The sequence below is a fragment of the Neoarius graeffei genome, chromosome 4, assembly GCF_027579695.1.
Source record: "Neoarius graeffei isolate fNeoGra1 chromosome 4, fNeoGra1.pri, whole genome shotgun sequence".
NCBI classification, from domain to species: Eukaryota; Metazoa; Chordata; class Actinopteri; order Siluriformes; family Ariidae; genus Neoarius; species Neoarius graeffei.
In genome coordinates this window covers 9,798,692-9,870,780 of record NC_083572.1, presented here as the reverse complement: position 1 = coordinate 9,870,780, position 72,089 = coordinate 9,798,692, and the positions used below count along the sequence as shown (strand labels likewise).

General features: G+C 42.5%; 1 protein-coding gene across 2 annotated transcripts; it reads right to left on the bottom strand.

The window, feature by feature from the left end:
- Nucleotides 1–15,769: 15,769 nt before the first annotated feature.
- Nucleotides 15,770–42,129, bottom strand: zeb2b (zinc finger E-box binding homeobox 2b). 2 transcript variants are annotated; one of them, XM_060918808.1, is made up of 8 exons: nt 41,939–42,129; nt 35,014–35,082; nt 27,756–27,944; nt 24,665–24,879; nt 22,109–22,217; nt 19,734–21,724; nt 18,052–18,154; nt 15,770–16,474 (listed from the first exon to the last, which is right to left on the bottom strand). In XM_060918808.1, exons 1-8 carry the CDS (start codon nt 42,036–42,038, stop codon nt 15,915–15,917), a joined length of 3,336 nt encoding a protein of 1,111 aa, XP_060774791.1. In that variant the 5' UTR covers nt 42,039–42,129; the 3' UTR covers nt 15,770–15,914. The 2 variants fall into 2 exon arrangements, with proteins under 2 accessions (XP_060774791.1, XP_060774790.1); XM_060918807.1 differs by having other exon boundaries at nt 17,974–18,154; nt 41,945–42,129.
- Nucleotides 42,130–72,089: the final 29,960 nt, after the last annotated feature.

The following is a 72,089-nucleotide window of genomic DNA, read 5'->3' as shown; positions in this document are numbered from 1 at the left end:
CGTAGTCAGCTGGGATAGGCTCCAGCTTGCCTGCGACCCTGTAGAACAGGATAAAGCGGCTAGAGATAATGAGATGAGACTTCCCGGCCACCGTAGAAACTTGAAGGGCATTTGTTTGAGTGCAGACCTCCGCCAAGCCACATATGATCAACATCCATCCATCATCTATAGCCGCTTATCCTGTGCAGGCAAGTTGGAGCTTATCCCAGCTGACTATGGGTGAGAGGCGGGGTACACTCTGGACAAGTCGCCAGGTCATCGCAGGGCTGACACATTGAAACAAACAACCATTCACACCTACGGTCAATTTAGAGCCACCAATTAGCCTAACCACATGTCTTTGGACTGTCAGGGAAACCAGAGCACCCGGAGGAAACCCACACAAACACGGGGAGAACATGCAAACTCCATACCAAAAGGCTCTCATCAGCCTCTGGGCTCGAACCCAGAATTGTCACCTTCTTGCTATGAGATGACAGTTCTAACCACTACACCACCTTGCCACCCCCAGATTATCAACATCAAAATACTAAAGCTGTCCACCAAATTTCATCCAAATCCTTTCAGAATTACATTGGGAAAAGGCAAAAAAAAAATCCTGGATCCATATACATATCCGGATTTGCATCATCTCATCTCATCTCATTATCTGTAGCCGCTTTATCCTGTTCTACAGGGTCGCAGGCAAGCTGGAGCCTATCCCAGCTGACTACGGGCGAAAGGCGGGGTACACCCTGGACAAGTCACCAGGTCATCACAGGGCTGACACATAGACACAGACACCCATTCACACTCACATTCACACCTACGGTCAATTTAGAGTCACCAGTTAACCTAACCTGCATGTCTTTGGACTGTGGGGGAAACCGGAGCACCCGGAGGAAACCCACGCGGACACGGGGAGAACATGCAAACTCCGCACAGAAAGGCATTCGCCGGCCACGGGGCTCAAACCCGGAGCTTCTTGCTGTGAGGTGACAGTGCTAATCACTACACCACCGTGCCGCCGGGATTTGCATCAAAATCTAATCAATTGTTCCTTGACCAATTCCGAAAGATTCGATCAAAATCCGTTCACTACTTTGTGAGTTACGTTGAGAACAGGCAAACAAACGGAGGTGAAAACAACCTCTGCTAACTTTGTTGGAGGAGGTTATTAATATGGTTTAAAGCTGGCTTTAGTGAGCAAGGTTCGAGCAAGGACATTTTTCGGCATTTGTTAAACTGACTCCTTACTAGGGTGCATCAGTTGCCCCCTAAAAATGAAAAGTTCCTCCGATCATGATGCATTTTTGTTTTTATGTTCCTTTTGGTAAGAAAACACACTGGGTGAAATATTTTGACAAAATTCAAAAGTTTAATGGTGGCACCAGGAGCTCAAAGTTATGGAAAAAGCTGCTATTTTATGACTTTTATGACAAAATTTCGATCACTTTTCATGAAACATTATGGCACCTTATAGAGTATACCAAATATCTTAGATCCACATTTTTAGTACATATTCTAAATATATTATCAAGCACAGTTTGAGTTTTAGCTGTTCACTGAATCATTGTTCAACTACTTTTAAAAAATACAAATGTATTATGAATCACATTAATGCTTCTCAATCCCTTGCAAAGGTTCTTAACATGATCTCTGGGTCACAGGAAATCAATAAACGGAGTCCAACATCCCTTACGAAAACTAACCATGGTTTTACCATGGTTTATAGTTATTCATGGTTTTCATGGTTTTTTGGGTGACCATGAAAACCATGGTGCATTTTACCTCAATGTTCACTTAAATTTTTAGGTTCTAAGTAAATGTTAATGTATCTGGGCTGTTAATCGAGATCCTTCTCTACAGCATTGACTGTTGGACGAAAGCATGGTAATACTACAGTTAGTGCATCCTTTTAAAAACCATACTATCCCTTTTTAAACTAATTTTGTAGTTACTATGACCTATTACACATACAACTATGATGCTACCACAGCTACTGCAGTACTATGGATAAACCACAGTAATGCTGTGGTTGGTTCATAGTACTTAGAATCACCATGAAATACCATAGTAGAACCATGGTTACTACCATGGATGAACCATAGTAATACTAAGGTTGGTTCATAGTACTTAGAATAACCATGAGATACCATAGTAGAACCATGGTTACTACCATGGATGAACCATAGTAATACTATGGTTGGTTCATAGTACTTAGAATCACCATGAAATACCATAGTAGAACCATGGTTACTACCATGGATAAACCATAGTAATACTAAGGTTGGTTCATAGTACTTAGAATCACCATGAAATACCATAGTAGAACCATGGTTACTACCATGGATGAACCATAGTAATACTATGGTTGGTTCATAGTACTTAGAATAACCATGAGATACCATGGTAGAATCATGGTTACTACATAAAAACCATGGTAAAACCAGAGTAACCCATGGTAGATTTTCGTAAGGGATTGTGATTCAAACCTTACGCGAAAACGTAAAATAAGTGTTTTTTGGCAAAAAATGAACCTCATGGTGCCACCATTAGACTTTTGAATATGGTCAAAAAGTTTTACAGGATGTCTTTATTGGTGAAAAGGAACACCCAAACAAAAATGCATCCGATTTTATGAAAGTGAGGGCAACTGATGTACCCTACTCCTTACACAACATGATCTTTGTAGGGAAGTCGACAAAACAAGGTTAAAAGTAAATAAAGCATTTCCATGTTGTTTTGGTGAAAAGCCCTGTTTTAGATAAAATCTTTCTTTTTTGGCGTTTCCTTTCTGAGTGACGTCTGATGAGTTTTCCCACTTTTCAACCTGCTCCACGTGTGTACTGTCATGAGCTGCTGTTTGAAACGTGGTAATGAGAAACGTAACGTGCTAATCTCTGATCACTTTTTGTCACTATAGTCACTAACACTTGAAGAAGTGTCATGGAAGTTCAAAGTCTGATTATCCTGATAGAAGGAGTATAGTGTGAGGGGAGTGTATGCGAGTGGAGGTGTGGAGGAATGTGTGTGGAGTTGTCAGAGTGTCTGTGTTCGCTGAGGTAATGAGACCTGAGCGTCCTGGTGGCATGGGGAAAGGGGAGGGAACGCGTGTCAGGATAACTGACCGCTAATGTAAGCAGATATGATTATACCTCCACTGACACACTGCTGAGCGCTCACAATTACACTCCCCTGGAAACGCATAATGACTGATGTTCTTGCTCCCCAGCTGGGGCCTTACAGTCATAGTCATGATCAGGCATTCTAATCAGCCTTCAGCTCCTGCACACACACACTCTCACACACATACGCACATTCACATACATGCTGCGCATTCAGATCGCTGTGTGTGTATACCAAAGGCTTCGCAAAAACACACTAACAAAACACGCAAATCACCTATGTGCGGTAAATGTGATGCCAAAATTAAAATGTGTTTTTAATTTCCGTGTGTGTGTGAGAGAGAGAGAGAGAGAGAGAGAGAGAGAGAGAGCTTGTACGGTAGGTGATGAGACAAGGTGAGTATGACCTTATTAGCTAACAGAAGCGGAGCACAAAATGGAAATCTTTATTTTTAGCATTTACGTTGAACTACTTGCATCGTGTAATGAGATTATCTTCGACTCTACACCTGCTATTATCACTGCCGTCCTTGTAAAAAGCGAAAACTGGGTTCTGAGTGAGCTCACCTGGATAAATGAGGCTAATGAGGCAAAGATGTACTGGAAGACTAATCACAGATTAAGCCCAGATTATATTAGACGATAAGAAATGACACACAGCAGGTGCGGTTGAGCTCCTGTGTTGTTGTTTTTTTTTTACAAAACCCTCCTTTTCTTTGTGTCCGTCTCTTTTTCCTTGCGTCCCCAAATTCTGCCTATTTCTGACAAAAATCTGATCATAAAACCCTAAAAATCAAATTCAATCAGAAAATTAGAGGAAGCAGGTTATCAGAGTTAAACTACGAACAATTGCAATTGGACAGCGTGATATGTTGAGGTAGAGACAGGATGCTTGTATGTAAAATTTGGTACCTTTTTTTTTTAAATCCAAAAACATACGGTAGCAAAGGTAAAAAAAAAAAAATCAGAGATGAGAAAATCGTGCAAGCAGAAAAATACGTAACTACTGTAGGAAAGACGGAACTCAAGAATCGTGAACAGTGACACAGGGAATACAAATGAGACAAGCTAATCAAAAATTAGCATGAAACAGGTGAACACAGTAAGGTAACAAGCCAGTGGCAGGACAGGGGTAGAGACAGGACAAGAACAAAAATGGAAACGATCATGTTGTGTATGTCGAAAAATTTATGATCGAACGTATTCCACTTCCAACAGGTCATATTTGGTGTCACGGTTTGGCTTTTGCATGGATACACATTTGGAGCAACAACCATTAAAGCTAGACGGCCTTTCGATTTCATAAAATCGGTGAAATTGAGTTCCCGCTGAAATTTGGTCATTGCGATATGTTTGTTTCTGTAACGTCTCACAAAATATCAGGCCGTTCTGTTCTGTGGCTGGGAAGTTATTTAATTTGAGGGGATTCCTGAGCAAACAATGCGCTTGAAATCGCTCGCTTCACGCAGTCAAGCAGATAGAGGAAGTCCGTGTGTGTGCGCATGCGCAGGTTTACCTTTGACCGTGCACTGACCTTTCCATCATTCTGTCGCTAAACGAACAGCTGATCACACCGAGGTGCTCGCTGACCCCCGATATTTATTAGTTTGGTCCTGCGTTTCCTTTCCTTCGTATATACGGTAACATAACGTCTTTTCTTCTTGTTTTCCGTTACTGTAGTCGGTCTTTCACGTTTCATTCGCACACTCGCGTCCTCCGTTTTTCTCTCCTGTTTCAAATTTGTATCCCACAATGCCTTGCACGAACAGGGAAAGCCCACCACATGATGTGATGCATGAAGTAGTATCTTGAATTGGGTCATGGTGAAGCAGGAAAAAATAGCGGAGAATTTAGGGCCATGTGGCCCGAAATTCATTAATTGTTCTATTTAAAAAAAAAAAAAGAGTAAAATTTGGAAGTCTGTAATTCAAATTCAGTAGCTTTCCGTCCACTAAACAAAAATAATTGTGTGTCGGGGGAAAATTCTTTTTATGATCTACACTTGAAAGGCCGTCTACCTTTAAGTATTTTTCAAGTGGTTTTGTATCTATGGATCATGTGAGTAGAATTTTGTGCAGTCGTTTGTCCAAGTCAGTGTCTCTGACCTTCAGAAGCCGAAATCTTGGTGTGTGTGTGTGTGTGTGTGTGTGTAGACTTTACCCACAGTGCTATTCTCAGCAAAAAAAAAAAAAAAAGTCGTATTCTGCGATTACTGAAACACACAGACTTGCAGACGTCTTCTCTACAGGGTGTATCGGTGTCCCAGTAGGACAGGTTTGTGTGTACTCTGATTTGTTGTGTATTCTGGGTTCTTCTGCTGGCATTGCGAGTGACCACCTGCTCCGAGGTTCTCTCTCCTCCAGCCAGAGCAACAGCTGGCCTCTCTTCTAACACACTGATTGGCTAATCCCTGCTGGTCATCTCTTTCTCTCTCTCTCTCTCTCTTTTTCCCCTTTCTCTCCCCTCTCACACTTTTTTTTTTTGCTGCCTCCTCACTCCAAGTGCCTGACATTGAACTGTCACTGAATGTGCCAGATCTGAGTACGTACACACACACACACACACACACACACACACACACACACACACACACACACAGAGTCCGTCCCCTGGCTGCAGAATTCCAGAACCAGCATATGGAGTGTGTAAATAATTTAATGAGGTCAAAAGACTCGGACAGAGCTGGAAGCCTGACTCGGCTGAACTGGGACACGGTATCATGTAGGGCATGATCGGGGGGGGGGGGGTGGATAGTGCACTTCATCGAGTGCAATTCCTTAATATTCGATTTATAGAAACGCTGGTTTTCCGTCTACTTGTTCCTATTATGCGTGATTAGCGTTGATTTAAAAACGTCAACCTCTACCACTGTTGCGTTCCTGTTTCTGATTGGTTTGGAAGGTGATGATTAATTTCCGATAGCAGTAGCTCTGACTGCAGGTTTATATGAATGCACTTGGCACAATTGATGTTGTAATTTACACAGGGATTAGTTTGGAAGACGTGCCACGTAAATAGCTGTGTAGCCTATTTGTGGAAGGAGTCTCCAGTGTCACTGCTTTGTAATAGTCAGAAATAAAGCTGTAATATTAAGTTTTGCTCCATCGGTTTCTCGGTAACATGACCAGCTAGAGGCCTTTCCCTAAAGCGTGGATACTCTGTGCTCCGCCACACTGTGCGAAGTCAGCGCCGCGCTGTCACTCGCACACCAAAAAAAACAAAAATCAATACCGTAAATTGAACAATGCAGAGTACTTTCCACACCTAAATATCTCCTATTCCACTCTGAAAATAAGTAATGGGCGGCATGGTGATGTAGTGGGTAGCACTGTCGGGTTTGAGCCCAGCAGCCGGTGAGGGCCTTTCTGTGTGGAGTTTGCATGTTCTCCCCATGTCTGCATGGGTTTCCTCCGGGTGCTCCGGTTTCCCCCACAGTCCAAAGACATGCAGGTTAGGTTAATATGGGACGGCCTTGGGCTGAGGTGCCCTTGAGTGAGGCACTTAACTTCCAACTGCTCCCCGGGCGCTGTTAGCATGGCCGCCTACTGCTCTGGGTATGTGTGTGTGCTCATTGCTCGTGTGTGTGTGTGTGTGTGTGTGTGTGTGTGTGTGTGTGTGTGTGCCCATGTGTGTGTTCACTGCTTCAGATGGGTTAAATGCAGAGAGGAAATTTCACAAGTGTGTGATGAATAAAGTTGTGCTTTCTTGCTTTCTTTCTTTTTTTTTAATAGCTATAGAAATAGGGAGATATTGTAAAATATAGGTCGAGACTATCCTGCTAATCAACCCAGAAGTGAAAATAAAGGGTTTCGCTGCATGTACTGACTGCCATTCAGAGCCAGACATACAGTAAAACCACGTTCTAGGCACTGGTTGTTAGATGGCGCTGTTGCATGATTTGACATCGGTTCCGTCCCTGGCATCCTGGAACTGGAAAATGAAGAGGCGTACTACGAAGTGTTTTCATTTCACATCGAATTTTGCCCTTTTAACGTTGCCCCTTGCATAATTGACAAAGTAAAAAAAACAGCAAATTTAACCCCTTCAATGCCCTTGGACGAGTCACGTACGTCATGAAATCTTTTACCGCTGTGCCTTATGACGTACGCTATACGGTAAGTCATAAACACCTCCTTTTATGTACCTTACACGGCACATTTACTTTTACTTCACAGTGGCACATACCGGCATACATGTCAACCCCTACGGATTTCCCGTATTCCCTACGGATTTTGGTATTTTAAAAATGGTACAGGTGTAGTGGTATTCAACTACGGATTTTTCTACATTTTCACCTTAAAATTATTTTGATTTATTACCATCAAAAAAATCGTCATGAAATACGAAAATGCATGGGAGCCGCCATTTTCTACATTTAGAATTACTCAACCGGTACTTCCGCTAGTACCAACAAGCCATTCCGAATGTCTGAGCATGCGCAATTGTGATTTTCCTGCACACCGAGCGGGAAATAACAGCACATGTAGCGTAACAATAGACAGGTCAAGAGGTCAAGATGTCGGCACCACTGAAGAAAAAACTTAAAACATCTAAAACTGGAGGTCGCTTTCTTCCCGAATGGACAGAAACATTCAATGGAATAATTATCGCTTCCAAAATGGGTGCTGAGCACTGTATGTCAACTGCACAATTTGTTGAGACCTGAAAGTGTTTGCCTCTGGAATTTACGATGTGAGGGAACACATGAAATCTCAAATGCATGTGAAGAATGCAAACCAGAAAAAGAGACAGCCGTCAATTAATTTCTTCACGCAAAAGCCAACAAAGGTCGTATCTGACTAGCCTGGGCCCGCCCATCCTAAGTGTGACGCAACACGAGGGCCTGTTGCGAGCTTAGTCTGGCAAGGCAAGCTATCTCCAGCTCTTCCAAGCTCCCGAAAAATTGGGAGCCAATCAACTTTGAGCATCTCCAACGGCCCTGGGTAGAGGCGTGTTCAAGGCAGTGACATAGTAGAACTGCGACCGGAAGCCATAGATTGTTTACAGAATCTATGCCGGAAGCGCTTCATTCACTAGAAACATTACGAACATGGAGCAAGTTCTCATTGAAAATGGAGCAAAGAGCAGCCCTGGAGGTATTTATTGAAAGGAAGGCCGTTTTCGCCTTGCTCCCGACCGGCTTCGGTAAGCGTTTAATCTACCAGTTAGCCCCGTCGCATCACATACGTCAGAGGAAAGAGTGATGTGATTGGTTTAAGCTTCGTCACAGCCTTTTCTGGCTTCAACCAGTAGCAAACTGAGGCATTTCAGGGAGGCAGGTCAACCACGCACTTTGGGAAACGGTTGGGCTTAATATCTTTGCCAGACCAAATGCTCGCAGAGCTTTGAAGTCGCGTTAGCCAGACTAGTATCTGACATTAGGTATTAGGTAAGATCTGATACATTTTTATTATGCATGAAATATTACAATGGATTTGGTATGGAAATTATGGATTTCTTTACCAGGGAGTACAGGTGAGAGCTGTGAGGGGTTGACATGTATGTACCGGTATGAATTACAGTCAAAGCATAAAACATTCTTCCGTCAGAAGGCACAGCGGTAAAAGATTTCATGACGTATGTGACTCGTCTAAGGGCATTGAAGGGGTTAATAATGTTGAATTGTGCCTAAATCAGCTTTAGATGCCACCAGAATGCACCATTTGAAGTCTCTCATTTCAAAAATTTCCAGGAGAGCATGCCCCCGGAAAAATCTCACCAGAAGTCATGACTGGCTCTTGTTAAAAGTCGTTAGATTGTGTGATGACATCATGCAGTATGTAAAAATGTTAATTTGTGTACGTCATGTACAGCTTTTGTAAAAAAAAAAAATAAATAATAATAATAATAATAATTCTGGTGGTACGGTGGTGTAGTGGTTAGCGCTGTCGCCTCACAGCAAAAAGGTCCGGGTTCGAGCCCCGTGGCCAGCGAGGGCCTTTCTGTGCGGAGTTTGCATGTTCTCCCCGTGTCCACGTGGGTTTCCTCCGGGTGCTCCGGTTTCCCCCACAGTCCAAAGACATGCAGGTTAGGTTAACTGGTGACTCTAAATTGACCGTAGGTGTGAATGTGAGTGTGAATGGTTGTCTGTGTCTATGTGTCAGCCCTGTGATGACCTGGCGACTTGTCCAGGGTGTACCCCGCCTTTCGCCCGTAGTCAGCTGGGATAGGATCCAGCTTGCCTGCGATCCTGTAGAAGAGGATAAAGCAGCTAGAGATGATGAGATGAGATGAGATGAGATGAATAATAATTCTCACCAGAAGTCACTATTGTCTCTCTGAAGTCTTGCTAAAGCCCAGCGCACATGGGCAATTTTCCGTCGCTTGGTCACGCAACCTTTTGACGCAAGCGAAAAATCGCTTTGTGTGTGGATATTTGCGACAGCAATTTTTGTGTTGCTTGCGACAGATGGCAGGTATCAAACATGCTTGATATTCTGCGACAAAAAAATCACCAGTCGCTGACTTGTTGCAGAGATATCGCCGTGTGTGTGTGTGTCTTTGTGATAACAAAGTGATCACCTCCAAAGGCTAAGCCAATCCCTGCTCGCTAAGTAGTCACGTGATTTCCATGTGACTTGCATCCCACTCCCCAAATCGCCCACTGGTCGCAGGTATTGTGCACACGCAGCCACCCGAGATGGGAAACTTTGCTTCGAAAAATCGCAATACGCTTGCGACGAGAAGTCAACCGTGTGTGCCGGGCTTTAAAGTCATTAGATTGCGTCATTGATGAATTGATTGATTAAAGGTGATTCTGCTTTTGCACGATAATGAGAATAGAGGTTGCGAAAGTTGCAAGAAGTCGCCAAATTTGTTGCGAGTGAAGATTTTTAGTCGCGAAGGAAAGTGAAAAAGTCAATAAATCAAGTGGCAAAGCTGCTAAAATGGAAACATTTGACAATAGGTTTGGATGTACAGTAAGTCTCATCTCATTCTCATTATCTCTAGCTGCTTTATCCTGTTCTACAGGGTCGCAGGCAAGCTGGAGCCTATCCCAGCTGACTACGGGTGAAAGGCGGGGTACACCCTGGACAAGTCGCCAGGTCATCACAGGGCTGACACATAGACACAGACAACCATTCACACTCACATTCACACCTACGGTCAATTTAGAGTCACCAGTTAACCTAACCTGCATGTCTTTGGACTGTGGGGAAAACGGGAGCACCCGGAGGAAACCCACGCGGACACGGGGAGAACATGCAAACTCCGCACAGAAAGGCCCTCGCCGGCCACGAGGCTCGAACCCGGACCTTCTTGCTGTGAGGCGACAGCGCTAACCACTACACCACCGTGCCGCCATGTACAGTAAGTGTTTCATAAATTGAAAATGACTAGCGTTGATGGAATGTTGCGGTACAAGAGGAATAAAACACTCCAGGATGTGCTGTTATTGGAAAACTTCAGAGCGGCATCTCGAACTCTATTACAGCACTACATCCATTGTTGATTATTTTCCAATCACAGCACGTCCCGGAGTGTGTTATTCCTTACACACAAAAAAAAAATGACAGTTTTCGTAAAACCTTATTGTGGTTTCAAAGTTCTTTTTCCCGCTCGTTTCTCAGAACGTTAGTGTTTGTTTAGTACTCGTTCATCTGTGCAGAATGCCGGACTATTCCTTGAAATTGAACAATGTAGCGTGACTGCAGTACTGTATTGCTGCGCTACGTTTAAATATCCGAGATAAATGCCTAAGTGCACATCTCGAGTGCTTCAATAGTGTCATTATGTTTTATAGCGCATTTGGTGATGCAATATGATTGAGGTAAATTCCTCGATGTGGGCTGTAGGTAAAGACTTCGTCAGCCCTGTGTGTGGTACTGATTCGATTGTGGTCTAGCGGTGCAGCAGATTGATGGTTGTTTTTACACAAGAAGATTTAAGGAGCACACCAAGAGCCATGTTTCCCAGTCTACATGTCGGCGAACACACGGCCGAGCCAATAGTAACATTAGGTCACCCTTTACTGGGAGTGAGAAAGGGAGCTGGAAGCATGTGTGTGTATGTGTGTGGGAGACAGAGAGAGAGAATGCTTTTATATCTTGGTGGGAACCAAATGTTCCCTCAAAGATAGGAATATCTGACAGATTTGATTTTGCGTGGACATTTCGCCAGTTCCCATCAGGAAAACTTTCTTTCTTTGTTAAAAAAGAAGAGGGAAAGGAGGAATGAAGTTTTCCCTCATGGGGACCAGCCAAATGCCCCCACATTGATTGATTGTAATCACTGTCCGCTTTGTCCTTGTGAGGACATTTGGCTGGACGTCTTCAGGAAAACCGTTCATTTCTTTCTTTCTTTCTTTCTTTCTTTCTTTCTTAAATAAAAACTGCAGCATGTTTGTCAAAGGTCCTCACAAGGACAGTATGGCATAGCGTGTGTGTGTGTTGGGATTTGTTTGTCTTGCAGTGCCAAATGTCCCCACAAGGTTAGAAATATTTGATAGGAATGACCTTGTGGGGGGGCACGGTGGTGTAGTGGTTAGCACTGTCGCCTCACAGCAAGAAGGTCCGGGTTCGAGCCCCGGGGCCGGCGAGGGCCTTTCTGTGCGGAGTTTGCATGTTCTCCCTGTGTCCACGTGGGTTTCCTCCGGGTGCTCCGGTTTCCTCCACAGTCCAAAGACATGCAGGTTAGGTTAACTGGTGACTCTAAATTGACCGTAGGTGTGAATGTGAGTGTGAATGGTTGTCTGTGTCTATGTGTCAGCCCTGTGATGACCTGGCGACTTGTCCAGGGTGTACCCCGCCTTTCGCCCGTAGTCAGCTGGGATAGGCTCCAGCTTGCCTGCGACCCTGTAGAACAGGATAAAGCGGCTAGAGATAATGAGATGAGATGAGACCTTGTGGGGACCTTTGGCTGGTCCCCATTAGGAAATCTTTCTTTCTTTCTTTTTTTCTTTAAATACTGCATTAATTTAAAAAAAAAATTAGAGGCCATTAAGGTTCAGGTAAAATTGAGAAGGCATTGAATCCATTAGCTGGCTTAATAATTGTCAATCAAAGGTCCTCACAAGGATGACATGATGTGTGTGAGCACGTGTGCTTGTGAGGTGGGAATCTATTGATGCCTTGGTGTCGACCAAATGTCCCCACAAGAATATAAATATTTAACAGGAATATTTGACAGCAGTATTTGACCATGTGAGGACCTTTGCCTGGTCCCCATAAGCAAAAAATGATTTCTTTCTGTCTTTATTTCTTTGTTAAAAAAGAAGAAGGAAAGGAGGAATGAAGTTTTCCTCATGGGGACCAGCCAAATGTCCCCACATTGATTGTAATAGCTGTCAGCTTTGTCCTTGTGAGGACATTTGGCTGGACCTCTTCAGGAAAATCTTTCGTTTCTTTCTTTCTTCAATAAAAACTGCAGCATGTTTGTCAAAGGTCCTCACAAGGACAGTTTGACATAGTGTGTGTTAGGGAGGAGGGGATTTGTTTGTCTTGCAGAAGACCAAATGTCCCCACAAGGATAGAAATATTTGATAGGAATGACCTTGTGGGGACCTTTGGCTGGTCCCCATGAGGAAATCTTTCTTTCTTGCTTGCTTAAAAAACAAGAGGGGAAAGGAGGAATGAAGTTTTCCTAATGGGGACCAGCCAAAGGTCCCCATAATGACTGTAATAGCTGGCAGTTTGGACCTTGTGGGGACATTTGGATGGATCTTTTAAGGAAAATATCTTTTCTTTCTTTCTGATTTGTCTTGAATAAAAACTGCAGCATGTCGGTGAAAGGTCCTCACAAGGATTTTGTGTGTGTGTGTGTGTGTGTGTGTGTCCTCATGAGTCCTAAAGAAAATGTGCAAATCTTACTGAGCTGCAGGCAGTGAATCATCAGAAGAGAACGACTCCAAACATACCACAAAGTTGGCCAGTGCTCTCTCTCTCTCACACACACACACACACACACACACACACACACACACACAGTGGTACAATAGATGCTTTTGCTCTCCTATTAGAATCCTAACCTGACATTGCAGGCTTTTTAAAACATGTTAAAAAACAAAAAAACCTGACCGATGTTGTCTTACCTGTGACGGCTGTGTGCAAAGGCCACAGTCGCTCCCATTACATCAGGAAGCGTGAACCTCAATCCACCAGGCTGGATCTCACACTCAGCACGGAGTTCATGCCGCATTGTCTGAGAGTGTGTTATAAAACCAAGAGGCACAAATGGAAATTCCAGAGCGCTCCAAAAAAACAATGGCTGCATGATGTCACTCAGGCTGGCACTTCTACAAACAGAGAGAGAAAAAAAAAAAAAAACTGGAGCTCTCGGCTTCTTAATAAAAAACATAAACCAAGGCTGGGTTTGATGAAAACTGTGACATCGCAGCTTGGAGAACGGAGCATTCGTGATTAAAATAAGCACCTCAGCTTCCTCATATATCTCAGAGCATCGTGTGTGTGTGTGTGTGTGTGTGTGTGTGTGTGTGTGTGTGTGTGTGTGTGTGTGTGTGTGAGAGAGAGAGAGAGAGATGGATAGGTGGACTGAGATCAGGTAAAAAAGCTTCCAGAGTGTATCGTTGCAGTTTGGTTTCTGTGTCACTACTTTCATGAGCTTCGTTTGATGTGTTCTTTAATACACATCTCCTGCGGGACGCTTCTTTCCTCCTTTCTCCTGCAATTCATCTTTTATTTTTCTTTCATTCGATCCGTCTCGCTTCCTGCCTTTCATGTAACGAAGGTCAATTTCGACCTAATGTACTAATTACTGCATAAAAATTAAATGTGATTCTCCTCTTCATAGCTTTTGCTTTGAAATGTCTCGCTTCTCGGAATGCTCTTTATTCAGAAATCAGTAGCATGAGGGATTTTCCTTGCATTTAGTTTTTATCGAATTGTAGAATCTTTCGTCCTTTTTTTTAATGGAATTTTTTAAGGTGTGTAATAAGAATAAAATAATAATGTCAAAAAAAAAAATGTAAAATGGAATTAACCAGACATTACTGTGTGAACCCGAAGCTACATAAAAAAATATATATATATCCGACGTACAGGATATTAAATCTGAAACATAATTATTACCAATACTGATTGATATATTTGATTTAATTATTTAATTTCACATACAATTTACAAATACAGTAAAACAATAAAGATGCCGTGTCACCTCTTTTCATTTGGCTACGTTTATTCGAGCATGGTCATTTCCAAGAGGAATTACAAATTAAAAATTCAATAATACTTTTACAAAGACATTTCAGGAAAGATTCTTTCTCTCACTCTCTCTCTCTCTCTCTTTTTCTCTCTCTCTCTCTCATGGTATAATACATTGTATTTATTTTAACAGTCCCTCTTCATTTTTTATTAAAAAAAAAAAAAAAACAAGATGAAGAAAGTGGAATATTTTTTTTTTCCTCAGTCGAAAATACAGTGTTTCACAATATTGTATCAAAAGTTCCCAAATTTGGAATTTTTCCAGTAAACTGGAAAAAGTAAAAGAGAAAAACAGGAGAAAAAAAAAAACAAGAAAAGAAAGAAACGGAAAATTCGCATTTCACAATTTAATGTCTCAAAACACAATAAATGCTCTCTTTACGTAAAATTTGCCCAAGTGATCTTCATGTTTCATTTTTACTAAAATATATCTATATATTGAAGAACTATAATACTGTACACTACAGTATGAAATAAATAAAATTAGGAAATACAAAATGGGCCACATAAATAAAATGTTTAAAATTTAAACTGACATAATAAAATGATTTTTTTTTTTTTTTTTGTTGGAGAGAAATGGTTTGGCGTAGTAATACTGATTTTTAAAAAGAAAAAATGAACAGAAAATTGCACAAACATGATGTAAACTAAAGAACGAGTGCCTACTCTGCTAATACTGAGAAGGAGGAGGAGGAGGAGGAGGAGGAGGAGGAGAAATCTTCATCTGAACGCTGATGCTGGCAAGAGCAACACCACATCCGTCCTCCTTTAACACTGTACAAGGATGGCACTTGTAGAGACACACAGATTAAAAGGTTTGCATATAAGGCTTTGTTTTTTGTTTTTTTTTTGTTGTTGGGTTTTTTCTTTTTTTGTTCTTTAATCTTCTCGAATACAAAAAAAAAAAAAGACTTTACAAAGGCTTTCTCCTTCATCGCTGCCTTCTTCCTTCATCTGTCTCCACTCTGGACCGTTTCACTTGCTCTCCGCAGTCTGTTTAAGACTTCAAAAACCTTGAATCGGTATCGATTTAAGTTCCTTCATGACGAGTTAAAATTGCAGAGGCCTAAAAACATGTGGCTAGCTGAGTAAACACCGGGGTGAAGAACGGCAAAGGGCACAGTGGGAGCGAGAGATTTCATAATACTGACAACCTGCAGCAAACACGCCGCAGCCTCTTCTTCTTCTTCGTTTTTTTTTCTTCAACACTATAAATATACATAGGCAATAATTTTTTATTATTTTTGTAGTGATTATAGAAGCAGAGTGCAATTTTCTTTTCTTTTTTTTTGTACAAGTTACTAGTTTTGTGCTATAAATACTATGGAACACGGGTTTTGTTTTGTTTTTTTTTAAAGATGGTAGCACCACACATAGTTTTTAGGCCTTAATACTGTACATTTAAAAAAAAAAAAAACATATTTCACTTGTTTCATTTTTGCATAATGCAGCTTCTCACCCGTTTCCCGCTCCCCTCCCCTCCCCTCCCCTCCCTGACCGGATTCCTTTTGTTCGTCAGTCTGGCACGAATCCAGAAGCTCGTCTGTTCAGGTGGCCACCGGAAGGGGAAAAAAAAAAAAAAATCAACCAAAATTGAAAAGGCGTGGAGGGGAAGCTTGTAGAACACAACACAACACAGTAGTCTGATTTAGACGCCGTCCTCAGGGTTGTCCTCATGGTCCGATTTGGTTTTGCCATCCAGCGAGCTGTCGTCCATCGAGTGCTCGCCGTTCTCCTCTTCATCCCGCGCCGTGTCCAGGTCCGTATCGACGCTCTTGTTCTCGCTCTCCTCTTCTTCTTCCTCCTCGAACTCGTCCTCCCTGCGCCCTAGCTTGCCGTAGGTTCCGTCCGGCTCTTTGGTGCCGCCGTTGATGCCGTCGCGCAGGATGGGATCGCGTTCTTGGTGCTCGGGGTATCCGGGAGACGTCAGGCCTTGAAGAAACGCCCGGTTCATGAGGAGCTCGCTGGGTTCGAGGCGCCCCTTGTCGCGTGCCTCTCTCTCAGCCGCTTCGCGTTCCTCAGCCTCCCGTTTGCAGTAGGAGTAGCGGTGGTTCATGTGCTGCGAATACGAGCCCGAGTGCGAGAAGCGCTTGCCGCACTTGTCGCACTGGTACGGCTTCTCGCCCGAGTGCAGGCGCGAGTGCTCAATCAGGTGGTGCTTGTGCTTGAACGCTTTCTTGCAGATCTGGCACTGGTGCGGCCTTTTACCTGCGGAGACACACAACGACAACACGGTGCTTTGAGTCCAAATTTGTACCTCGGAGACTCTAAACACAGTGTAGTACACAAAAACGATGTGGACAAGGGTGAAATCAAATGACTATGATGGACGAATGAACAAATGTCACTTTATTTATATGTCATGGAGTGCTTGCTTGCATGTTTGTCTGCTCTGGTTTCAATTCTGGGGTGTGCCTCTTTCTCTCTCGCTCTCACACACACACACACACACACACACATGCGCGTGCACACACACACCGGCACGATCAGTGCGAGTGTTTGTAAGTTTACTTTCTGAAATTCCCTCCTAGAGGTGAAACATGAGAGAGCGGAAACACACACACTTTGGGTTTTTTTTCAAAGTGCGAGAGTCTCGCTGCCAGAAATGCAACATAAATAAACCGGCGCAAAACCAAACAAACACGCCGACCGCTGCAAAGGAACAAACAAATAAAAGCTGAAATTGAACTGTGGTCTCCTACGGTGGCTCTGAGCCGCACATGGCGATGTAGATTGCTCGATCAATCCGGGTTTTTTTTTTTTTCCTCCTGTGACTGGAAATTTGGAGTTCTATTGGATGCAATGGGAAAGCAGAAGATCGGCTATTGATGGGGTGAGATTTCATGACATCGTACTTTGAAGGACGCGACTAAATCAACCAAAATGCAGTGAGAGAAGGGGCAAGCCGGGGTACATGTCCATCCCCTAAACCTAAACCTTTTGGATTGAAACCAACTGAGCACATTCAGGCCGTATGTTTGACACAGATCACGCACACGCTCTTCTTTGGCATTTCGCCGGACCCAAGATAGCACTTGTGAAGTGGCGCACTTGAACGCACACATCTGGTCAATCGCTGACCGCAAATAGCACTGCGTACCAACATGTCGTACACCTCTGAGAAAGAGGGAGATGGTTTTCATTCTTGCCAGCAGATTCCTCAAGCAGTATGGCGTGATGCAATCGAGTGAAAGAACAGAGGCGTGAACAGAAACACAGGCCTCGCTTTGCTTTGCTTTGCTTTGCTTACCCCGACACTCTTGATGTATAATATACGATTGAGCCGATTAAAATTGACTACGCGTATTACAGATCGAGGGTAAAGATCATTTGTTTGATGTGGTGGACTGGACATCTATTTGTCTATGAACGCTGGTGAAATGCCAAAGGAGATGTAGAATTGAACTGGGTCAATTGAATGAATAAAATCTGTTTACTAATCTTGTTATTATTTTCTCAACTACAACTCCTCTCACCCTGTCAATAGGAAAGAAATAAGTTAGTTTTCCATTCACATCCAACGAAGAAAAAAAAATAATAAAAATGAACAACGAAACCGAACTCGGAAACGGAAAATAAGCAGGGGAGAAAAGAACAAAACAAAAAGGACTACGAAGAGGAAAAAACAAGGGGAGGGGTTTAATTAGACAAACAGGAAGTAAAAAAAATAAGCATGGGGTAAAATAAGTGTCTGGAACAGTATGTACCTGTGTGCTCATATTTGTGTCTTAGGAGGGAACTGCTCTTCTGGAATGTTTTGTCGCAAAGGTCACACGCGTACATACCACTTTCTGTTTTCTTAATCTTCTTCCGGGACAGACAGGCGTCTGAGTCTGTCATGTCATCCAGGCCGGAGAGATAGTCTGGCGTGCCGTCAAGCAACTCCCCCTGAAAATATAGAAAGGTCTACAATTTAGCAGGTTTTAATTCGATCCCGTATTGACAATACAGTCCTGACGTTCTGCGTCAATTTAAATATCAAACAAACCCAAAAACCACTTTTATATTTATATTACGTCCTTGCACTATTATTTTATTTTCACATTAATGAAACTGGAAAACTCTCGGTCGTGGATTCATTACACAGCCTATCATACATTTGCTCTGGAGCCCATCTTCTAAATTAAACATTAAAATGTTTGTGACTGGAAAATGCATAAAAAGGGCCGGATATTACAAATGAGCTCTCTCTTTCCCTCTTTCTCTTTCTCCGCATACGCTTAATATCACCTTTCTCCATATATTTGCATTCAAATTTGGTTTAATTTTATACATGAAAGAATGTTAATGCTATATTTATCTGCTCTTTCTTTACAGAGAAGATTACCCCGATAGGCTAAAACTTCAATTAATGAGGGGGGGAAAAAAAGTATTATTGCATTAGAGGGTCATAATAATAAGAGAAAGCCTTGGTAGGGCATATTGCTATTGCTACAGTCTTCTAATTTCCAAGCGGTAATGATTAAATCAAGAGGTGCACTAAATGACCAAAATTGTGTAGCGCCGTTGCCCTCATTAAGAGTACTTGCTCCGGTCTGACAATGATTCTCAGACATGGCTATGCCGGGCTTTTTAAGAGAGCCGTGCTATCATTCCGCAATCAATTTGAGCTAAATGCCTGTAGCTGTATTTTTAAAATCTAATTTAATAACTTAGAATAGGAAACATTATTAATACTTTTTTATCAGAACGGTTCCCTCTATGTTAAACAGCCTTCAGCGCTGTGCTGTAATGAACACGGCGAGCGTGCATTATTAATCCACATGTTCAAACTCATTTTGGCTTTTCTCTCTTTAGAGATACAAAAGAAAAAAAGAGAGAATACGGGGGAAACAGAGATACGGAAAGATGGAGGGGTGGCGAAGAGATCGCTTGTGAAGTGAACACAAAGCCGAGGTCTTTGAGAATCTTAAGGGGTCATTGTAAGTCATTAACTCTGACTTTCGTGCCTGTTACTTGAGTTCTCGCACCTGAGAGGAGAAACGTGGGGGTAGATGACGAGAAGAGGTTCACATCCACATCATGACCAAAAATGTGCATGCGCACACACAACAGGCACAGATGCAGCTTGACACAGCGAGGAGTGCTTGGAGCATCTGGCACGGCGACGCTTCCTGCCCTCATCCACTCAGACGCTAGACACTGGAGTCTGGGAACACAAGCCCTCCCTCATCGCGAATGCTAAAACTGCCATACAGTGCTAATGCTAATGATGCATGCTACAGCAGCTAGCAGTGCTACAGGCCACTGCGCAGCTGTTTGTCTATTCTATCTCACTCTCTTGCCTCTCCAACATTTATCGCTCGCTGTGCTCTTCCGCCGCTGAAGGCGGCGGCAGGTGAGCTCTTCTCTCTCACTCTAAGTACCTTTTAATTAGCAGCAGAAAAGATCCAGAGCGCACTACAGACACGCAGGCACTGAGCAGGAGGGGGAAGAAAAGAGATACAGGAACTCGAGGATTGTTTACCTGGAACCCTGGCTTCCGCTGGTACTTTCTCCGCTGCTGCATCTCAGCGAAGCTGGCAGCTCCTGCTGCATAGGTGTAGGCCATGTGCGGCAGGAAGCCCATCTGGTCAATCGTGGGGTAGGGCCGGAGACCTGGGAGACTGGCTTGAACCGGGGGCATGAATGTGGCTGGAGGGAACGCGCTTTGAGGGGGTAAGGAAGTGTACAGAGGTTTGCCAGAGAAAGGGTTAATGCCAAACATGGGGCTAGTGCTTTTCTCCAGGTTACCATTGGGGCTCCCGAACTCTTTCTTGGACAGGTATGCAAGGTTGAGTGGCTCCTCCAGGTGTTCCCGGGGTGACATGATGGGGTTGTGGTCTAAGGGGACGCTGCTGGGCTTGGGCCGGCTCTTGACAGACAGCACGTGTTTGGGTTCTTTCATGAGCTTTGGTAGCGAGAGGTCCAGTGGCTCTGCCTGCAGGTCCTCGGACGTGAAGCTGTTGGGCGTGTAAGAGCTGCTGTGGGAGTTCTTGGAGGAGGCAGAGGACAGGTTCAGAGGAGATGGCGTGTTGCTCCTGGAGTGGTCCAGCTTCTCACCAAGTTGCCTGGGGCCAGGGAAGTGGGGTGTTTTAGAAAGTCTGAGGGGGATGTCACAGTTGTTGATGCTGTTATGTAGCTCGGGGGTGGCGGGCGATGTCATTCGGTCCATAGGTTTGACCAAAGATAGAGGGGAACGAGCATTCATGGAGTCCTTATGGGGCATGTGGTTCGTAGCAGACAAACCGATCTCCATATTATTCCTATCTAAAGGAGGTGTCCTGGAATTGGCATACTGGTATACCTTTCTCTGCTCAAACCACTCTTTCACAAATTCCTGAGGCAGGCCGACTGCTATCGAGATCTTCAGTAGTTCCTCTGAGTTGGGCTCCATGTTCATGGCAAAGTATGCTTTGAGTACTGACATGTGGTCCTTGTAAGGGTTGATGGGGCTAGTAATGCCCTTCTCGGAGATGACCGGGGAGAACAAATGGGCTTGCTTCTCTGAGAACATGCCCTGTTTGTTCGGTGTGATGTTTTCATTGGGCTGCAGTACAGCTTTTATTTCTTCGTTCATCTTACACAGGTACCTCTCGTGCTGATGCAAAGGAATGGGACCTGGGAAAGTTTCTTTGCAATACTGGCAAGAAAAGGGTGTAAACATTAAGTTGCTCTCGTGCATCTTATCCTCTGTACCTAAATCTATCATATGATTCGACTTCTCCTTCTTGATATTGCTAATTTGTCTCTTAGAGTCCGTAGTCAAGCTCTGGAGGCAAGCTTTGGCTTCATTGACCTTCTCAAGTGTGTAGTCAATGATGTTCTTGGTTGCGCCATTGTGGCTGATGACTGGAAGACCTGTCTGGGGGCCCCCAGGTGATCCCAGCCCTGGTTTCTTCTCCTCAATTTGGGAGCCCAGCTCCTTCATGTAGGCCTTCAGCTTGGAAAGTTCCTCTGGCTTGCAGTCCATCTTCTGCCGGCATACTGTGTTGTCTACAATCTGAAGCACCTTCTGCACCTCACTCAGGTTGTTGCCTAAGGACGGGTACCCCAGCATTTGTCCTTCCATGCTAATCCCTAAGTGCTGGAGGGGACTCTGGGAGTTGGGGGCACTTAGTGGGCTCCCTCCACTCAGCCCACCATTCAGGAAGGGGCCTGGTGTACCATAGCCATGTGACGCCATCATCAGCTTATAGTCGTTGATGTCCAGTGGTTCCGATTTAATGTTGATGTGATTGGACTGCTCGTGGAGGCCGAGGGGCTTGCCATTTTCCAGCTTATGTCTTAGCTGGCTGATGGCAGTGTTGGTTGGAGAGGAAGAGGCAGAGGTTGGAGAGGAGCCGGGCTTCATGTTGTTCCTCATCCTGCCGTTAACGGTGATCAGGCCAATGCACTTCTTACTACTGATGTGAGAACTGTAGGACCCAGAGTGAGAGAAGCGCTTCTTGCAGTTTGGGCATTCGTACGGTTTTTCCCCTGAAAGGCAGAGAGAAAACACATTAGAAGCCCGCATTTATATATTGTGGTTATATTTCAAAAGTGCTGCGTTGCATATAAATAATGCATACTTCCTCGAACAAAATCTAATAACAATCAATACCGGGCTAAAAAGAAAATCAAATATAACTGCTTTATATAATGATTAACAAAGTAAAGCATCTGGCATTCTGATTAAACTGTTCCCCTTCAAGTGAGATGGGCCAAAGCCAACAAAACAACAGAATTCATCCTTTGTAAGTTAGCGGAGGGGGAAAAAAACAACAACAGAGATTGATTTTTGTACATCTTCTGAAGTACAGAACAATCTTAACTGGAGGTAATGAATATTCAAAGAGAGCGCATGGGCCCATTGCTACCCACCACTGTGGATTCGCAGGTGCTCCTTCAGATGGTGCTTGTATTTGAAGGCCTTGCCACATTCTGTGCATTTGAACTTGCGGTTGCCAGCTCCCTGGTTCAGCAGTTGGTGCTGAGGAAGAGAGGGTATTTACATGAGCTCCTCACAAACAGAACAGAGGAAGAGTTTGGTACATAACCACAATCAGCGCGTCGCACAACATGCCAAATGGCTCACGTTGTAATGCAGCATCTTGCTTTTCTTGCAGCTTCACTGAGCCAGCACGAGTGTGGCCATGATAATAGAGAACTACATACCTTTTAATTTCCTGACTCGCGTGCCAGCGAGGCACGGCTTTAGAATCTGGCAGCGCCGAGAAATAAATAAAAGGCTCCTTTTTTAAAAAGAGTTTTTCCCTCATTAGAGAAGGCAATCTATTCCACTTTAATTAATTTGGGATAATCACTCGGACGAGATCCTGCATATTTAACGAAGCCTTCCCTCAATGTACCTGAAAATAAAGTTAATTATTCAAAAAAGGTGGGCTTGGGTAAGCGTTACAGATTGATAATTGGAAGTGAATTTCCAGGATGTTTAAACTCTTTAATAACACGTGAGTACGGCACACAGGTCGTTCCGTTGAAAAGATAAAACATCGGCACTGCACCGATTTGCAATTCAAAGCGGGGCCCCGTGGAAGGAAAAAAAAAAAATCTAAATATAATAGCGATAACAACAACAATACGGCGTGTAAGTGTGGGGAAGCAGTGGCTCACCAGGCGTGCACAATTAATTCTGAGTGGGAGGTGAATATGTTAAATGGCTGGGAGAACACAAAGGGTATGCAAGCGGTGGCGAGAGGAGCCGCCCATGATCTGCCCTGACAACTGGGCTCGCATTCCGGCAGGAGACAGATGGCGTAAAGGCAGGACACAGGGAGGATTGTTCAAACAGCAGCAACCTTCCGAGATCAAGCGGGGAGCCAAGCGGCTCTGCGCCAGGGAGGGACCCCACTACTCGCTCGTATGTTGCTGAGTTGCATAAACAAACAGCAACAGCTGCTTTACCCCCCGAACACCACCACGACCAACCACCGCCGCCGCCGCAACCCCCAATTCTTTCTCCTCTTATGAGCACCCCATGAGGATGGAGGTAGTGTTTAGCCGTGCCACCATTAACATGATCCTTTTGCTTTAATTGTGAATGGCAGTGCAGAACGACGGGGCTTTTTCAGCCCCATGTGACGTGTTAGCCATGTTGTGGGTGGAGGACCTGATTGAGTATTTGCATACGATTGGCTGACAGTGAGTAACTCCCCACGCTGTATGATTTGGCAAGGCTGCTTCGCATTCTTACTGTAAATTAGCGAAGAAAATTGGGGAAAACCCTCGTAACGCTCTGACTCATGTGGCTCGTCTTGTTCTCGAGTTAGTCATGAAGTGTGTATTTGTTTGTGATTAATTTAGAAATGCGAGGTGGCAGGAGTGAAGGGGGGGGAGGAGGAGAAGGAGGAGTGTCCATAAAATGACTAAACAGGAAACTGGAGGGTGTAGAAACCCTGAAAAGCAGCAGCCGTCAATCGAGCCAGTGCGTTTTGGACTACGCTGATTTCAACACCATCATATTTGAGCATAATGATAAAAAATGAAGTGGTACCAGGGGGACTGTTTAGCAGGAAAGTCTTTCTATGTGAAGGAAGTACGCAAACAAAAAAAACAATAAATAGGAAGTAATTTGTGGATTAGCAGGGTACACGAGGAGAATGGGCCATCTGCTCGTGTTTTGAGCAGACTGGGGAAGGCAGGTGAGCAATCTGCCAGTCCACAATGTATTAAATCACTCCGTTAGAGTTGGAACATTATCTCACGCAGATGAAAGACAACTGAAACGTGCCGCATGAGCCGAATAGCAAACTATTTAATGGAGGGTTTTGATGTGCCGCTTCATCTGGGGATCATTTGCTGCGGTTCTGCGACTGAACCAGGAGAACGACTGACTCGCTTGTACACGGAGCGACTGAATGAATCGTTTTACCTTCCAGTGAAGCTGATGTTTGTATTTCCAAAAAAAAAAAAAAAACGTATCTAATTGGCCGACGCGCTGACTTTTAAAGAACATTAACAAAAAAAATGAGAGTAAATTTAAAGCGCAGATGAAATTTCTAAATTGGAAATTAAAACAATCATTCGATCGTGAACATAAGACTGCAGATTCATATGAGCAGGCCATCAAAAAGCCATTTAGGCCTCTATTAAGGCTATTACCAGTAAAAGATCTGCATCTTCAAAATGCCATGAAAAATTAATAACGATCGCCAATCAAAATGATCTCTTTTCTTCATGGGAATACAGTACATTAGAAATAATGTATAAAGTCAGGGGCTGTATATACGTGTGGCAGGGAGTGTGTGTGTGTGAGAGAGAGAGAGAGAGAGAGAGTTAATGAAAGGCTGGCAAATTGAGAGGGCGCAAGATAGAAGAGCGGAGCTGGCAGCGGAAAGAAGGAGAGAGAGCGGATGAGAGAGCGAGCACATGAGTGAAATACAGTAAGGGAGGGAGGGCAGGGCATGTGACGCTCACCTGATCTCGTCCAGGCTTGTGCGTGGCCATATGTCTCTCCAGCTGAGTGCGGTAAGCAAAGGAGTAGTTGCAAAGAGGGCAGGCGAAGTTCTCTTCGTTCTTCTCGTGCCGGTACTTGATGTGCTCCTTCAGGGATGTCAAGCGCTTGTAACCGCGGTCGCAGTAGGGGCAGGTCAACAGTTGGGCGAAAGCATCTGGAGTTCCAGGTGGCAAGTCTGCGGCGGAGAGAAGGAACAAGAGAGAGAAAGAGAAAGAGACTGAGTGAAGGAGGGAGGAAGGATGGGAAGGGGCAGTGGGCCAAAAGGTCAGCAAATCAATGGCAGCTAATTGGCGCTATGCCCAGACTGGTATGGGAGGTATCTCTACAATCTGCTATACTGAGTGCCATCGTCAGGCCTGGCACTGGTAACCTTACACACACTCGCTCACCCACACACACTAATACGTACGGATGAGCACATTCACTTGAATGCACACAGTTTGCTCAGCACTGTACGCAGATTCAAAAAGACGGAAAGAATATACTGTATAAATACAAGGTGTTTCAAAAAATGTGATATTATTTGAGATGTAAATATCCCAGAAACCACATAGTCTCGGCAAATGAAACTGAACACGCTGAATGTTGAGCGAGACCAGATTTATTCCTCAACATTTGAACGAGAAATGCAAAAGGTATGTGGATTCCATGAATGAATTCAGAAATGTTCAATATGCGTGCCGAACCCTAACCCAGCCTTCCTCTTTGAACTTTTTGCGCCGTGTCCAAATCTGCATTGCACTTGGTGGATTTTCAGAGAATTCTCTCATAAACGCATGATGCACAGTCTTGTCCAAGCGTGCTCGAACACACAAAACGCATTTTCTTTTCCAGTGAATGGCTACCGTTCAAAAGTTTGGGGTCACTTTGAAATGTCCTTATTTTTGAAAGAAAAGCACTGTTCTTTTCACTTTAAACTGATCAGAAATCCACTCTATACATTGCTAATGTGGTAAATGACTATTCTAGCTGCAAATGTCTGGTTTTTGGTGCAATATCTCCATAGGTGTATAGAGGCCCATTTCCAGCAACTCTCACTCCAGTGTTCTAATGGTACAATGTGTTTGCTCATTGCCTCAGAAGGCTAATGGATGATTGGAAAACCCTTGTACAATCATGTTAGCACAGCTGAAAACAGTTGAGCTCTTTAGAGAAGCTATAAAACTGACCTTCCTTTGAGCAGATTGAGTTTCTGGAGCATCACATTTGTGGGGTCGATTAAATGCTCAAAATGGCCAGAAAAACGTCTCGACTATATTTTCTATTCATTTTACAACTTATGGTGGGAAATAAAAGTGTGACTTTTCATGGAAAACACAAAATTGTCTGGGTGACCCCAAACTTTTGAACGGTAGTGCATACCTAAAAAGATATAAAAACAAAAAGCATAGAATTTTGACCTGTTTCCACACATGGTGTTAAAATTTGAGGTCAATTGAACGAGAGTTGGCAAAGTTATTCAATTGCGAAATGATATCGATTTTTTTTAAACTCCTTGTATAACAAAAAAAAAAACCTAATCATAAAATTTTGCCTAGTAAACTAGACCCACCCGCCTAGCGGCCAAAAATATTTTTGCCTACGAGTGGGTCTAGCCTCGCACCATATAAACAAAAACACCCCGGGCATCAAATCGTGCCCGCCAATCACAACGCAAGGTTTTTGTTTGGATTCTTTGGGCGGGCTTTTGCAGGAGTGACGACAAAGCTGCGCGACGCTGGAGAAAGCGCAACAGGAAAGATGGCTACGGCTAGTGAACAGCGCTAGTTTGACTCCGCTTTGGAATCAGTTTTAGAAGAATTAGACTTGGAGTTTTCGTTGAAGCATGAGCAGGAAGAGGCTCTCCGCTCATTCCTTTTCAAGAAGGACGTTTTCGCTGTTTTGCCGACCGGCTATGGCAAAAGTCTGATCTACCAGCTGGCTCCGCTCGTAGCCAAAAGGATGGGGCTAGTTTGTGCAGTACGAAGAATTAATAAACAGCTTTGAAACATTACTTTTTGATTGTTTCTTATTTTCCCGTTATTTTAAATTTAAGGGAAATTATTTCACCAAACACTCTCAAACAGTTTAAGCAAACCCTTGAAAAACACTTGGAAAAAAATGTGTATGTGGTACAGACTCCAAACTTGTGGTCATTATCTCCAAACTTCTTAATATCTAGAACCTGTTTATTAATTAATACGCATTTTGAAAAATTATGTATTTCAAGGTCTCCCCCACTGCTTTCTGTCGCTCTGACTACGTCACAGTCACTGTTGCGCTGATTGGTCAGAGCGTTGGCCTATACGCACAGAGACAGTTTGAAAGACAGCGGGTTGTTCCTCCCACACCCTTCAGAAATGTCTACGGATCGAGGCCAGACTAAATATTCACATTTAGTCTGGCTTGCCAGGCTCCATAAAATTACTATTAAATCACTAATCCTGCTAATATTACTACGAATACGAATGTATTACACTAATACTACTAATCTACTAAATCACTACTAATAAAACAGCTGCTACTACTACTACTACTACTACTAATAATAATAATAATAGAAGAAGAAGAAGAAGAAGAATGATGTATTATTTCTTTATCTTTATACTAAATAAATACATTCATTCATTAATAATGCATGAAACGCCATTTTCAAAAAAACTATAATGAAATTTATATCAATTAATATAATAAAGTCCTTCAACATTCCGTATGGATGACGGGGCAAAAAAAGGTCAATTAATATTTAATATTAATTATTTAACTATGAGCAAAAGCAGGATGCCATCACGATACGTCTCCGTAATAATGAATCCGTGATATTCCAATACTCTTAGTTTTGTCCCCGTGAATGACTCCAGTCCTCGACTGTATTGCCACTCTGGCTCCGTCCAACTGGTGGTCTTTTCCATGTCTAATTTTTCCCTCTTTCCTCATGAGTGAGGTATGTGTGTCCAGGCTGGTGCAATTCGTCCAACTCTCCCTGAGGACAGGGATCTGATTTCAGCGCCCTAACAGCTGCACCTCTCTCAGAAGGTAAACACTTGGGTATGCAGGGTGGTGCAAGCTTACCGTTCTCCTCGTGTCCGGGACCTTCGGGCGTGCCCAGTCGGGCAATCTCTTCCGGAGCCTCGGGGTAGATGATGGCTGTGTCGGCGCGCTGCAGATACTCAGCGATGCTAACGACATGGCTCTCGCTGTCGGCCATCTTCCTTTTTGCGAAGAACTCCTCGAACTCGGCTGTGCAGTCCATTCTCTTCACTTTAGAAAGAAGGAGGCAAGTTGGAATGATTAAAAAAAATAGCGTGCGAAAAATTCAAGGCACTGGTAACATGTCCTAGATGTAATAAAACAGCTGAAAAAAAAAAACCCAAAACACACAAACAAACATTAAAGTACTAGTTGCGAGGGATACGTCTAAATTACGGCCTTATCTTGTCAACTAATGGCCACTAAAATAAGAAATATGGCTTAATCTAGCAGGAATGCCACTTGAATTGTGGAAAAAGGCTTTTAACGATAAACCCTTTTTTCCCTGCGCTTTAAATGTATTAGGTGCCGTGAAATGAGGGAAGCTCGGGGAGGAAATGATGTTTGCTACAAGCCGTGCATTACTTCTGATTTCTCTAATCAAACTCCTAACGAGACAGCTCCTGAAAAATTACGCTTCAAATTACAGGAAGTTACGATATCGAGATACAGAGGGGATGTATCAAATCAGGGCGTGCTTTGCTTTTTCCAGGCATCCTAAATTCTGCGATGAGATGAAATGGATTGTTAAATAAAATGGTGAAGGGGGGGAACAAAGCAAGAAACAAATATATTTATATATACTTATATATAAATCCAGACACGTCTCTGTTGGCACATAAATACTGCAGCTGAAAAGTGCCAAGTTTCCTCCAGCTCACTCCATTATTCATTATATTTGTAAAGAGATTAGCGTCCGTGTCTCCTCGAGCCGTCTCATCTGTCAATTAGGCGGAATTCTATGGAGAAGGTGACAGAGCGCTCGGAGATTTTATTAGCCACCTTTTTAATTAGGCCATGCCGAAGTGAAAGGTAAACTGTGTACTGAGATTTGTCAGACAGTCAACATTTTATGGTCTAATTTGCTAAAAAGGTCAAGGTAGTGGACTGTGTCGATGTCAAAAATGTCTCGAAAATGTCAAAGTGCCAATGGACCTTTTGCGTTCCCTCTTCAGATCCGAGGAACTGGAGTGTATAAAACGAAGCCTTCGTTATCAGGAAGGAACCTACACTCTGGTGTGTGTGTGTGTGTGTGTGGTGTAATTAAAATACACGTCAGAGGTGGACAGTAACGAAGTACATTTACTTGAGTACTGTACTTAAGTACTAGTCTGGCTAACGCGACTTCAAAGCTCTCCAAGCATTGGTCTGGCAAAGATATTAAGCCCAACCGTTTCCCAAAGGCGTGGTTGACCCGCCTCTCTGAAATGCCTCAGTTTGCTACTGGTTGAAGCCAGAAAAGGCTGTGACGAAGCTTAAACCAATCACATCACTCTTTCCTCTGACGTATGTGACGCGACAGAACCTGCTTGAGTAACAGGAAGAAGATAAATACCTCCAGGGCTGCTCTTTGCTCCGTTTTCAATGAGAACTTCCCGTTGAATGCTTTCAATACAGCATCTACCGCTGTGTTAAAGGCTTGCCGCTGCTCCATGTTCGTAATGTTTCTAGTGAATGAAGCGCTTCCGGCATAGATTCTGTAAACAATCTATGGCTTCCGGTCGCAGTTCTACTACGTCACTGCCTTGAACACGCCTCTACCCAGGGCCGTTGGAGATGCTCAAAGTTGATTGGCTCCCGATTTTTCCGGAGCTTGGAAGAGCTGGAGATAGCTTGCCTGGCCAGACTAAGCTCGCAACAGGCCCCCGTGTTGCGTCACACTTAGGATGGGCGGGCCCAGGCTACTTAAGTACACTTTGAGTATCTGTACTTCACTTGAGTATTATGCTGTGTTCACACTTATACCGGTACGAAAGTGGTATAACTGTATCGATACAAAGTATACCGGTACAGTTTAGTGCATCTGTCCACACTAGCGAGAAATGTTTGCGGTTTTCTTTCACGGTAGTTGAAATGCGCGTACGCAAAATGTTTCCGTGGTTACCGAGTAACTTCCTTCCGAGAATATATGGCGGATGAAACAACATGTGTGTGCTTTTTGTTGTCAATGTACAGTCTGTATTTCTGGTGGTCATTTATTCAGTCGAATCGTATAAAACGTGCGAGGCAGTTGAGAAAGAAACAAAGAAAACGAATCTCCGTTCTTCACTATTTTATTCAGCGAAGGCATCGATTGAGGTGTGTGACTTTGCGCATGCGGATTATATTTGTATCGATACAGAGCCGCTTCAACTGTCCACACTACGCGAAGCGCTACAGTACCGATACTGTACCGGTACGAAACCCATACATTTGTGGGTTTCGTACCGATACAGTTATACCGCTACAGTACCGGTATAGTTGCTAGTGTGGACAAGTGTTGCGGTACGAAAGTAGTTTCGTATCGGTACAAAATCCCTAGTGTGGACAGGGTATTAATTTGACTTTAACTTCACCGAATTTGAAAGACAAATCGTACTTTTTACTCCACTACATTTCTATCAAGGTCCTCATTACTCGTTACTATGAAGCGGCTTTGAAAGTGGATGTTTTTTTTTCTTTTCTTTTCTAAAACGTGGTTGGGTTTTTCGCAGGTGACTCTGAGAGCCTATCAGTAATCACTAGGGTCACGTCCATAGACTGTATAAAATCAAGATCAATTATTTCTCCGCAGCATTATTTAACACAATCACTTGATGGCAGAATGGAAGGAGGCGGTTCTTTGGGGGAACGCACGCACCCACGGTTCTATAGCTAGAACCCATGTTTCAGTTTTCTGAAAGGAATAAAGAGTCGTTTCGTTTTAAATGTTTGCTTTGTTTGCCTAAAACGGAGCACATCACAGCCTACAAAAACTCGCCGTCCGACCCGCGGAAGCATGTTGAGGTCTGTAAACATTTTATTCCAAGAAAAAGCTTGCAGTGAAGTTGTATGTGTGTTTAGAGCTTGCGATAACATTGCAATAGCTAAGCAGTCTGGTTAATCAAATGACTTTCTATGGATTTTTCCGCCAAGTTGCCGTAGCCTTGTCCACGGCTAACGTTAATACATAGCTAGTTAACTGGGACACTGTTAGTTAGCATGTAAACACAGAGTTACGCAAACATGAATAACGTTAACTTATCTGAAGTGCTTTCGGAAATGTTTTAGCGTACTCTTGCCAAATAAACCAAATGTAGAAATGTTTTCTTTTCTAGTAATGTTAGCTACCCAATATGATTTCGAGTTTGAAAAGATTTTGCTAGCATGTCAGGTGGAGCTTCACTGACTAGCTAGCTTAACGGTAAACCACCATGATTCCGCAGGCAGATTCATACGTGCATGGATACATACACTTGCGCATGTGAGACCTGTGAGATGGACAGTATTGTACTAGTCAGTCACAACAAATTGCTGGAATTTTTTGTTTTGATGTCAGATGATGGTCTTGCACTTTGTCTTGCTGAGAGCAGTGTTGCTGTTGGGCAGTTATTAAGCTCGAGATATGGACCTGGGTTTTAAGTCATTTTTATTTTCTGAGCAAGATGCATTTACAGCTATACCGCTGTCTTCCTGATTAATATACACATACATGTGTGCACACACTGCCAGAGCTGCGTCAGAACACTACCATGCTGCTTTGTGGGGGTGGGGAGGAGTGTTACAATAAGCCTAGGTCACAACCGGATATACGATTTTTTGGCCGTGCGATTTTTGGCGTTTCCCAAATCGCTGCGTTTTTTTTTTTGTTCATGGAGAAAGACACACGTTGGCTGTAAGTTTGTCTTGCAACCTGAAAAAAACATAAGCGCCCGTAGAGTTTGTTTGACATGACAAAGAACCTCTGCGGCTGGTCTGCGGCCAATCTACGGCTTGAAAATCAGCACGTCACACATGCGCCCTCCGTGCGTTTCACGCGCACCCTCCATGCGTTTCTTGCATTTTTTGCACGTAGACCGGCCGTAGGAGCACGTACGGCCGGTTGTGACCGAGGCTATAAAAAAATGACTATGGTTCTTTTTCAGTTCAGTTGTGTTTCATTTTGTAACATTCTACCAGGCGTTAATTCTACAGGTTCTACAAGCAAGTCAGTAAATCCAGTCAGTTGCTTCAGAGGCATTAGGTTTTATAAGCATTGTGGCAATAATACAACAACGCGTTAACAGAAAATGTACTTTTAATACTTAAGCATTTTTAAAAGCAAATACTTCAGTACTTAAGTAAAAATTTGACTGGACAACTTTCACCTGTATCGGAGTAACATTTGACCAGTGGGATCTGCACTTTGGCTTAAGTAATGAAGTTGGGTACCTTGTCCACCTCTGATACACACACACCTAAGCCTCGATTATGTCGTTCCGGTTTCGCCAACGATGAGCTAAACATGCGTGAACAAATGACTCCTTTTGGAGCTTTGAAGAGGATATTATCGTAACAAATTGCGTTTTCATGCAAATTCAATTTTTGGACTGGAATAAGATTTGGGAAAGTTGCTGCATGAGGTTTGAGCACGTACGAACGCTCTTCCGTTTGTTTGTTTGTTTATTTTTTTTCTACATCTTTCACTCTATAAGTATTCGGTTCAGGCTTCAGAAGCAAAAATCACTCGTAATCCATGAGCGGATTTCCAAAAACAGCCCAGCACGCTGCTCTGCTCTCCACAAGGCTAGCATCATAAATGGAAACCTTTATTAAAATTCCATTTCCACACTGAAGAGTTTCCCGGTTCTGTCCAGAGCCAGGGCTGTGGTGAGCGCTGGCAGAGTTCGAGGCATGAGGAAGAATTCACATTTTTTAATAGCGTTCAATCACTCGGCCGGCGCCACGGCCAATCAGAGCGCCTCGGTGATGTGATGGAGGTGAGAAATAATGTTCAGGGAAGATTGTGAGTGTCCTGTTTGATTGGAAGTGGAAGGCGGGAACAAACAGGTAAACAACAATAATTTTCTGTGTCACTGAGCTGCTTTTTTTTTTAACGTGATGGGTAAATAATCACAAGAAAAAAATCACGTGAGACGTGTCATGCGCTACAATTACATGTGAACATAAATCAATCATTTGATTTGAAAAAAAAAGAATCATGCAGGGAAAAAATCATATGTGAAAATAAATGAATCACTTCAACAATACATGGCAAGTGAATGAATCATGTAAAAAAAAAAAATTCAAAATATATGAATGAACCATTTGGGGGAGAATCACATGATTCATATGTATCTGAATCTTTTTTTTTTTTTTTTTAAAGAATATACCTGGCAAGCAAATGAATCAAGTGAAAATGATTAATGTAAAAGTAAATCATGTGATTATTCACATGTAAAAGTTTGATTGGATTGAAAGTGGAAGTTTTTTTGTTTTTTGTACATGTGATATGTAAGTAATCACAAGCAAAAAGTCATTATTCATGTGAGGAAAATGACATGCAATCATACTACAATTACATGTGAACATGAATCGTTCGATTTGAAAAAAAAAACACATGATTCATGTAGGGAAAAAAATAATGTGAAAAAAAATGAATCACTTAAATAATACATGGCAAGTGAATGAATCATGTAATTTTTTTTTAAATAAATGAATGACTCATTTGATACCCCACCACACACACACACACACACACACACACACACACACACACACACACACTCCACCCCCAAATGACTCACGCGTCTCTGAAACTTTTTTTTTTTTTGAAGAAAATACCTGGCAAGCAAATGAATCATGTGAAAATGATTCATATAAAAATGAATCATGTGATTATTCACATTTAAAAGTTTGACTGGATTGGAAGTGGAAGACGGGTTCTTAAAGGAAAAATAACATTCATTTCACATGCCATTAAGGGTTTTTGTGTTTTTTGTGTGTTTTATTTATTTATTTATTTATTTATTTTTTACATGTGATATATAAGCAATCACAAGAAAAAAAAATATTTATGTGATAAAATCACATGTGGGATGTGCAAGCCTGTGCTCCAATTACATGTGAATATAAATGAATCATTTGATTTGGGAAAAAAAAAAATCCCACAAATGAATCGTACAGGAAAAGAATCACATGTGAAAATAAATGAATCACTTAAACAATACATGGCAAGCGAATGAATCATGTCAAAAAATTTTGAAAATAAATGAATGAATCATTTGGGGGTAGGGGGAATCTCATGAAAACAAATGACTCCTATGTCTCTAAATTTTTTTGTTTGTTTGTTTTCGAAGAAAATTCCTGGCAAGTAAATGAATCATGTGAAAATGAATCATGTAAAAGTGAATTACGTGATTATTCACTTGTAAACACTTGATTGGAAGTGGAAGGCGGGAACTAAGAGGAAAATAATGTTCATTTTATGTGTCATTTAAGGTTTTTGTCTGTTTGCTTGTTTGTTTGTTTTTACATGTGATATGTAAGTAATTACAAGAAAAAAAACATTATTTGAGAAAATCACATGCAGTCGTGCTACAATTAATTACACGTAAACATAAATGACTCATTTGATTTGAAAAAAAATGAATTGTTCAGGGAAAAAAATCACGTGAAAATAAATGAATCACTTAAACAATACATGGCAAGCAAATGAATCATGTAAAAAAAATCTGAAAAGAAATGAATGAATCATTTTGGGGGTGGGAGGAATCACATGAAAACAAATGACTCCTGCGTCTCTGAATCTTTTTTTTTTTTTTTAAATAAAATACCTGGCAAGCAAATGAATCAAATGAAAATGATTCATGTAAAAGTGAATCATGTGATTCTTCACATGTAAAAGTTCGATTGGATTGGAAGTGGAAGGTTGTTTTGTTTTTGACATGTGATATGTAAGTAATTACAAGAAAAAAAACATAATTTATGAGAGAAAATCACATGCAATTGTGCTACGATTGCATGTGAACATAAATCAGTCATCTGATTTGAAAAAAAAGAATCGTGCAGGGAAAAAAAAATCATGTGAAAGAAATGAATCATGTAAAAAAAAAATTCTGAAAAGAAATTAACGAATCATTTGGGGGTGGGGGGAATCACATGAAAACAAACGACTCCTGCGTCTCTGAATCTTTTTTTTTAAATACCTGGCAAGCAAATGAATCATGTGAAAATGATTCATGTAAAAATGACTCGTGATTCTTCACATATAAAAGTCATGTGAATTCTGTCGAAGGGCTTCGGGTGGGATGGGGGTTATGTGGGTGTGGTTGCAAGGACATTAGAAAGACGTGAAACTCACCTGTACCGTTTCCAATGGGCTGTAAAGTGGCGTCAGGCACCATGCTGTCAAAGTCGTCCTTCAGTTCATCTGTAGAGAGAAGAAGAACGAGTCAAGGGTTTGAGAGGAATGAAAAAGTGCTCAGGGTTTTTTTTTTTTTCATATGCAATACAAGTCCACCTGAGCAGACTGTAGGCTTCATGTCGCCAATCTTTATAATGCACGCCGTGTTGGACGAAGGGGCACACACAGCCTCAGGTACGAAGGACATAAATAAAACAGCCACATGAATAAACAGTCCCATAAACCCAACTCGGGGGATTTTTTTTTTTTTGGCAGGGGTGAGGACAAGAGCGCATTGTCAGAGTCCCAGAGACAATTAACTTACAGAGTCCTTCTTAGGTCCTTCTGGTCTGGCTTTAGAAATTAAATCAAGGTATTTCCGAGAAGACGGAGGCTGTTATAAATATTGCCGTGCCTCCCCCGGACTCTCACATGACCGTTACACATAGTGCTGAGCAGTAAAATACTGCTGTCGATGTACGTATATTGTGTTTTTTTTTTCTTTCAATGAAAGTCTCATAGCGGATTGAAGAAGCAGGATGGATTTAAATGTCATTTGTTTACGTGATCATTAAAATACGAACCAAGCACAGGACAAAGCAATGAAGGCGGAAAAAAAAAAAAAGTTGTTGAAAGTGGAAGAGGTTTGGTGCGTTTACGTCTCACGTTGATGACATCACAGTGCAGTGAATCCCTTCCCATTCACCACAATCTTCCATCTACGCCGGTTTGCGTTGTACGCAGTTTGTTAATTCGCTTTAAAAACGTACAATTTAGTCACGTTTTAGCGATTCCAGCTACAACATAGCTAGCAGTCGTAGTTATATTATAGTATTTATTTTTGCTGACGTTTACAGTTAAGAAAAGTATTTTGAGAAATGTGTCCTTCAGGTTTTTTTTTTCTGGGGGCGTTGATTATAGCTACTTGGATCACAGTGTGTCACATGACACACCTGACTGTCAATCAGAGGATATGAGGATATTTGGACCTCCAGTGATCCCTAAGCTCTGATCCATTAAAAATAAAATAAAGTAAAATAAAAAGCTTTCGAACCCAAACGAAATGGATAAAACGCAGGATGTCCAGAGTGAGGCTCTGAATGAAAATGAAGAGAGGTCAGAGGGAATGGAGTTGTCCTCCAGTAGGAGGAAGACGTGGTCTATGTTATACCGTCTCTCCACACACACGTCTGACGTTTATCTGGGCAGAAAGGTTTATAGTTGTTGTCAGTGTGTGAGAGAGACCTGTGTCTGGCTCCTGTGTCTGAGTGGAATAAATCAACGCTGATCCATCAGGTCAGGAGAGAAAGGGGGGAAAAAAAAGGGAGGAAGAGGCCAGTGTTCGGCTTCCCTCCGTGACCCCGGCGGTGTCGGCCGCCATTTCTCACCCCCGTGGCCAAACACTCCCTACCTAACAGCATACGGCGTGTTTCTTTTCAAAACATTCCCCTTCTTTACGGCCGGGTTAAGCGCTGGAACCCCGCTCTGCGAAAACACACAGTTCCCTTTTTGCTTTTTATTATTCTCCTGCACAAAGGAAAAAAAATCTCGGCCTGGCCAGAAAAGAAAAGCAAGAGAAGGTGAAGAAAGAGAACGAGAAAGAGAGAGAAAACAAAGGGAAAGAAAGCACCAAAGAACGCAGGTGATTTATTTCAAAACCGGGAGGCTGAGATAATGATGTCACGCTTTCCAGCACACCGTGTGAAGTGCATTGTGGGATGGAAGAATGTCAAGGACGGCGGCAGTGGCTGAGTCGGATAGAGGAGAGAGAGAGAGAGAGAGAGAGATATGTGAACAGACTGATGGAGAGAGACTCACACAGAGAGAGACAGAAAGCAAATGAGACTAGGCAGACAAAGATTGAGAAACAGAGAGAGAGAGAGAGAGACACAGATAGATTGAAAAAGTTGGAGGGGGAGAAAGAGGGATAGATATATAAACAAAGAGAGAGACTGATAGAAAGAGATGCACAGCGAGAGAGAGAAAGAAAGAAAATGAGACAGATGACAGAGAAGCAGATTGAGAAGGAGGGTGAGAGAGAGAAAGAGAGATGAACAGACAGAGAGAGAGAAAGCAAATGAGAGATAGGCAGACAAAGATGGAGAAACAGAAGGAGAGACGGATATGGGAGAGAGAGATGAACGGACCGACAGACACGCATCCAGAGAGAGAAAGAAAGAGAGAGCAAATGAGACCGATAAGCAGACAAGAGTGGAGAAGCAGAATGAGAGATGGGGAGCGAGAGAGAGAGATGTGAGCAGACTGACAGAGAGAGACTCACACAGAGAGAGATAGAAAGCAAATGAGAGATAAGCAGACAAAGATGGAGAAATGGATGGAGAGATGGATATAGAAGGGAGAGAGAGAGAGAGATGAACGGACTGACAGAGAAAGAGAGAGGTGAACAGACTGACAGTGAGACACAGAGAGAGATAGAAAGCAAATAAGACAGACAGGCAGACAAAGATGGAGAAAGAGACAGAGAGAGAGATGAACGGACTGACAGAGAGAGAGAGAGAGAGAGAGAGTCTTATCTCAAACTCGAGCTATGTGCTGAGGTTCCACTGCAGACACTGAGGCACCGAAAGAGTGAAAAAAAGCCGGAGAGAGTGAAAGTGGCGGCGAATTTAAGCAAGAGGGAGGGATTGCTTCCTTTACCCAAAGCTAATGAACTTCTCCCCTGCCTTTCAGATATGTCGCTCAGGTTTTATCACACACACACACACACACACACACACACACACACACACACACACACACGCTATCTCCGAGTTGCAACACAGCTGAATCTCAGACACTACGGCTCCGAGAGCTTTTATCAAATTAACCAATCCTCTCTGAAACAGGCACTTGTTTATCTTTCATGATTTACAACCGTTGAAAAAAAAAATGAAATTACAGTCGCAAAAGCGGAACCCCTCTCCAAACTCCTCCTCGGAAAAAAAAAAAAAAGGGGGAAAATTGCGCAGGAATATTGCGAATAATGATCACGGATCGTCTCCTGAAGGGTATCTGGAGTTAATAACGTTAATAACGCCAGTAAGGCGAGCTCCTCCTCTGTAAATGGCCATATTATTTGGAGCGTATTAAATTTTTAGACTCCTGAACGCTCCCTCTCTGCCTGGCCCGCGCACAGCTAGTTCATTAGCAGAAATGAATAGCCGAGCCCGGCTCATTTAAATGGGGCTGTCTTCCACCGGCTCTCGCCACACTCCGTTTCTGTCACATGCTTCCAAGAATCATTGACTCTTATTATACATGTAAATGGCTATCATAAAAATAAAAATTTCATTTAAGATTGTTAACGACTTTTTTCCTTCTTTTTTTTCTTCTTTTTTTTTTTTTTGCAGCAGCAGCAGCCTGGCTTCCTTTAATGATTACCCTCTCCCCCTAATTAAAAGTATTTATCTCTCAAGCATCCATGACTGCCACTCGCTCTCCAATGACGCTTGCAGGGAAAAAATGTACAAAGTTTGCCGGGTCTCCCTCGTCCTAATGTGGCGCTAATTACAAATGAGGGTGTCAGGGAACTCCAAATATCTCACACTTGCTGAATCCGATCGTACATTTAAAGAGTAATGGTTAGCTCTACTCCTAATTAGGAAGTCAGTTCTCGGTACAAATCTTTTTTTTTTTTTTTTTAAGTCGAGGCATCACTCCCAGTCAGAAATGTCATTCAGTTCTTCAGCAAAAGTAGAAATTACTGTCAAATTTGCTTCCTGGATATGTTCTTACTTAAAACTTGAAAGAAAAACGAACTACGTACGTCTAAGCAACAGTACGTACGTAACTTTTTTTTAGCTGTTTTTTTTAATTATTATTACTTATCATAATTTGCAAGATCCTCATAAACTCAAAAACACAGTGTGTTCTTCATGTCTCGATATAGAATTGTTAGATTCTCAGACGATATACGTACGATTTTACGAAATCGTGATCCAGACCGCGCTGTGTCGTGAACAAAAACAAGCCTTTAATATCATAGGGACAATGCTGCGTCTGGAGGAACTATGTTTTCCAGAAAAGGCGACGTTTGAAAAAGTCACTTCACAATGTCGTAGCTTGAAGAAAGCTACTTCGTAATATAGCTATTTAATAACAGCTAAATAAAGCTTTTTCACAGCGCAACTAATTACATTTTTATATTAATACATCAGTTGTTTACATATCGCCATTGCAACTACTGTAAAAGTAAGCAAATGTTCTAGCATCAAGGTTTTTTTTTTTTTAATGACTCAAAAATGTTCTAGTACGAAGTGTGATTTTTGGCGATTCTTGTCTACGCCGCATGAAAATTGTACCTTCGAATCCATATAGAGGATGTTTATTTTCTGACCTACTGTATGCTTTTTGCTCTGTCGCTCTGAAAATAAAAGGGTGTGTTCAGTAGGAAAGGGGTGGAGCTTGTGAGATGAAAGTATGGGCTTTTTTTTTTAAGTTGAGGCATCACTCCCAGTCAGAAATGTCATTCAGTTCTTCAGCAAAAGTAGAAATTACTGTCAAATTTGCTTCCTGGATATGTTCTTACTTAAAACTTGAAAGAAAAATGAACTACGTACGTCTAAGCAACAGTACGTACGTAACTTTTTTTTAGCTGTTTTTTTTAATTATTATTACTTATCATAATTTGCAAGATCCTCATAAACTCAAAAACACAGTGTGTTCTTCATGTCTCGATATAGAATTGTTAGATTCTCAGACGATATACGTACGATTTTACGAAATCGTGATCCAGACCGCATGGTGTCGTGAACAAAAACAAGCCTTTAATATCATAGGAACAATGCTGCGTCTGGAGGAACTATGTTTTCCAGAAAAGGCGACGTTTGAAAAAGTCACTTCACAATGTCGTAGCTTGAAGAAAGCTACTTCGTAATATAGCTATTTAATAACAGCTAAATAAAGCTTTTTCACAGCGCAACTAATGACATTTTTATATTAATACATCAGTTGTTTACATATCGCCATTGGAACTACTGTAAAAGTAAGCAAGTGTTCTAGCGTCAAGGTTTTTTTTTTTTAATGATTCAAAAATGTTCTAGTACGAAGTGTGATTTTTGGCGATTCTTGTCTACGCCGCATGAAAATTGTACCTTCGAATCCTTATCGAGGATGTTTATTTTCTGACCTACTGTACTCATTTTGCTCTGTCGCTCTGAAAATAAAAGGGTGTGTTCAGTAGGAAAGGGGTGGAGCTTGTGAGATGAAAGTATGGGCTTTTTTTTTTAAGTCGAGGCATCACTCCCAGTCAGAAATGTCATTCAATTCTTCAGCAGAAGTAGAAATTACTGTCAAATTTGCTTCCTGGATATGTGCTTACTTAAAACTTGAAAAAAAAAAAAAACAACTACGTATATCTATGCAACAGTACGTAACTTTTTTTAGCCGTTTTTGAAAATTTTTAGCCTTTTTTTATTATTACTTTATCATAATTTGCGAGATCCTAATAAACTCGAAAACATGGTTTGTTCTTCATGTCTCGATATAGAATTGTTAGATTCTCGGACAATATATGTACGATTTTACGAAATTGTGATCCAGACCGCGTGGTGTTGTAAATAAAAACAAGCCTTTAATATAATAGGAACAATACTGCGTCTGGAGGAAACACGTTCTCCAGAAAAGCCGAAGTTTGAAAAAGTCACTTCACAATGTGGTAGCTTGAGGAAAGCTACTTCGTAATATAGCTATTTAATAATAGCTAAACAAAGCTTTTCGCAGCACACCTAATTAAATGTTTATATTAATACATCGATTGTTCACATATCGCCATTGCGACTACTGTAAAAGTACGCAAGTGTTCTACCGTCAAGCTTGTTTGTTTTCTAAATGATTCAAAAACATTCTCATACAAAATGAGATTTTTGGCAATTCTTGTCTACGCCGCATGAAAATTGTACCTTTGAATCCATATCGAGGATGTTTATTTTCTGACCTACTGTACTCCTTTTGCTCTGTCACTCTGAAAATAAAAGGGTGTGTTCAGTAGGAAAGGGGTGGAGCTTGTGAGATGAAAGTATGGGCTTTTTTTTAAGTCGAGGCATCACTCCCAGTCAGAAATGTCATTCAATTCTTCAGCAGAAGTAGAAATTACTGTCAAATTTGCTTCCTGGATATGTGCTTACTTAAAACTTAACAAACAAAAAAAAAAACGAACTACGTACGTCTATGCAACAGTACGTAACTTTTTTTTAGCCGTTTTTGAAAATTTTTAGCCTTTTTTTTATTATTACTTTTATCATAATTTGTGAGATCCTAATAAACTCGAAAACATGGTCTGTTCTTCATGTCTTGATATAGAATTGTTAGATTCTCGGACGATATACGTACGATTTTACGAAATTGTGATCCAGACCGCGTGGTGTTGTAAATAAAAACAAGCCTTTAATATAATAGGAACAATGCTGCGTCTGGAGGAAACACGTTCTCCAGAAAAGCCGAAGTTTGAAAAAGTCACTTCACAATGTCGTAGCTTGAGGAAAGCTACTTCGTAATATAGCTATTTAATAACAGCCAAACAAAGCTTTTCGCAGCGCAACTAATGAAATTTTTATATTAATACATCGATTGTTCACATATCACCATTGCGACTACTGTAAAAGTAAGCAAGTGTTCTACCATCAAGTTTGTTTGTTTTTTAAATGATTCAAAAACATTCTTGTACAAAATGCGATTTTTGGCGATTCTTGTCTACGCCGCATGAAAATTGTACCTTCGAATCCTTATCGAGGATGTTTATTTTCTGACCTACTGTACTCCTTTTGCTCTGTCGCTCTGAAAATAAAAGGGTGTGTTCAATAGGAAAGGGGTGGAGCTTGTGAGACGAAAGTATGAGCCCCCTCTTTGTTTTGTTTTTTTTAAAAGAAGAGCTCCAAAATTGTACCTGTACCATCGACGGAGCTTCTCAGCATGTCGTTCTCGTTCCATACGTGTTCCACGCCGCTGTCCCGCATTTCGTCCTCGTCATCATCGACCTTCGTCATGAGGGCGTGTCCCAGTCTCGGAGATAGCGGCGTTGCTGGTTCGTGATTGGCCAGGCTGGCTGGACTCGCGGCGCCGTTCAGTAAGCCGTCCTCCTCGGACACCAACAGCTTGTCTTCTTCATCTGTCTCGGATCCGGTCTCCACGACGTTCTCATAGTTTAGCACTGAAACACGAAGGATACATTTTTATATATACATGTGTGTGTGTGTGTGTGTGTGTGTGTGTGTGTGTGTGTGTGTGTGAGAGACAGTGTGTGAGTGTCTGAGCAACCAGCTGCTACTGCTACTCAGGCTAATAGCATGAGATTCCAGAGAGCTGCACCTTTCACACATGCTTCACATTCACATTCCAGCAGATGTAAATATATCATTAATATCCCTTCAATTCATCAGTAATTCATAATCCCTTTTTTTCAACGTAATTTTGCTGATTTGTGCATAACTCTGATTTCTGAGTGTGTGTGTGAGTGAATATATTTAGCGTTCAGGTGGAGGTGATTTTCTTCCGCTTTATCACTGTCCTCCATGCCTTTCCTTACAATGAAAAATCTCTGCAAATATCTCCAAATATACGATATGCCAGCGGTGTCAGTGACAAGTGAGTGACAAACGCATGTCCTAAGGGCTTTCCTCTCTTCAGGAAAAGAAAGAAAGAAAAAAAAAAAACGCGTCCAAATGCCTGAATGTTAAAAATGTCTGCAGGGGGAAAAAAAAAAGTATCTTCTCATTCCTCATCATTGACCTGCATTTAAAACACAAGAACAAAAAATAGGTGTTTAGTCGACATTCGAGACAAAGCGAGGCTCGTCTTTGGAATACAATCAACCATGAAGCCATGACATCATGGGAACCAACAAAAGGGAAAAAAACAATGAAGGAACTGAGTTTTCTGAGCTGGTCCTGCTCTCTGCAGTTGCTCGATAAAGGAAATCAGTTTGTAATGAGAGAAAAAAAAAAAAAAACATGAGGCTTGATGCCAACTACTGAAAAAGGAAAAAAAACTGAGTGAAAATAATTATGTAGGTAACTTTTTCTCAGAGTTGACTTTGTCGTCACAGTTCTCCGGATAAAACTCTCACGGATGTGAAAAGCAAAAAAGGAGGTGGTCGGGGGTTAGGGTTGTGTGTGTGTGTGGGGGGGGGTGGATTGTGAAAAGCACAAGCTTTCTTACTGTTCCCCTGTGGACAGAAAAGATTACACCGCGCATATCTGCTCATAACATGATCTTTGGCTAATCCGCCGGCCCGCACTTGCCTTCCGAACAACTGCACAACAGGTGCAAATTAAAATGAAAACGGCGACGGAGCCGAGGCCAGAGGCATCCGCTGACCTGGGCTGAATACCAATTGACGGAGGAAACAAAACCTTTTCAAGAGGTGTGACCACAAGGGTTTAGGCAAGTTCAGACTGGGTAATGCCCTCACTGATAGAGAGGGGGTCGAAGAAGCAAAAAAAAAAAAGAAAGAAAGAACGAAGACAAAAGATGAGGGTGGGGGGGGTAAAGAGGTTGAAGGAAGAATAGACGAAGAGAAAGGAAAGTGAGACGTCCAAAACTTGATGTGTGGTCCAGATATACCTTAGGCGCGATTGATAATGTGCTCTTTTTGCCCCGTACCCACCCCTCCACCTAGTCCGACAGGGTTTTAACTCTTTCCTTGCCTGGCGGCAGACAGGCAGTGGTTGTGTGTGTGTTTTCCTTTTTTTTTCCTTTGTGGGGTTTGTATGAGGTTAGGGCGCAACACAAAGGAACGGGAGGCCTGGGAAGCCCTAGCGCAGCCCCCCCATCCCTCAAACACTGATCCACAGGCTGAAGTGAAAGAGCTGCGAGCCAGAAGATGGCTGAATGAAATTATCTAAGGCTGGACAGGTTTAAAAAGCTCTTTCTTTTATTTTCCACACACACACACACACACACACACAGATAGAGCAGGGCAGATTTCAGAGGGTTGGGTAGACGCCGCATGACTCATCGACGACAGGGCAACAGGGCCTGAGCTTAATATCTTGGGAGAATATCACGTCAGAGATAAATAGGAGAAAATCTGAATCATTGACGTTGAAAGTAATGAAGTAACTTTTCAACACGAGGTCAGAGGACAACGCTACACATGAATGTGCATAGAGAATGGAAAACTCTGCCCTGAAACACGTGAAATACAGTACGTATATTATATAGTGCCAGTCAAAAGTTTGTACACCCTTACTCTACTCATTTATAAGCTTTTGACTGTTCATTTTGACGATTTTGTACATCGTAGAACAACACTGTGGGCGGCACGGTGGTAGTCTGGCTAACGCGACTTCAAAGCTCTGCGAGCATTTGGTCTGGCAAAGATATTAAGCCCAACCGTTTCCCAAAGGCGTGGTTGACCCGCCTCCCTGAAATGCCTCAGTTTGCTACTGGTCGAAGCCAGAAAAGGCTGTGACGAAGCTTAAACCAATCACATCACTCTTTCCTCTGACGTATGTGACGCGACGGAACCTGCTTGAGTAACAGGAAGAAGATAAATACCTCCAGGGCTGCTCTTTGCTCCGTTTTCAATGAGAGCTTCCCGTTGAATGCTTTCAATACAGCATCTACCGCTGTGTCAAAGGCTTGCCGCTGCTCCACGCTCGTAATGTTTCTAGTGAATGAAGCGCTTCCGGCATAAATTCTGTAAACAATCTATGGCTTCCGGTCGCAGTTCTACTACATCACTGCCTTGAACACGCCTCTACCCAGGGCCGTTGGAGATGCTCAAAGTTGATTGGCTCCCGATTTTTCGGGAGCTTGGAAGAGCTGGAGATAACTTGCCTTGCCAGACTAAGCTCGCAACAGGCCCTCGTGTTGCGTCACACTTAGGATGGGCGGGCCCAGGCTAGCACGGTGGTGTAGTGGTTAGCACGGTCGCCTCACAGCAAGAAGGTTCCGGGTTCGAACCCAGCAGCCGGCGAGGGCCTTTCTGTGTGGAGTTTGCATGTTCTCCCCGTGTCTGCATGGGTTTCCTCTGGGTGCTCCGGTTTCCCCCACAATCCAAAGACATGCAGTTAGGTTAACATGGGGTGGCCTTGGCCTGAGGTGCCCTTGAGCAAGGTACCGAACCCCTGACTGCTCCCCGGGCGCTCTGGTGTGGCTGCCCACTGCTTCAGATAGGTTAAATGCAGAGGATGAATTTCACTGTGCTTGAAGTGTGCATGTGACGAATAAAGGTTTCTTCTTCTTCTTCTTCTTCTAACACTGACGACGTCAAAACTATTAAATAACATCTCTGGAATTATGTGGTAAACAAAACAGTGTCTGAGATTTTACATTCTTCAGCGTATCCAGCGTTTACCTTGACACTTTCCACACTATTAGCGTTATCTTAACCAGCCTCACAAGGCAGTCACCTGGCATGCTTTTCAATTAACAAGTGTGTCTCGTCAAAAGTTAATTAGTGGACGAGTTTCTTGCCTTCTTAACGCGTTTGAAACCATAATAAAAATACACGAAATAGCCCAATGCCACATCACAACTGTCGTAATCCACATTATTACATAGACTCGAGTGTTTTACTGGGAAATACACTACCGTTCAAAAGTTTGGGGTCACCCAGACAATTTTGTGTTTTCCATGAAAAGTCACACTTTTATTTACCACCATAAGTTGTAAAATGAATAGAAAATATAGTCGAGACATTTTTCTGGCCATTTTGAGCATTTAATCGACCCCACAAATGTGATGCTCCAGAAACTCAATCTGCTCAAAGGAAGGTCAGTTTTATAGCTTCTCTAAAGAGCTCAACTGTTTTCAGCTGTGCTAACATGATTGTACAAGGGTTTTCTAATCATCCATTAGCCTTCTGAGGCAATGAGCAAACACATTGTACCATTAGAACACTGGAGTGAGAGTTGCTGGAAATGGGCCTCTATACACCTATGGAGATATTGCACCAAAAACCAGACATTTGCAGCTAGAATAGTCATTTACCACATTAGCAATGTATAGAGTGGATTTCTGATTAGTTTAAAGTGATCTTCATTGAAAAGAACAGTGCTTTTCTTTCAAAAATAAGGACATTTCAAAGTGACCCCAAACTTTTGAACGGTAGTGTACACCACTCGTATTTTTTTTTCATACGAGCTCCATCCAGGACAGTGAGAACCAAAACGGTGACATACGGTAAATCTCAAGATGTCACTTATAAGGAAGTCAATGAATTGTTTTGACAAATTTGGGGACTTTTTGTTTGTGAATGTGTTGATATAATAAAAAGAAAAGCACATGTTGACTTGAAGATATGAAGGTTAGCTTCTCGTGTTGAAAATTTTGCATTTTTTAGATGAAATCCATTGCGTGACATATTTAAATAATATTGGCTGGCGTTGAGTGGTATATCAGATGTATTCGATTCAGCTAGCATGATATTGAATGAGTTGAAGACGAGTAGCTGAATGGAATATATCTGATATACCACGAAGAAAAGTCAGCCAATATTATTATTATTATCTCATCTCATCTCATTATCTCTAGCCGCTTTATCCTGTTCTCCAGGGTCACAGGCAAGCTGGAGCCTATCCCAGCTGACTACGGGCGAAAGGCAGGGTACACCCTGGACAAGTCGCCAGGTCATCACAGGGCTGACACATAGACACAGACAACCATTCACACTCACATTCACACCTACGGTCAATTTAGAGTCACCAGTTAACCTAACCTGCATGTCTTTGGACTGTGGGGGAAACCGGAGCACCCGGAGGAAACCCATGCGGACACGGGGAGAACATGCAAACTCCGCACAGAAAGGCCCTCGTCGGCCGCTGGGCTCGAACCCGGACCTTCTTGCTGTGAGGCAACAGTGCTAACCACTACACCACCATGCCGCCATTATTATTATTATTATTATTATTATTATTATTATTATTATTATTATTATAATACACTCTCTTCATATCAGCATTCTCAAAGGCCAATGCTAGCTTATCCATGACTCGGTGCTGTTAGTGTGGCAGTCCAGTTACCTTCCAGCCGGTGTAGTGTTAGTGACACAACAGAGCAACCTGGCAGCTAAAATTCTCTCAAAATCTTCTGCTTTTAACAACACAAACCTCGCAGCCATGTTTGTTTACAACCTGTCACAGTCACTCACTAGCACAAAAGTTTTACATCTCCGACGTGTCTCTTTTCCAGTTTTTCGATCTCCGTTGGTATGTTTTTCTCTTGTAAATATACGTGAATAATATATAATGAAGTTTTGGTAGCCTTCTGGGTGTTCAGCGTGTCTTCGGTTTCAGTTTTTAGTTCGTTTATTTATTTAGTGCTCAATTATAGCATAGCTAATCCTAGCAGTAGGACTTTCCAGTTTTTCGATCTCCGTTGGTATGTTTTTCTCTTGTAAATATACGTGAATAATATATAATGAAGTTTTGGTAGCCTTTTGGGTGTTCAGCGTGTCTTCGGTTTCAGTTTTTAGTTCGTTTATTTATTTAGTGCTCAATTATAGCATAGCTAATCCTAGCAGTAGGACTGGATTAGCCTCGTCTTCTCTCTTTCCCGGTGGACAAAGAAATGATTGTGCACATGCGCAGCAGAAAAGTTTTGTCATTGGATAGTCGCGTGAACTCTGACGTGTGACGTTGTGTTGTTTTGACAACATGCAATATTGTAACAATACCGCACGCTCATTCTCCATTGGGGAGAGTGGCGTACTACATGGAGGATAAGTGATATGAGAACAATATTGCATGCCATCAATAAACCCGCTAGAAGGGAACAGAATACATGTTTTTATTCCATGGAAAAAGTGGCCTGTATGAATAATAATTAAATAATATTGGTTGGCGTTGAGTGGTATATCAGATATATTCCATTCAGCTAGCATGATATTGAATGAGTCGAAGACGAGTAGCTGAATGGAATATATCTGATATACCATGAAAAAAGCCAGCCAATATTATTATTATTATAATCCATACACATTCCTTTTGGGTGTTCAAGGCGTCTTTCTTTTTCAAAATTCTCTCAAAATCTTCCGTATTTAAAGAAGCAAACCTGGCGGCCATGTTTGTTTACAAATTGGCCCAGTCGCTCACTAGCGCTGAAGTTTTACGTCTCCGACGTGTGACATGTTGTCTTGACAGCCATGCAATATCGTGAACCATATTCAACACTCATTCTCCATTGCGTAGGGTGACGTAATACACGTAGGATAAGCGATATGCTAACAATACTGCATGCTATCAAACCAAATGAATGAAACTTGCAGGAAGGGAATAGAACGCATGTTTTTATTCCATCAAAAAAGTGTCCTGTATGGATAATAATTCCTGATATTTCACTCCGATGACATCACTGCCAGTGTTTTCCTGCTGACTTGTCAAAATGGCGAACCGGTTCAAAATTATTATTATTTTTTTTTTTATTAACTTGCGTATTTTTGTGTGTATGTGTCCATATAATATCAAGAACATTACACGGTGGTGCAAAGATATGAAGTTTATCTTCTTGAGTGGAAAATATTTTCACCACTCGAAGATAAACTTCATATCTTCGCGCCACCATGTACAGTAATATCTTCTATCGATGTCAAGAACTGCTTGAATAAGTAAAGGGAAATGACAGTCCATCGTTACTTTCACACGTGAAGCGTCTTTCAAGTCATAAAAATGAAGAAAAACCATTGAACTTGAAGGCATGTCCAAACTTTTGACTGGTACTAAGCAGGATATTGCTCTTTCAGTTGCAAAACCATTTATAATCTCATCTCATCTCATTATCTGTAGCCGCTTTATCCTGTTCTACAGGGTCGCAGGCAAGCTGGAGCCTATCCCAGCTGACTACGGGCGAAAGGCGGGGTACACCCTGGACAAGTCGCCAGGTCATCACAGGGCTGACACATAGACACAGACAACCATTCACACTCACATTCACACCTACGGTCAATTTCGAGTCACCAGTTAACCTAACCTGCATGTCTTTGGACTGTGGAGGAAACCGGAGCACCCGGAGGAAACCCACGCGGACACGGGGAGAACATGCAAACTCCGCACAGAAAGGCCCTCGCCGGCCACGGGGCTCGAACCCGGACCTTCTTGCTGTGAGGCGACAGTGCTAACCACTACACCACCATGCGGCGCCATTTATAATAAGCCAAAAATAAATAAATCGCCAACATTAAGTGTCACATTAATGAAAAATCCAATGTCAAGGTATTGGAGACATCGTTGGTAGAAGAATGCGGAGCAGGGAGAAAACATGGTTGCTGGCTAGCAATCTATTATTAGCATGAAAGTTGAAGTTTTGGAACCGTATCCATTTGAACGATCACAAACAAAAGGACTAAAGTGCTGCCGCATCGCTGTCTTTTGACAGAGTTGAATCGAGTGACGATTTGCACCACTATCTGCATTTAGACAAACGGCATTGTTGGTCATGTACGAAACCGTTCACCAAAGTGAACACCACACGCAAATCTTTTGCACAATTAATAATCATATTTTTTTAATATCATAAATACTGATATACAAGTCGTTTACAGTCTCTTAAAATTTTTGCGGAACGCAGGAAAATGAGATTTTTACATTTCCAGATAGCACTAGTCATCATTGTTGCTTTTTTTTATGAGTAATGAGATCTTTAGAGTGAAAAAGCGTCCGTTTTTGTCGGCTTGAGTATTAGCGTGAGCTGTTAGCTTGAGCAGCAGAGTGCATGTCTTAAATGTCTGTTAGCCGATGAGTCATACAAACCGAGACAGAGAAAGATAGATGGAGAAAGACAGAGAGAGAGAGAGATCGCCAGAGAAAAAAAGAAAGATAATATAAGGAGTGTCATATTGAGCAGAAGTTAAAATCTGCCAGCAACTTAGCACTTACTGTTGGACGTTTTGAAAAGAATGAACAATAATGGCGGGGGAGGGCAGAACTTTGCTAATTCAGACAAGGAGCGAGGGATTTTTTTTATTTTTTTTTAAACTCAAGAGTGTGTGTATTGTTTAAATGGCATCTCTGACAGACAGCCATTCCTCGGCTGGCATTGTGCACTTCAACACAATAATTCCAACCTGCTAATGTCACCATGGCCATTATTTCTGTTCCTCACCTCTCTGCTAATCAATCTTTTGTGTTGCTAGCGGCAAGAGACAAAGAAATGATAATGTTTACTTCTCGGCTAAGTTCTCCTCAGATGACAAGCTCTATTTGGTTCTGCCTCATCCAAGTGTCAGCCGCAACAAAGGCAATTACGCCTGCCATTCTCCGTCTGATGCTACCTGTTACGTCTTGCGGCTTTTTCTCTCCTGCTTTTGATCTCGAGTAAATAAAAGGAACATCTCTCACTCGAATGCTACAGATAATTAAAATGACACCCTTAATTGCCCCAGTCTCAGTTAATGCTAGGCTTAGCGCTCCCCATCGTAACCTATTCACGGCACTCATATTGGCCTGTCAGTTAGACGGTACACAGGGCAGACGCTAATGACATGTATTGTGCGTTTGGTATTGATTATGATGACTAGCGCCTCCGCCAGCGACCTGCTCTGAGGTAAGGGGCTCGAAAAATGAAAATGGTCAAAATAAATAAACAAACGACGTTGTTGTTGAGTCTGTTTCGAACAGACCTGTGAGGGTTTTCGCATTCTGCACCATTAGCAGGAAACACAAGCGATCATAAAATCATTTAAGGCATCGTAGCTTTTCTCAGAGAGTATTTGACTCTCGAGTTCCATTGCTGTCGATTTTTTTCAGCTTTGAAAGTCTTTCAAGACACTTTCATTCACTTGTAAATGAAATGGTTACAAATCCAATCCATAAATCTGTCAAAATGAAAAGCTGAGGAAACGACACATTATGATGCCAATAAATAAAGCAATTCGGAGCTAAAGCGGTGACAGGAAATGCTCATAAAAAAACTCTCCTTATCCGTTTCTTACCTGTTCGCCTCAATCACCCTGACAAGACGCAGCAGTGTCACGAGACGACGTGAATATTCCGAACGTGCCGAAGAAACTTTATATCATTACAGTGCAACCTGGAAGAGTCCCAGACTGTTTAATCGAAGCAGACAGTCCAAGAACATCTTGCATACCTTCAGCACCCCTCCTCTGCAAACATCTTGTCTTGAATAATGCTCTTTTCGACTCCTGTGCAGTGAGTGTCTCTATCCCTACACTCGCCTTAACCAAAGTCCAACCTGGGGGCATGGTTTCTTTCAAACACTGAGAGTAGATCCAGATCCAGGGGAAGGCTTGTGTCGGTGCCCAGACAACGGCCTCTGGTTATGGGAGAGCAGGAGATCAGAGCTCCCCTGAGGTGGATGGAGCTATTCCTGGATGTTGTGCCTGCTGGAGCAGCTGCTGTGTGTCAGTGGGGGTAATAGGTGAGGACGGTAACCCTATTGGAGGATAACTATGCCCTCTTCTGCCTGTCTCGTACACACAGCTCACCTGAATGGCTCGGGGGATTACAGTGTGTGTGTGTGTGTGTGTGTGTGTGTGTGTGTGTGTGTGTGTGTGTGTGAGAGAACAGGAATGAGGGGTGTAAACGCATTAAGGTGGACGTTAATACTGGCTATTCAGTAAGCTATTGACCACTTTCACATTAACCATTAAGCTTTGCCCCTTGGGGGGTGATCAAAATATAAAGGAACTAAAACAACACAACGTCACGCACCGACCATAAGCTTTTGAATTTAAATCTCCCTAAAATCTTCAAAGAAGTGTCAAACTAACTAAACCAAAGCTTCAAGAAATCTGCAAAGCCTTTTCTGTGGACTTTGAGGCCAAGTTTACATTAGACCGTATCTGTCTCGTTTTCTTCGCGGATGCACTGTCCGTTTACATTAAAACGCCTGGAAACGCCGGGAAATGGGAATCCGCCAGGGTCCACGTATTCAATCCAGATCATGTCTGGTCCGGTGCTGTGTAAACATTGAGAATAGGCGGATACGCTGTGCTGAGCTCTAGCTGGCATCATCATTGGACAACGTCACTGTGACATCCACCTTCCTGATTCGCCGGCGTTGGTCATGTGACGCGACTGCTGAAAAATGGCGCGGACTTCCGCCTTTTATCACCTTTCATTAAAGAGTATAAAAGTATGAAAATACTGCAAATACTGATGCAAATACTGCCCATTGTGTAGTTATGATTGTCTTTAGGCTTGCCATCCTTCCACTTGCAAGTGGTAAGTGATGCGCATGCCCGATATGCACTGAGATCACACACACAGCGGCTCAGTCCCGAATCACTGCTCGTGCGCTTCACTCGCGCGCTCTGTGAGCTGCGCAGGGCCAGAGTGCGCACCCTCCAGAGGGCACTCGCTGTTCAGGGCGGAGTGATTTGGAGCGCAGGATGCCTGTGGAGCCAAGCGTATCCGTGTATTGGCGTTGCTGTGTGCACGCGAATCGTGTATTGGTGTTGCTGTGTGCACGCTAATCGTTTTAAAAACGTTAATCTGATGATCCGCTGATACGGTCTAATGTAAACCCTACCTGAGAAATCAGTCGATAAAAAAGTGCTTGTAAATATCGTATCGAATGCTTTGGTGACAGCAAGTCAGCAGCCTTCTTCATCTGTCAGCACGGGAGTTCCAACAATTACCGACCTGCACAAGTTAAAATATCGGCAGAAGAGCTGAGAAAGAAAGCTCGACACTGATCATAAAAGAAACCACAGCGAAATAGTTTTTGCTAGGTGCTGGCTATGATGAGAAAGCCGTAAGAACATACAAAACACTTTGTGGACGGGAACACAAGCAAGGAATTCATTCAGTTGAGTAAGGACTGTAAACGCAGCAGCGCTGTCAGATTTATTTTTTAAGTTGAAGTTGATTTTGATTTCCTTCACTCTGATTTGAGCTCATATGCTACCAGACTACGACAATCTTTGGGCTGTTAGAGGAAGCTGTTCAGACGACAGGGTCAAATATTACATTCGATCTACCGACATAAACACGAAAAGGCGAAGGACATGTCAGCTCGCTTACACTGCATCGTTTTGTTTGCGCCTTGTTTTGGGAGTCGATCCTTCAATAAAGTCGTCCTTTTCAGTTCTTTGCCTTGTTCTTGTTTTTCGGTTTTTGCACTTTTCACACTTGGTCCCTTTCAGCCATCTAACCGAACTCAGATCGATGACTCAGCATTTTTTGCGCATATGTGAACACTCCAACCGTACCCAGACCCCTTTAAAGCGAACCGAACTGAGACCACCTCAGGAGGTGGTCTCAGTACGGTTCGCTAAAAATCAACGGTACGGTTCGCCTAATCTGCGCATTGTGAACAAAAAGCGCACCGGGTTCACTTCGCCTTTTTCACTGTAGTTTAACCTTCTTCGTTTGCCGTAGTTGGTCACGTGACTGTAGCAGGGAAACTCAACTTCCTTTTGGAACTTACCACAGCCGCTTTACAGTTCTCTGAACTTACTGACTGATGAGTCGGCCACAATAATATAACTATATATATATATATATATATATATATATATATATATATATATATATATATATATATAAATAAATATATAATAAATTTATTTTCCTTAATCCGCACTATTTTGATCAAAGAATACAGCAGGGCAAGCATAGCAGCAGACATTTTGATTCAAGAGAAAATTACCCAGAATTCCGTGCACTGGGGGTCTGAGGGCTCTAGAGGACCTGGTGTGAACAGAAAGAGGACTGAGGCCCCATCAAAGCTTAACTGGACCAGAAAGAGAACCCAGTCCTCTTTGTAATAAATTCACAGTGTGAACACAAAAAGAACTGAATTCTTTTTCTGTTGGTCCACTTTTTGGTCCACTTAAAGAGGACTGAGTCTGGTTCCTTTAAAGGGGACCAGGTGTGAAAACACCCTTAATGACTAAACACAAAGGCAGAACGGTCTTCAGCTTTGTGATTTGGATCATCAGACTTTACGCCACCACTGAAGTGTGTAGAAAACAGTCGCGTGTCGTCTGTCGGTGTCAAATTTTGACGGCGAATTCTGTCTTCACTTTTCGACGCTTAGCTTTCCCCTGTGTGAATTTGAAGAAACGACTGAAGTTATCTGACTTAAGCCTAGGTCACAACCGGCCGTACGTGCTCCTACGGCCAGTCTACGTGCAAAAAATGCAAGAAACGCATGGAGGGCGTGCGTGTGACGTGCTGATTTTCGAGCCATAGACCGGCTGCAGAGGTTCTTTGTCATGTCAAACAAACTCTATGGGCGCTTACGTTTTTTTCAGGTTGCAAGACAAACTTACGGCCAACGTGCGTCTTTCTCCGTGAACAAAAAAAAACGCAGCGATTTGGGAAACGCCAAAAATCGCACGGCCAAAAAATCATACATCCGGTTGTGACCTAGGCTTTAGTAAACAAATATAGCACCCGGTTACCCCCCAAGGCGCAAAGCATCATGGGTAAAATGTGAAAGTAGTCAATGAGAATAAACCGTCATCATTTCCTTTTATAAGAATTTACAGCTGTAAATGGGCGGGGCGGGACACTCATGAATATTCGCTGCGATCAAACGAAGCCTTTCCAAACTTTTTATCCAAAGGATAAGGAATCATGGACTGGCGTTGAGAAAAAGAGAGGGGGTGAAAAAAGGACAGTGGCCAAAACTGAACAAAAGAGTGAAGCTGCTCCATGGATGGTGAAAAACCCAGTGAAGTGGAAAGCAAACCAAAGCAACTCCGGAGCGTTTCCGAGCCCTTGTGCGCCTGTGTGTGTGTGTGTGTGTGTGTCAGCGAGGGAGTTGTTATGTTCAATCATTTCTACCATGAGGCAGCCAGCCACGGTAGCCGGACCCTAATTGAATTAAAGTCCCGTTTATTTGCTGAGGCCGAAGCAACAGGCTGGGAAAAAAAAAAAAGACAGAAAGCTCAGAGCTTTGCTCGGCTGGTCGGTTCCTCGGCTCGGTGGCCTGACTCTCCTCCTCTAGTCGTCCTGCCCGAGTTTGCCATCTGTACTCACTCACACACACGATCCTGGCCCAGCGTCCCCCACCTCCCAGACATGGGAGCCAAAAAGACTGAAGAGAGAGAGAGAGACTTACAAAAGCTCCCTCGGCTGCCCCCAGGACCAACACCGGGGGGGAAAAAAGAGCAGAAATAAGAGAGAAAAAAAATAAAGAAGGAGTAAAACGGTTGCCCAGGTGAGTGTAGGTTTTTCCGGGTTTCCTCCTGTGCTGACATCCGTCAAGCAAAGGAAAGGTTAAAATTAGAAAATTTAATTTATTTGATAATTTCCCAGAATAATTAGAGTTAATATGGGTTAATTAATATGCAAATCTCCGAGCAGATGTTCGACAGAGGAGTCTTGCACAGGGAAGCAGTCTGCTCTCTCTCTCTCTCTCTCTCTCGCATGCTTTTGGCTGTCACTTACTGGCCATAATTGCTGTAACTAACCAAATACACACAAAACCTTTTGCGGGGTTTTAAGGAAAAAAAAAAAAAAACCTCTCTCGGTCTGAACTGTCGGAAAACCGCTACTTTCATCTCACAAAGACACACACTTGTTATTTTCCCGCGTCTGAAAAGCTCTTTTATGCTTCAGCCATTTCGAGGCGAACGCTCAGGATACTTCATATCTTCTTTTTCTTTTTTTTTTTCCCCCCGGCCTTGTTTATTCCGTAAACGTGTATAAATAGAAAAGATGCGGGGACTGAATCGAGTGACGAGTGCAGAGACACCTGGTCCCTGGTGTTCGTTGTATCTGGGTTGTTGATGTCTTCCCACCTAAATCTGTTCTCATTGTGGAGCGTGTGAGCAAGGCAGGCAGATCTGGCAGCGGCGCGCATGAAAGGGAGTGTGAAATGGTGCTTGACTCGTCTGAATCAGGTCGCCCATCAAATATTTACAACTCCAAAAAAAAAAAAAAGTAAGAAAGAAACGCAGTGCTCAGCTGCGATCCGCTGCCATCACTGACTCCGGATCAGATCAGAGACGGTGCTAATGAACGCAGGGCTTTAAATACTACGTTTATGAAATGAACATTTTAATCAAGGACAAAAGAAGTGAGGTCAAAATAAATAACACGTGGAAGAAAAATGAGCTTTTAGGATGCTTCAGATTTCCAAATAGAAAGGCTTATTAACTGGTAATTACATGGAAAACGATGCAAAGTGATTAAAGTGATATTACATTATGTAAGAATGCGAGGAGTAAAAGTGTGAAATTGAAAAAAAAAAAAACACACAACGGGGAAAAAATGGAAATGGATGTCACAGCAGAATTAAAAGTGTCGAACACTGAAATTATTTTTCAAACAGTCATTTAATCGAACATACAAATGGCATGTGATTTGCGTAATACTGTAATTCGAAGATGCCTAAGATCTCATTACGTTCTTCATGTCTGTGATTTTTGGTTTTGTTTTGTCACAAACCACCATTATCCAAATTATTATTATTATTATTATCATACATGTCAACCTATACGGAATGTCCGTATTTTATACGGATTTGATTCAATAAACGTAGTATACGGGCGTATAAATAAAGTTATACGGATTCTTTAAAAAAACTTCAATATTTATTTAGAGCTATAATCAATTCCCACGATGATAAAAGAGCGCATAACATTTACAAACGTACTGTACACCACAGACAGCCAGTAAAGAGTCTTATGAAATCGCGCGTTATCTTGTGGTAGCGAGACTTCGTTCCACTTTTGATCATGCGCACACCGCATTGCGAGAATCCCGCCAATCGTGAAGTCATAGACATATAAACATAGACGCCGTCTTCTGCGTAGAATCATACGTCATCCTCGCCGCCATATTGGATGTGGCAAAGTGGAGATTCTTCAACCGTCTCTGGTATAGCGTCTAGACAGTAGCCGAGAATAAATATGTCACATTCATGTGCTGCGTTTAACTGTACCAACAGGTTTACCGTCCAAACGAGATCACATGGGATTACCTTTCACAGGTGAGACTGGAAAAATACTTTTCATTGTATTTGGTCATTAAAACGTAATTTTACGAACAGATTTTCCTGACTTTGTGGCTAATATGAAGTCTCGCGCATAATAGCCGCTCGGTGAAACCTGTCTCCAAACAACGAAGTATTTCCTTTGTAACTACGCTGATAACACTTTGTGTTTTTGTCAAACATTGGAGCTTTGTATTCATTCTGAAGGTTTATTGTTATTAATATTGAATAAAAAGTAACTGGGATATATCATTGTTAATTATCATTCAAATTTTAGGTAAATTATTTTAATTTGCATCTTATAAGGATTTTATAAGGGAAATACGGATTTTGGAGGTTGGTTATACAGGTTTGATTGGCCAAAGGTTGACATGCATGTATTATTATTATTATTATTATTATTATTATTATTACTGTCTGACTACTATTCGTTTTGATTCTATCCACACTCACTGAATATGAGCAAACACGTGCTCTGATTGGCAACTCTATGGTACTACAAGGATATCAGCTCATACATTGTGAGTAGAGAAAAAAAATGGCGGAGCGTATTGTATTGCTGAACCAACCGAGGACGAAATAAAAACTCTACTTGAAAACAAAAACTCAAAAATACAACAAAAAAAAGCAACAAAATATGGAATGAAAGTATTTCATGGACAGAACGCATCTTTTTTCAATAATAATAATTATTATTATTATTCACATCGTTTTCGCCGGTTTGTTTACATTCTAAGTGGAAATTATTTTGTCGGACGTTTTGTATAAAGTTTTTATTCATCGAATTTGCTAAAAAATAAAAATAAAAATGCTCTCTTTCTGAAAATCCAGTGAATGCGGATCGAATAAAACAGTTAATCGACTCAATCTGGTCGTACATGGATTATAACCAACTCGGTGCTACGTGTCTCATCGGCTATCAGCTCATGTACGACTCGATTTTGTTGAATAACTGTTAAATATTGGCTTGTTGTAACGATTAGACGACCTGACGTATCGTTTGAATAACTCGAACCCAAATATTATTGCACACAAAGATTACAACACACTTGGATTGTAAAATGTTTGTGAAATAAATCGGCACTAATCGGCACCGAAGGGAGTCTGGGGAATGTTTGCGAACAGTAAAAAGGTCCCTGGGTGCAAAAAAGTTTGACATCCCGTATGTGCTATAAGATATGTGCTTTCTAAGAGTTTGCTGTCGCTGCCAATCCCGGCAGGGGGAGTACAGCCCCAGCCCCCACCCTTCCACCGACCGACCCTCCACCCAACCGCACACCCGCCCCCCAATCTCTAACGGAGAGATAGCATGGCTGAGTGCCATGGGTACACGCCTCTCCCACCTCCCCTACCAATGCTCTTTTACACACTGGCACAGAGACAATCTCTCTATTCCTATCCTCCTCACACACACACACACACACACACTCCCAGGTAGTGGAATGCGCTGACAAGGTCAGTGTGAGCTGTTGTTGGTTTGATGCGCGGCGCAACGGGCGCCACATTGATAACGTACAGTCGGGTATTATCAGCAAGCCAGCCTATTTAATAAAAACGGACTCTGCTGATTTACTCAGATCTCTCTCGTTCGACAGCATCTCTCTCTCTCTTTTTTTTAATGGAATATTTCACCCATTTTGTCCCCCATTTTTTTGGACGTCGTCACTTAAAGCTTCAACTTAGACTGCAAAGAAAGTTCGTGTGTGTGTGTGTGTATATATATATGACCGGACCGTATTTCTTTCCATCCAAACTCTGTTATAGATTTCTATTTTATGACTTCTACATTGAGTCAAAACAGTCCAAAAACATTTTAGAGTTCCAAACGTTCATGTTTTTTTTTTTTCCCCAGCACAAAATTAAACGTTACGGGGAAAACAAGTTTGTGTCTGAGCAGCATATTCCATAAGAGAGCACTTTTCAGATGGAAAAAGGAAACATAATGAAGGCTGCTGGGTTTTGGGGCAAAATGAAGACGCGAGTGTGACAGACAAAGTGTCCAGAAGAACTGTGGCTGGTTCTGGAAGATGCTCAGTAAAACCTACAGCTCATTTCCGCATAAAACTGCACTCACCGGACCTGAGATGACTATTTATTTATTTATTTTTTGAAAGCAAAGACTCGTCTCACACCAATACTGACCTTGTTTCATTTATTATGGCTTACTGCTTATAATTTTTTTTAAAAAGTTGAAACATTTTCATTATTCTTAAGCCATTTTTGGTCTACGTCATTTCTTTATATGTGCCTAAGACTTTAGCACAGAACTGTATGTATGTATGTATATATAAATCCACATTCACTGGATATGAGCAATCGTACGCTCTGATTGGCTGCTCTACTACAAGGATATCAGCTCATATACCGTGAGTAGAGAAAAACAAAATGGCGGCGCGTGTTGCTGAACCAACCAAGGATGAAATCGAAACTCGAAAACAAAACATCAAAAAATACAAAAAAGCAACGAAATACAGAATGAAAGTATTCGGTGGGAAGAACGTGTTTTTGTTTTTTTTAAACCTTTCAAGAATTATTATTATTATTATTATTATTATTATTATTATTATTATTATCATCGCATTTTTCACAAATTGCTCCTGTCATTTCGCCGATTTGCTTCCATTCTTCATCTTTAAGCATTACAATTTGTTGAATTTTTTTTTTTGACTGGTTCAAAAGCTGAAAGAAAAGTAAAATTTGAATGTTTTACGACGCATGTATTTTACTACATGTGCCCTGTGTCCGTAAAGCAGAAATGATTTTGTTGGACGTTTTGTAGAAAGCTTTTCGGTATCGAATTTGCAAAAAATGCTCTGTTTCTCAAAATCCAGTGAATGTGGATAGAATAAAACAGTGCGTCGTTGGCTATCGGCTCATGCACGACGAGATTTCGTGGAATAACTGTTAAATATATACAGTGTTGCATAATATATAGGATGAGTCCTTTATAGGGCGGCACGGTGGTGTAGTGGTTAGCGCTGTCGCCTCACAGCAAGAAGGTCCGGGTTCGAGCCCCGTGGCCGGCGAGGGCCTTTCTGTGCGGAGTTTGCATGTTCTCCCCGTGTCCGCGTGGGTTTCCTCCGGGTGCTCCGGTTTCCCCCACAGTCCAAAGACATGCAGGTTAGGTTAACTGGTGACTCTAAATTGACCGTAGGTGTGAACGTGAGTGTGAATGGTTGTCTGTGTCTATGTGTCAGCCCTGTGATGACCTGGCGACTTGTCCAGGGTGTACCCCGCCTTTCGCCCGTAGTCAGCTGGGATAGGCTCCGGCTTGCCTGCGACCCTGTAGAACAGGATAAAGCGGCTAGAGATAATGAGAATGAGATGAGATGAGTCCTATATACACTCTCATCCATCCAACAAGTAAAGCATCTAATGTACAGGAAAAGAAGAAAAATATTCAAACTCGTAGACCTGTGAACCAATAATACCTGAAAGATGATGTCAAGATCATTTCTTCCTCTTCATGTCATCATCATCTTTCCAAATTAAATGCCACAATTTTTTTTTCTTCTTTTCGTATTTTAGCTCTTTCAGGGGCCCTTAAAGGGTGTCGCCTCGTGCAACGCACAACTATGTAATCATGTCTTAGCTACACCACTTCTCACTGCAAATACGCATGCAAATATCCCCATCATAAATACAGTAATACATTCGGCACTGAAATGAGGAATCGGCTGACCTGTTAATACTTGGCAGGGTCTGAATATAAAATGCAGCAGCTTGTCCTGTCACTAAAATGAATGTGCTTCTTTGGCGCGCCACGGTGAGGATATTCTGAGCCGAAATAAGCATTTTTAAATGTTTTTTTTTTCCCTCTTGCTCAAAGCCTGTATGCCCCATTTTAATAAAAAGGAATCCATAAAAATAAATTAGGTGCGCTAAATATATGCAAATTCAAATGTAAGCAAATCAGTGCGAAATTGTTTGTCTTTTTTTTCCCCCCCAAAGCTGATTAAAAGCATTAATAAATCCATATACACTATTGCTCCGATCTGATATTGTAAATTTATTACACTTCCTGTAAGATTAATTAGAATGCTACAGTAACATATTGCACTGTCAGAGCAGATTACTGCGTGTTTTTGTTTAATAATGGCCAAGCCGGACCTCGGCTGTAATTATTCTCCATAACGTGCCCGTTTGATCGTGATTTTCTTTATGGTGTGTATTTAATGGGATGAAACTGCAGACAAAAGGAAGCGTGTACACTTAAGGTGGTTTCAGCAGTTCTGCGGCGAGACTATGAAAGTGATATTCCTTTAATGTTGAAATCAAAAGCCCATTTTCTCTTTCCCACATAACTTTGAAACACCTTTTTTATAAGCCGCCTAAACTATCGGGCTGACTCCGAGATAAGGGAGGGTGAAAATAACACGTCGAGCTGGTCAAGGTTGCGGCGCATTCCTCCGCAAACGGATCAGAACAACCCTTTGAAAGGCTGCAACATTTATCTAAGGAACACTGAGCGAGCACCTGAAGATCAACATTATCAGTCTGTCACTGACTCCTGACCAATCAAAACACGGAGGTATGCAAAAACAAAAACGTGTGTGTCCTCGCGTGTTTATTTTTTATTTTTTTTCTCTACAAGCTCCACGGCCAAGTGGCGAAGTGGCAAATGAGAGCGTCAATGTGAACAAACATAAAAACAACACACGTCCATGGGAAGGCCATTAAAATATGCACAGGGGGGTTATTTATGATCTCATCATGAACACTCGCCCCTAAAACACTTTCCAATGAAGAACCCATGAAAGGAAAGTTTCATTCATCAACTTTATGTTTTGGAATACTGAAGACAGTTTAATTTGTGCATACGAACGGAAAAAAAAAAATCAGAAATATGTTGAAAAAGTATGACAGCCAGGCATTTATTTAAGAAACAAGACTGGGGTTGGCTGGTAAAGATGCCATTTTGGACTTCTTCCAAGTTCGAGCAAAACCAGGTCGTAGTCTGGGGACTCATTGTGGAGCCGAATGTTCCCGATACGTTTTGAGCACAATGAGAGGACGAAATCGGTGTGAAGGCACATTTTCTGAATAGCATCTGTGCTCCAGGCTGACGAAGGTCGATTAGTGTCATAAAACTCTGCCAGTGCTGAAGCCGGGGGGTCAGGAGGGGCAGGGAGAGGGTTTAAAGGGGGTCAGATCAGTCTGTGTGTGTGTGTTGGGGGATAACTCGATGTGAGGACGGGGGGCAGAAGTCCGCAGATGGTGTAAAGATCAGAGGGGGACTATCCAGGTGAGGGGCTCAGCCCCCCTGGCCAGTCCAATCTGAGCAGCTCATTCAAATGCTAATGAAGGAGTAAAGCACATCTGTTCCCCCCCTACCAGTCTGGATCTTTGTCACCTGAATAGCTTCCCCACCAGGTATCAAACAAGCAGCAGGAAACGGGCCCTTTTCATCTTGCTACCTCCACTCTCCAATCAGCAAATGAGGCTCTGGCAAATCCAGAGTTCTCCCACTCCAAGCCAATCGCACCTGACACTGTTACACTCCGCAATGAGCCAATGCTATAGACAGACAGTTGTGCAGTATTAATCTTATAATACTCTGAAGTATAATCTTCAGTGTACTCCAAACGTTAACCTCCCAATTGCCCCCTGAACCAAACCAACACAGGTTTATCTTACACCCTTCTTTCATGCAACATGGCAACCTATTTATGCAATAGGAATTTTGAAAAAAATAAATTTTATCGGTAGCCCTGTGATGACCTGGCGACTTGTCCAGGGTGTACCCTGCCTCTCGCCCATAGTCAGCTGGGATAGGCTCCAGCTTGCCTGCGACCCTGTAGGACAGGATAAGCCAGACCTGGGCATTTTACGGCCCGCGGGCCGCATCCGGCCCTTTGGTTCATTCTGACCGGCCCGCGTAAGGTTAATTAGAAATTACAAAATAAACGTATTTTCTAATTTTACCCCATGCATGGACTGAATGTGCATTGCTTTTATTTTGAAGTTGTGTTCAACAAAAATGCAATGCGCGCGACATGAAATCCCACAAAACCTAATCCCGCGATAACTACTTCCGTAATTTGTCCAGACCAACCACAAACTTGTACGTCATCCTTCAAACGGTCCAGCCAATCACATAGTGTGACGTCACCAGCAGGCGCCCGAGCCGATCTATAGATCTGATACCTACACCGAATCGACGTTGTTGCGAGCAGGTCACAAGAAGACTTTAGTCCCCAAAATGTCCGCAAAAACAAGAAAGGTAGATGCCGAATGCAGGGCTTTCAACAAAACATGGACTGCTAAGTATTTATTTACTGAAGTCAGAGATGAAGCCGTGTGTTTAGTTTGCGGAGAGCAGATCGCAGTGTTCAAAGACTACAATTTGAGTCGGCATTTCCAAATGAAAAACACCAAATGAGGTGATTAGACTACAAATGTGGGCATCATTATTATAATATGATGTATCTTGCTTGATATTTGGAGTAGAAAGACAATATTGTGATGTCTTTATTGTGTTTTGGGGTGAATGTGACTGAAAAAAATGGTACAAACGTTCACATTTTGTTAACCATTGTTTTGGGAAATTTGATTGAATAAATGACTTTTTTTGTAAGGTAACCTCGTTTTTTCCATACTCTTACCAGTCTTAGCAGCTTATAAAAACAATGTTATTTACACTGTAAAAAATGTCCGTAGAATTAACAGTGAATTTATGTAAAATCATGACATAAAAAAACTGTAAATACAAAAAAACAATGAAGCAGTGTGTAATTTACATCAATATACTGTAAAACTCCTAACCAAATACCAATGTTAATTTAACAGTAAGAATATGTTGATCATATTTTTTTGTAGAATTTACAAATTGTTGGAGTTTAAACACAGACAAACTGTAATACTAAAACAGAATGTGATAGTTAAAATTACATCATTGCCCTGTTAAAAAAATTTTAAAAAAGGCCACTGTTGTGGCTCAGTTGACTAAGGGCCCATACCATGAATCCAGGGACCCAGGTTCGGTTCCGACCCAAGGTCATTTCCTGTCTCTACACTGTCCTATCCAATAAAGGTGAAAAAAGCCCCCCAAAAAATATGTCTAGTAGATCATTGCGTGTAACCATTTTGAATCATTGTTTATTGTACAATGAATATCCGTAAAATTAACAGTTATGTATTGATTATTGTACATTGAATACCTGTAAAATTTACATTTAGTTATCATTAATTGTACATGGAATCCCAGTGAAATGTACAAGTTATTCTGTAATGTTGTTTACATTTCACTGTATTTTTAACAGGATTATTCTGGCAACCACAGCTGCCAGTGTTTTTCCGTAAAAACAACGTATTTTTTTTTACAGTGTACTGCTTTATATAAAGAAATGCAATTAATATTATGCAGAATTTAGTTCAGCCTTTTGGTCCGGCCCTCCACAAAATTTTCTGTTTTTCATGCGGCCCCATGGAAAAAATAATTGCCCACCCCTGGGATAAGCAGATACAGATAATGGATGGATGGATGGATGGAATATTTGATGGTTACAGAGATACAGTGATTTTAATAAAAAATAAATAACGGTAACTGCATGCTTCCCCCCCACACACACACACGAATACTTAACATTGTAGCACAAAATAGAAATGGTCTACATAGTCCTAAGTGGTACTGTTAGAAGCAGAAAAAGTTGTAGTTTTATGAGCAAATTAGTTCTGGAGGTGAACCCTCACAAATTCCCGGCTGTTGCATGCTTGCTGCACACAATGCGTATGACACAACGCGCCACCCGCTCCTGCTGGCTCCAGCTCTGAAAGTGAAAGTGCCTAATTACTGCCATTATTTAGCCTTGTATAAAACTTCAGAACTGCTATCGGTGAAAAGGATAAAAGACGAAGAACAACTAATAAATTCAAGCAACAGGCTAAACACAAGGTTGACACTTGCTGTGCGGTGAGCTCTTTGGGATGGGCGCTTTTGACTTTTGTTTCCAGATCGTAGGAACTGTTCCGTGTACCAGACGTCGCTCAAATCCTTCTATGTGAATCTGCCTCACAAATTTATCTTTTTCAAAAAGTCTGGAGCAGACACCAAACCATCCTGTCGGCTTGAAGTTACCTCTCTTTGTCCGTACAAATCGAACCTATTCATTCCGTAAGTGTCCTGCCGGCTTTGGGCGATAATGGATCGAAATTCCACGTTTTTATCGGCTACGCTTGAGCAGCCTTAAAGGACGCACCTCTTAGGAGGCATGCTTTGGTTTTAGCTCTGTTGTGGAATAAAAAAAAAAAAGTGGTGAAAAATATGCTACACTTTGCAAAACAGACGAAGCCAGAAATGTCGCAAACTTCCAAGCGTTACGCATATGATGTCACTTCCTTTGAACTGACAGTAACTTACCAGGAATGCATTTGTGTAATGGTGGACTCAAAGAGCCAAACTTTACCAGCGAAATAGAACATGTTCGTGGTCTCGTATTGAAATACAATTTAGACAGTAAACTATTTAACATGTCTAGTTTTATGAGGTATAATTTCCAGGGGTGATGTCATTTTCCTCAGACTAGCACTTTAGGGGCCCAACAGTGGCAGGTTAATGGTGCCAGGATTTGAAATAGGGACCTTCTGATGAGTAGCCCAAAGGCTTACTAGCTGGTTCCCCACTGCCTTACTTCTACCAAACATTTCTTCAAGTCCATCACCAAATGTCACTTTGTTAACCTTCAGGGTGGTAGCACAGTCACCCTAACATCTCTCAAACCATTTCTTACCTTAACTACAGCACCATCTTTACTCCCCCATTTGTAACAAACATTTGCTCATAGTGGCTGGTGTAGTGGTTAGCACTGTCGGCTCACAGCAAGAAGGTTCTAGGTTTGAGCCTAGTGGCCAACGGGGGCCTTTCTGTTACCCCTTTTCCACCAAATCAGTTCCAGGGCTGGTTCGGGGCCAGTGCTGGTGCTGGTTCACAACTCGTTCAACTTGCAAGCCAGCTGAGAACCAGTTTGCTTTTCCATAGCTGGCGGTGCTAAGGGAAGCCACGTCATTACGTCGCTGTATACGTCAGTTATGTCGCTACGTTTGCATAAACCTTGGCGCGAATATCGAAGCAAAAACAACGCGGAAGAAGCAGCAGCAACAACAACAACAATAATAATAATGGATGACTTCGCGTTTGTACAGCTGCGGCTTCTCGTCGCTTAAAAATGGCGATCTTTCACGGTCTTGTTATTGTTGTTGGTCTTAACAACTCCACCCCACCCACCCCCGCTGACGTAAGTGGTTCTTTCCTCTGGCCCAGCAGAGAGTTGGTGCTAGCCTGGAACCGGTTTTTCTGGCCCCAGAGCCAGTTCTTTGTCAGTGGAAACAGAAAACCCAGTTCCAAACTAAGCACTGGCCCCGAACCAGCCCTGGAACTGCTTTGGTGGAAAAGGGGCATCTGTGGAGTTTGCATGTTCTCCCCGTGTCTGCGTGGGTTTCCTCCGGGTGCTCCGGTTTCCCCCACAGTCCAAAGACATGCAGGTTAGGATAACTGGTGGCTCTAAATTGACCGTAGGTGTGAATGTGAGTGTGAATGGTTGTTTGTCTCTATGTCTCAGCCCTGTGATGATTTTGGCGACTTATCCAGGGTGTACCCCGTCTCTCGCCCATAGTCAGCTGGGATAGGCTCCAGCTTGCTCGCGACCCTGTACAGGATAAGTACACTTGCTACCGTCCAACAACAAATCACTTCTTATCTCAACCAAAGTTTTCTACACACCCTACCAACCTTCGCCATAATACCACATCCATATTAGTATCTCCTGTCCCTCTCAACTCTACTGAACGAACCCAAACACACCACAGCCCCTGGTATCCTTCAAAAGGCCAAGCCATTCATACCAGCATCTTATCTTCTCCAACAACACCTCCATACACTCCTACTGATGCATCGCAGACGTACCAGCTTCTTCTCGGAAAAGGAAGAATCCTGTGAAGGTGTGTGCTAAGAGCAAACATCAGCGCATCAGGCAAACAGAAGTTCTTACCGAATCTTATTACTGATGCATGAAGCAGGTGCATGTAAACACAAACGGAGCAGTTTTGTCGGCATCATTTGTGCTTTTTTCCTGCTCCCTCCCCCTCTTCTGTATCACCTACCTTTTCACCGCCTGCTTCACAAACACACACACACCCACACCACATATTTAATTAGCCTCTGCTGCGAAGAGCCACCTCTCTCTCTCTCTCTCTCACAGAGAAGAGCTGTGGTTTCCAGCTCAGCGCTGACGACCTGAGACAGTCCCCCCCTAAACACACGGCATACTGAGGGGGAACCTCCTGCTGGTCTTTCACATGCTAAACGCACCTTTCTAAAGCTTAATCTTCAGGCAGGCCAGTTAAACAAAACGGCCCCCTATACATTTATTGCACAACAGAGGCCGTTAGCATGACAAAGACCCTCATATCCATCTCGCCGATCTGAAAGCGCGACTCCTCTCAAATTTATGGCACATTTGGGCACTACTTCTCTTTTTTTTTGCAAAGACATTGAAGTAGTTTATGGAATCATACCATTTTTGAAGCGGAGTTTATACACATTCTGGCTTTGGCACAAAAATAACACACCAATTTTCTTCTTGGTACACAATATCTGATATTCATGCATGTCCCCTTACATAATTGAGTAGGTTCCTTTCACTCGAGCTGTGGCGGGATTCCACACTGGATTTCAGGATGTAGAAAAGGAAATTTTGATCTAAGGTTTTTATTCCCTTTCTTACCTTCCCTCCGCCAGCCCATGGGTTTATTCTCCCTGTGTTTCCGTCAATCTGCTTCTTTTTTGATCAGGGGCATGAAAGCTGGAGCTTGCGTGAGCTCCGGGTACCTGGGGTATGGCTAGGTGCTAATTAGCACAGCAGGATAATTGATGTGTAGATTACACTGTGAACAAATGCCTCGACTTGTTTATTCTTCTCACTTTTCCTGGACCCCTTTCCCCTCCTTCACTCCCAGCATCCCCCCCACGTCCTTACCTACACCCTAATGAACAATTTACCTGCCTTGTTAAGACCACGCTAATGCCGACTAAAGCAGTCACATAACGGAAATGAGAAAGCAACAATGGGGGGTTTTTTGTGGGGTAGGGGGTTGATAGCATGGAGGTGAGGAGGTTTCCCCTCAGGTAACGGTACCTTTCAGAATGCTTGATTTATCCAAACACACGTTCTCCTGACCTGCAGAAATACCTCTGCTGAGTGAAAGGCTTTACAAGAAGAAGTAGTGGAAAAAGAAAAACCTGCAGTGGCTCGGAGGAAAAAAAAAAAGGAAACAATTTCTAAATGAAAGGGCATGCCATTAGAGCTCGAATGGGCCTCCATTGTTATGCCCCTATAATGCCATTTCCTTCATCTTTTGTTTTTGGGACGCTATTATTAGCCCACCTCTCACAGCTGTGAATACATTCAATAGGGTTTGAATTTGGTCATTAACAACTGAATATCAGCAAACACATTTCGTTGAGCCCCTGCCACTGCTAATAAACTAATAATGAGTCCGACTCTAATTGGGAAATGCAATGAAGACTCCGAGAGAAGATGCCTGAGGTAACGTGAGAGAGAGAGAGAGAGAGAGAGAGAGAGAGGGAGACGGCGTGCGAGAGAGGACAGGTCATTATGAGGACAGATGTTGAGGGGAAAAAGGTGAACAGTTGAATCGTCGCCTCCTCGCACTTCTCGTGGACACCGGTAATCCGTCTCCGACTAGTTTACAAGTTAAACACATTATTGTCATTATGGACTCCCTTATAGCAGAGCTCAGCGGGAGTACAAACACACACACACATGCACACTGAGGTATCTATGCCTGCGAGCCATCACACCGATTAGCAGCTGGAGAATTCTGCGGGTCACCGTGTCTCCTGAGAGCTGGATGGCCCAACGGTCCTGCCTCCATCGGATCTTTACAGCAGGGAATTAGAAGAAAAAGTGGTTTTGCGCTGTTTCTTACTATTTAGCCCTCAGCATGCCTATTCTCAGTAGGCTGGTGAAAAATTACATTTCTGCCTTCCATGCCAAATGGAACTGACTAGCAAAGACATCTATGGTTTAGCCGGAGCATTTTTGTTTGACGTCTTGCCACACCCGAACGGTTTGTTTTTTAAGTTAAAGCAGACCACAAATAAAATTCACTGAAGGGGAAAGGTCATGGAGTGTGAACAGTACCAGTTGCTTCTGGTGACGAGCTTTTCACTGGTGAACTTTTGACACGTGATTTCTCAAACCTCAACCAACAGAAAACGCAAATGTGGAACTGTGTTTGGTTTTTTGGTTGTGTTGTTTATCATTTATGCTATTAGCATGGAGCTAGCTTGTTCGCCGATATATGCTAGATGGCAATACTGACACCTTTGCAATGTTTACATCTTTAGTTTTCTCATCTCATCTCATTATCTCTAGCCACTTTATCCTTCTACAGGGTCGCAGGCAAGCTGGAGCCTATCCCAGCTGACTACGGGTGAAAGGCGGGGTACACCCTGGACAAGTCGCCAGGTCATCACAGGGCTGACACATAGACACACAACCATTCACACTCACATTCACACTTACGGTCAATTTAGAGTCACCAGTTAACCTAACCTGCATGTCTTTGGACTGTGGGGGAAACCAGAGCACCCGGAGGAAACCCACGCGGACACGGGGAGAACATGCAAACTCCGCATAGAAGGCCCTCGCCGGCCACGGGGCTCGAACCCGGACCTTCTTGCTGTGAGGCGACAGCGCTAACCACTACACCACCGTGCCGCCCTGTCTCGGATATATGAGGCAAAAATCAAACACCAAACATGCCTTGATTTTCGGCTAAGTGGGAAATGATGAAACTCCACCCAATTATGGATTTCAACAAGAACCGTGTCAACTTCTGGAAATGCAGCCATAATTGTCGAATGTACTGCAGAACTTCAGGTCAAGCTATAAGTCCTTCTGGTAATTGCCTCAATCAGTAACCTAGCAGAGTTCTCTCATAATCCTCGAGCACACTCACTCTATAAGTGCAGCGAAACAATTTCTCCCCCCAACTTCTCGATATTTTGGTTCTGGGACTGTAGCGTAATCATCTTATACACGCTTCTCTTTGTTGGGGGATTTTCACGTTTCTCCTTCCAGAAAAGATAAGCAAGACAATAATGAAAGCTTTTTCTCTTCCTTAATTACCAAACCAGTGCCCCTGCGAAAAGGACAGAAGACTGTGTCATCGCAGGAGGGAGAAGAACATGTGTGGGGGGAGGAGGATAAGAGAAAAGGAGAAGGAGAGAAGAAGGCTGTTTGGACTTTTTTTTGAGAACAAGAGCAAGAGAGAAACGGGGAGTCAGACAAACTGGCATTTTCCATCGCCAACCTGATAAAACTCCCAGCATCCCTCACCCTGGCCACCCTTTGTTTTTCTCTCCCGCCTGCTTCCTGTCGCCATCTCTCCATTTAATCTAGGCGGCTAGAAGGGTTTACTTTCCCCCCCTTGAAGACAGCACAAGAGGAAGGAGAGAGAAAGAGAGAGAGAGAGAGAGAGAGAGAGAGGAAGAGTGGACAGCGCGGGCCGGGTACATTAGGAGCTGCGGTAGTCCACAGGAAACCTGGCGGAGGCAAACTTTTAACAAAAGTCTTTCATCTTGGCGTTGCTTTTCCTCGAGACGGCACGCTCCGTAACAGCCCCTTTTAAGTGCATACCTGATATGGAAGCATTGCTTATTGTCTCCAGGGTCGGTGCAGAGGGAAACACACATCTCCCTCTCCACATCCACCATACCCCCTTCACTGCTTTGAACGCAAGATACAGAAGCCTTTTTAATCCTGCCGAAACGCCCTTCCTCTGGCTATTAGCAAACTCAAAACAGATAATTACTGGCAGGCAAGAGAGGGAAAGAGGGGCTCGGGCAGCCTCAGATTCAGAGATCTGTTCATGGATAACACCTTTGTGCGTGCGTACGTGTGTGTGTAAGGGCTAGGGTCATAAATAAGGAGTAACACTTGCAGGAGCACTGGCGCTTGCGCATCCTGATAGACGTCCCTGTCTCAACAAACTGATCGAATCCAGGTTTTATGTACACAGAATAATAATTCCGCACCATTAACAAAGCTAGTCAGCTGTCTCAAAGCAGGGTTTTTTTTCTTTGCTCAGGATAACATATATTTCAGTCAGTAGCCACCTGACACGAACAGAGCTCGAGCTACCTGGCTAACATGACGTAAACTACTTTATTCTGCGATTAAAGGAGAACTGAAGGCAATTTTTTTTTTTAATTGTCAAAATTCTATTTCTCATTTTATTAAATACAGGAATGCATTTTTGATCGCTGTTTTGTCACTGCTGTCGCAAGTTCTGAGTGTTTGAAATATGCTCTGTAATAATTTATATCAGTCCATATGTCAAAGCAACGGCCGTAAACGAGATTCATTCAGGCCTGCGCGAGACATCGTAGGACGGAAGTAAAACGTACAGCGGAAATCAAAGTGACCGACATCTGCCAACGTCCGAAATCGCTCACTTGTTCACGACTCCCTACTCTCTATATAGGGAATTACTATATAGAGGACTACAGTATATAGTGAGCTCATTGGTACCGTAAAATGAAAAAAAACTCTTTCGGAGACTAGTCTGTCGCGCTGGTGTTTACGTCATTGCTGTCGCACAGTCAAAACGTGCCAGATCAGTCGGCTGGTGGGTTTTCAAATTAATAAATACATGCATGTGTTTTTGTGATCAATCCATATTATACTGAGCGCATTTCACACATTAATCAATACAAAGTACCTGCATCTTTCTTTTTGTTTTTAAATCAAGGCCGAATACTTTTTTCTTTGCCGCTGCCTTTTATTAAATCAAATTTGAGACTTTTAATTTGATTTCTTTCAGCACGACCGCAATGCATGATGGGATATACTGCTTTGGTTCGTGACCATCGTTGTACACTACTTTTCGTGATGCATTGTGGGATACTTTGAGAGCACTATATAGGGTGTAAATAATCCTCACTAAGGTTTCGGACAGCACTACAAAATGGCGTCCTCACTATATAGTGAGTAGAGAGCGATTTCGGACACAAGAGTTGTCAAAGGATGCCGCGCCTTTCGAATGCTGATGTAATCAAGCTGGAAGTTTTGTTTGTTTCGATAGCAATCAGGAAAGTTTGATAAAAAGTAGGCAGCCATCGTCATTTAAACTTGTTTTTGTGCAATACTTCGTTTGGAAAATAG

What these genes read in the sequence shown, in the direction of transcription:
- zeb2b (XM_060918807.1), bottom strand. Translation starts at nt 42,038, where the DNA reads ATGACGAAGGTCGATGATGACGAGGACGAAATGCGGGACAGCGGCGTG. An exon ending in GCCCATTGGAAACGGTACAG is followed by an intron (nt 27,945 to 35,013) that starts GTGAGTTTCACG and finishes TTCTTTCTAAAG; the next exon opens with TGAAGAGAATGGACTGCACA. An exon ending in TCCCGGACACGAGGAGAACG is followed by an intron (nt 24,880 to 27,755) that starts GTAAGCTTGCAC and finishes TCTCCGCCGCAG; the next exon opens with ACTTGCCACCTGGAACTCCA.